Source organism: Aquarana catesbeiana, linkage group LG06 (assembly GCF_042186555.1).
Source record: "Aquarana catesbeiana isolate 2022-GZ linkage group LG06, ASM4218655v1, whole genome shotgun sequence".
In the NCBI taxonomy this organism is placed as follows: Eukaryota; Metazoa; Chordata; class Amphibia; order Anura; family Ranidae; genus Aquarana; species Aquarana catesbeiana.
Window position 1 is genome coordinate 371,024,018 of NC_133329.1, and position 72,089 is coordinate 371,096,106.

Consider the following 72,089-nt stretch of genomic DNA (forward strand, 5'->3'; position numbering starts at 1 on the left):
GGACCGCCCTGTCAGATCTCCGCTCTCCCCTATGGGGGATCGGAGGAACACGGACCGTCTGTCCGTGTTCATCCGATCCGCTCTGCAGACGGATAGAAAAATAGGATTTTCTTCCGTCCGCAGAATCGGACGAGAGCGGAGCCGGACAACATCGGGTGTTAGCGGATGTACATCCGCTGACACCCGCTATCCCATAGGGATGCATGTATGTCCGTATTTCATCCGAAAACGGATGGATGAAATACGGACATACTGTCCGCATGTGTGAAAGGGGCCTTAGGAGGAGTGATCAGTAGGAGGAGGAATAGTAACCTATCATTTGTATTAGTTGGAGGAATAGTTTGCCCCATCATTGATGTCATTGCAAGGAATAATGCGCATTCTTTTAAATCAGTGGAAGGAGGAATTATGCCCCATTGTTGGTGTCAGTGGAAGGAAAAATGCCCCAATTTTGGTGTCAGTTGAAGGAATAATGCCCCACCATTGGTGTCATAGTGCCCCACTGTTGGTGTCAGTGGGAGGAATAGTGCCCCATGGGCCAGATAAAGACAAGCAAAGGGCCACATCCAGCCATGAAGCTGCAGTTTGGAACCGCTGCTTTATGGGTCACTTACTGCCAAACCTTATCTTGCCATTTTGCTTAAAAATACTGCTTTGATTTGGATCAAAAGGTTTCTCTGTTGAGCTGCTGATTGATGTAAAAAGCTTTCCAATAAACTATCTTTGGTACAAACACAACCAAATTGTTATTGCAGACATCAGCTGTCAATTCACTGATGATTGGCCCAGTTGATTTTCCCCATCCCATTGATTTTGCACTCCTTCTCCACTCTACATAGGCACAAGTATGCACACATCATTCAGCGGCCAAATATTGTTAGTTGCACTGTGAAAACAGCTGTCAAGAGACAACTTGTGCTACTTTTAAGAGGCAATTGAGTTTTAAGAAAGATCAATTCACTGGATGGTGAGACTGCTTAAATATAGCTTATGGTGATTCTATCAAAAACCTGTTTCTAGCAATTGTTACAGATGATAATGAGGAGTGATGCTGCTCTAGGCATAGTATCCCAAATGAATGCCTGCTCCACTCAAACCTTCAGGTGCAGACTCTGCAAACGTGTAGACAATTAAGGAAGATAGCTGAACGGCTGCACTCTGAATATACACCTTTATTGTGGCAAAAACAATGTTTAAAAATCCAAAGCTGTCTCATCATGGTTTGAAGTTGGTACAGAAAAAGAAGCTAACGCGTTTCACATCATGGTAGGTGCTAAGTCATGACTTTTTCTGTACCGGCTTCAACCATGATGTGACAGCTTTGGATTCTTAAACATTGTTTTTGCCACAATAAAGGTGTATATTCGGAGTGCGGACGTTCAGCTATCTACCTTGATTGTCTAATTGTTACAGACTGTATGGACAAAGTCACATTCTTTTGTACTGTAGTATCATCCTATATTGTGCACAAATAACTTATCTTTCTTTTCCACCTAATGTTGGATATTATATATACAATATAGTTATTTATTTAATAAATGTTTCTGTTTCTTAGCTTTTTTTTTTTAAGTGAAATTGCTAACACAGAAGTATGAAAGTTGCCATTTATACTTTTTTTTTTTTTTAAAGGAGTAGGGTTACCTTCCCAAAGTTGACAAACACAGTAAATATCCAAACTGCCCATTATTGCTCAAAGGAGATTTCCGTTAAAATAAAATGGAAAATATCTAAACCTATCATAAATTGTTCCTTGTTCTCTGCTGATTTACTTTACTCCCTCCTTCCCATGCAGATGTGTTTTTTTTTTTTATATATATAGCTACTATGCTACTCTCTGTTGCTAAAAGACCAAGGATACTCTACTACACACTCCTCATACTTAATCCGGGGCTGAACTACACCTTTAACATGTACTCCCTATAATGGCTGGCTTGCTGTCCATAACTACCAACTCTCCAACATTTGGAGGCACTATCCCTTTGAAACCAAATCACTCTGTCCCTCTTTCCTTCTCAGCTATCCCTCTTTTTGTTCCAATGTATTGAACTCTACCTGTTCTTTTTAACTACTAAATGTGTAATCAGCTGGATGATCGGAGAGTCAACTGTAATTTGCTGTTTACTAAACAAGTGCAAAGATGAATGAACAATGCAAAACAGATTCAGGATGGCAAAGAGCCTGCATACACTGCAGTGCGATACAAAACTGAATATGAAAGCTCTACAAGCATGGACTTTTCACAGCTATGTCTCTATAGCTTAAAGAGGAAGTAAACCCTGATGTGTTTTACTTCCTCTTTTTTTCCCCTGCTTTCCCCAGCAAAGTAAAAGCATTATGGGCTAGTATGCATTGCATACTAGCCCATTATGTGCCACTTACCTGCAATCGAATCCCACGCTGTCCCTCTTCCTTCCGGCTCTGTGACTGGCTGTAGTCGCGTGACGCTAGTGACGAAACAACACCGTGGGCCATTTCTTCACAGCGCATGCGCCGTTAATGCCAGCGCAAGCGTGTATGGTAAATATCTCCTAAACCGTGTAGGTTTAGGAGATATATACAGTACCTACAGGTAAGCCTTATTATATGCTTACCTGTAGGTTCAAGTTGTTTACTTAGGTTTACAACCACTTTTATCAATGTAACGTGCTACATGGCATTGCCTCTATAAAACTCTATCGCAGCCTTTCTCAGCCAGGGTTCCTCCAGAGGCTGCTAGGGGTAGGCAGTTTCTGCTTCTCAGATAACCACTGACACAGATGATCTTTTTTAGCTATCTAAATGGGAGACTCTACAAATTTATTTATTACAGATACTTATACAGAACAGACAATTTACACAGTGATTTACATCTTTACATATATATTGTACATACACATCAGTCCCTGCCCCCAAAGTATAAGGAGCATTTATCCTATTGACCATGACACTAATTTCCTTTGAGTTGTAGATATAGTAAATAATAGCAGAGGTTCCCTGAGACCAGAAAGCTATTTCACGGGTTCTTTTGTTATATTCAGTATATGTCTAGCTAAGAATCACTACTTTAGTAAAATAAATCTGGACACAAACAGCTACTTGCAATTATCCTCAAACACAGTGTCCTTCTCAGTGATGTCCAAGGTAGCTCTGGTAACACAGGTGAATAGCTGGAGAGATCCAAAGGCTTGAGGACACAGGGGGAGCACCCCAATAGAACTGGTGTGTTATTCGGAGGATTCCAGAGAGTCTACTTGGTGCTGGTGTACTAGGTGACGGCCTTGGTGCCTTCGCAGATGGTGTGCTTGGCCAGCTCTCTGAGCAGGAGAAGGCAGATGGCCGTCTGGATCTCCCAGGAGGTGATGGTGGAGTGCTTGTTGTAATAAGCGGTAAGCTTCACCAGCAACAAGTTTAAAGATGTAATTGAGAAAGGAGTTTATGATGCTCATGGCCTTAGACGAGATGCTGGTGTTGAAGTGGACCTGCTTGAACACCTTGTACATGTAGATGGCATAACTCTCCTTCCTGCTCTTCTTACGCTTCTTGCCATCCTTCATCTGGCTCTTGGTCACGGCTATCTTGAAGCCCTTCTTGGGTGCGAGGACCGACTTGGCTGGTTCAGGCGTGACAAGGGTTATTATCTGTCTGCTATGTGCTGGGAAAACCCCAATTTAACTGGTGAACTCTGTTAGCCATTGGGGAGGGGCTCTTCACACAAACTGGGTCTTCCAGAGAAGCTGCGTGCTTTTAGGCTCTGGCCCAGTTTTGATAGTGAAGAGCCTCTTACCTGCCTGGAGGTCATTTGCCTAGCTACCTCTGCCTCATCAGGTGTGACCCCTCTGAGCTGTTAAGGATGGCCATAGATGATTTTTTTTTTTAAGTATTGTTTTTCCCTATCCACACATTTGAGGTAGACGGGTGAATCCTGCTGAGATATTATATACTGACAGCAGGGAGACTTACACTGATTGGTGCTACTGGCTATAGCTGGCGGCGCCAATTGAGCAGAAAAAAACTGACAGGGTGCTTGTACAGTAGTTGATAGGTAGATAGACTTCTGTACAACCACCCTGCCCATACAAAGATCGAAATTTGATCCACGTATGGTTGGCTTAAGGGAGGGAAGCAGAGAAACATATCTTTCATGGGCAAGTCCAGGAACCCAGAGAGTTGTGGGAAATTCGAGTTTAAGGGGCTTGCTTCTGCATCTCAGCATAGTGAGTACCTGGGCACTCTGTTGCAGTATACTAAACCATTCACCAACCCTAAATCAGGGGTCTCCAAAGTTTCTAAGCAGAGGGCCAGTTTACTGCCCTTAAGGCTTTAGGGGGGTCAGACTGTGACCAGTGGGAGTAGAAAATGCCCCAGGAGATATAGTGCCCCATTGTTGGTATCAATGGGAAGAATAGCGCCTCCACTGATAGTGTCAGTAGGGGGAATAGCGTCTCGTCATTTGTGTCAGTTGGTGGAATAATACCCCAAGGGCCAGATAAAGGCAAGCAAAGGGCCACACTCGGCCCCTGGGCTGCAGTTCGGAAGCCACTGCTCTAAATTGTTGCATTTTGAAAAAACAGTGTACAGGAAACATAGTGGAGAAAAAGTACTTATAGGCTAAACCAGTCATTTTCTTAAATGATTCTTTATGCTCTGTGTAACTTGGGTTGAGTCAGGAGTGTGCTGAATCTCAAAAGGTTGGGAGGTATGTTGCCGTCTAGAATCCACAAAACTAGAATGTTGCTAGAGATAGGCTTTTGCTTTCAGGTACAGACCTGGTATGCCTCCTAATTGTTCCCTTTCAAATGGTCCACCCAAAAGGAGAGCAGACAGAGGCAGCTATCTATTCACTTTATGTGTATTTGACTGATGCTTGTGTTATGACTGGCTTAAGGCGTGGTTCACACTATAATTGCATGCGGCTCACAGCAGGGGTCCTGTGTGTCCCCATTCACCAATTCAGGTCCGATTTCAGCCTGAATTTTTGGCTGAAATTGCACCTGAAACAGACCAAAAGTCGCACAGGGTTCCTGTGCAATTTCGCATTGGAGCCACAGTGGAGATATGTGAACCGGCTCCATAGACAACCAATCAAAATCTCCTGCTATTGTGAATTGGATGCGGAGGAACCCAGCCTTAAAAGGGGTTGTAAACCCTTAAGTTTTTTCATCTCAATGCATTCTATGGATTGAGGTGAAAAACCTCATGTAATGCTGCAGCCCCCCCGAGCCCCCGTTTTACTTACCTGTACTCCCTCTCTCGCGTCAGGGAGGAGCACACCAGAAAAAGCTGGTGTCACGGGTCCTGATTGGATGAATTGATAGCAGCACAGCCAATGGCTCCCGCTGCTGTCAATCAAATCCAATGATGCGGGTATCGGGGGGGGGGGGTCAAGTCCTGCTTTCTGTGTGAATAGACACAGAAGCAGGACACGAGAGCGCGCCCGCATGGGTGTCCACGAAGGAGAGCGCTTCTCTGATAGGGTACTCGTGAAGAGGAGGAGCCAGGAGCGCAGCTGAGGGACCCCAGAAGAGGAGGATCGGGGCCAATCTGTGCAAAACCAACTGCACAGCGGAGGTAAGTATGACATGCTTTTTTTTAAAACACTGAACCTTTACAACCCCTTTAAGGTCTTTTTGCTGCAAATGTATATCATTGTTTATGGTAATTGTAGGTAGACATCTACTTCTTAGATCAAGTCACACTCAACTTAATAAACAACTTAATTGGAACCTGTGAAAGTTTTCTGCTTTCTTTTCATTTGGTGATGTCTGGATATGATAACTCCCAAGTCTCCATTTTCACCTCGTTATGTGGGCTAAAAATGCCTATTTTGGTTACTTTGAATATAAATTGTAGTGCAACGACTCCCTTCCTATCCAGCGTCAGTGAAAACAATGATGATCACCAAGGAGGTTGGAAAAAAAAGACAAACAAAAAAGTCATTAGCACAAGATTAGTAGTACATAATAGTTGCTGCTTTTGGGCTTTGTTATGCACGTCTCTCTAAGGCTTTTGCCCAGAGCTCATTTCACAGGGCTGGAGTTTTTTTTTTTTTAAGTGTTGGTCATGCCTAACAGCTGTGCTTGATTGAAACCATCAGCATCTGTGTCATGCTAGCCGTGTTTTATAGAAATCACTTTTCACCTTCAGTTTCAGATGAAATGGCGATTGGTGCCAAATGAGGAAGCACATAATGTTGCAGTCATACCTTTAATTGCCCAATAAAAACATATTCTAAGCATTTAGGCTTAACCCGCTCCCTCCCACTTAATGGCAAATGACTCAGTGGGTCAACGGCAGGGGTAGCTGAGCATGCACTGCTGGCAGGTCCACGGGTCCAAATGACCTTGATCCAAGAACATTTGTTGTATTTTCATCCTTTTGAACCAATGCTAGCATGGCTAAGATGTATTTATTTCCAAAAAAATGCTTCTCCCAGCTTTAATATATTGTACAATGTTTCTGCATGGTAGGAAATGATGCAGTACCCTTGGTCATACTATTCCAATGAATCTAAAGCCCCATACACACTATCAGATTTTCTGCTGATTTTTGTCTTCAGATTTACCCAAACCATATAATATGAGGTCAAACCTTAGGAGTTTCAATTTGTATGCAATCAGGAAGGCCCTTGCACTACATGGTTTTGGTAAATCTGAAGACAGAAATCAGCAGAAAATCTGATAGTGTGTATGGGGCTTTAGGCTCTGTTTCCACTACTGCGAGTTTTTGTGCGACTTGACACATGTGAAGTTGCATGACAAGTCAAAACCCATGTATTTCAATGGTCCCCGTTCTAATTGGTGCGACTTAAGTTGCAGCGACTCCAAAAAAGGTTTTTGCACTACTTTGTTCCGACATCGGTGCGACTTGTTCTCACATGGTTTTTACCGGTCGCATCACAAATCGCATAGCAAAGTCGCAGTGTAAATCGCGCGACTTTGCGGACGCAATCGTGGAAACATAGGCTTAATGTGTAAAGTGGACCCCAACTGTATCTGAGCACTACAAACTGAAAATGCTACTTAAAGCGGGTTTCCGTCCCTGAAAAAAAAAATTTATAAGTCAGCAGCTACTACCACTCTAGCTGCTGACTTTAAATAAGTATTTACCTGTCCTGGGTGCCCGCGATGTCGGCCGCCCGAGGCCGACCCGTCCCTCGGCTCTCGGGTCCCGGCACCGCCATCCTAAGTAAGGGAAACAGGCAGTGGAGCCTTGCGGCTTCACTGCCAGTTTCCTACTGCGCATGCGCGAGTGGCGCGGCGCTCTGTGAATGGCCCTGTGGTGTTCTGGGAACACACAGAGTTCCCAGAAGACAACGGGGCCGCTCACCGAGGAGCAGAACACGCTGCGGAATAGGAAGAGGCAGATTAGGAAGACTGCCTAGCAACAAGGGTTTAGGTAAGTTTAAAAAATTTTTTTTTCCAAATGTTTTTTTTTTTTATTTCTTTTAGGATTTTTGGTGAATTTTTTTTTCCAGGGTGGCCCTCCACTTTAAAGCAGAACTTCACCCTAAAGGGGAAGTTTCACATTATGCCCTCCTCTGTTATTTTTAGCACTTTTTTGGGGGGGGGGGGGGGGTACCATGTGGGGCCCCGAAGAGCAGTGAAGAACCGGCCTGGGAGAGGACGCTGCTGGACCCCTAGACAGGTAAGTGTCAATTCACTTTTAATTTTTAAAGTAAACTTGTTCATCCATCCATGTCTCCAAGCTTTTTTTTGTTCAGAAATTACTTCGAAAAACACCCCCTATTATTTTTAGCCACGGCCAAATTGAGTAAAGGCAGATGATTCATGTAGCATTTACTTCCTGAAATCTATCTGCCATTAGCTTAGGCATGCATGCAGAAAGGTGTGCTTAGCTAGGAAAGCCCTTCCTCCAGATGAAAGAAAAGAAAATGCTCATGAAGACTCCTGGGATGTATGATATCAATCTGGCCTATGCCAGAAAGCAGGAAGCAATTGAAGAAATGTAAAACAAAAAAAGTTTAAAACTGGTAATGTTGATGAAGAAAGTTTAGTCAAAAATGTACAGTGAAACTTTGCTTAAGGCCCCATTCACATTATTGCATTGAGGGAACGTGCATGTTCCCACGGGCATTACCGCAGTGGACAGCATTGCATGCTACAATGGTGTGATGTTGTGCTGTTCATTTTAAATGGCACCCCAATGCAACTTGCTGCCCAAGGTGTGCGGCACCACAGTGCCCCTTGTGGTAATGCACTAACATGGGTTGCAGTCAGTGCGGTGTCAAAAAAAGTGCAGGTCTAATTTCTGGGCCGCTGAGGTTCGTGCCAGCCCATCCAGTTTGAATGGGTAGCCTAACAGTGCACGTTAATATGCAAAAAAATTTAAATAAAATATGTGTCTGCTATCAGATACAGGGTACTGTCATGTGAGCTTTATAACCTTACTTTACTCAAAGTCCATCTCCAGCTTTCCTACTCCCCTCGATCTGCCCCTCTCCCACACACGTGCTTTAAAAAAATGTATCTTTTAAAATTAAATCTTTTTTGTGGAGGTGGCCAGGTCACATGATACCCCTGGGTCCTCTTCTTTCCATGTCAGTGGACCTTAATACAATGGAGAGCGTCACTGATGTTAGTGTGGCTATCTACTGTAGTGGACTGTGAGCCTGGGCTGACAGGGTAGGACGATAGGGGGTGAAATAAACATAACACAGGATCACAGCACACAGACTCTTTGGAATAGTCTCAATGTCTGTTCAAAGTATAAATATGGGCTACCAGAAAAAAAGTTATATACCAAGGGTTGCTGGTAATGGCCATAAAGCCAACACCGTTCTTGCTCCAATGACAAGGGACAATACCCAAGAGGGATACACAACCACCCAGGTGAAATATAGTAATCACTCAGAAAAGTCCACTTGATTAAATCCATTTGAGAATATTGATAACAATAAAAAACATGTCCTTATAGAAAAACATGTTGGTATATACATAAAGGTGGTAAACAGGCTTACATTCTTCCCGCCATGGTGTGCAGTAAAGCCTCCCCAGCAGGGCCGGTGCTACCACTAGGCAAACTAGGCAGCCGCCTAGGGCGCCCTGCTGCCTAGGGTGCCCGGCCACTGATGTTCCTACTCTCTTCTCTCTGCAGCAAGCAACTAAGTGTCAGCATCAGCAGGCAGCCGCTGCTCCATTCGCACATAATGTCAGAGGCGCAGCAGTGGCGGAGGACTGTGTCTGTGTTCTGACTCCTGAATGAATGGAAGCAAGCAAACATTCATTGATGGGTACTGGTGAGGCTGAATTTGATAGGGTGCTGGTGAGGCTGCATTTGATAGGGTGCTGGTGAGGCTGCATTTGATAGGGTGCTGGTGAGGCTGCATTTGATAGGGTGCTGGTGAGGCTGCATTTGATAGGGTGCTGGTGAGGCTGCATTTGATAGGGCGCTGGTGAGGCTGCATTTGATAGGGCGCTGGTGAGGCTGCATTTGATGGACGCTTCATTAAAAAGGTGGGGTATACATGGGCAGGGAAAAGAGAGTGGAGTCAGGGGTTTAGCCAGGGGGGACGGCAAAATGAGGTTTCGCCTAGGGTGTCAAAAATCCTTGCACCAGCCCTGCTCCCCAGTGAAAGGCATCTCAAGTTACCCCTTTCGAGGTTGGGCACTACCGGTGGGGACACTTGCCGAAGATCAATCTCACAAATTGCTGGGAAAGGATGATGATGAAAATCGGTGATATCAGATCGGTGAAATCGGACCCTGTCGAATGATGTGCAACTCCAGAACTCACGTCACCGGAAAGCCGGGCCACCGGCACCTACATATTACATATTGTATATTGTATTTCATTTAACATTGAGCAGGTTTTTTAGCACTGGACATGTTAATTGTTGCTTGCTATGGGGGCAGACATGCGGGTTCATTCCTGAGCCGGGTTGTGTGTGGCCATAGTGCAAAAAATGTGCTGAGCTAACATTTACCAAACAAAAATGTGACAATTTAAAATGTCCGAACCTGAAAGTCCTTGTGAAATTATTGGAGAAAAAGAAGAATGAATCTTCAAATGAACCTTTTCTATTGTGATCCACCACCAGCAAAAAGAAACTTAAATCTGCTTAATAAAAGGATATGACTCATATCACACTTGTTTTAAAAATCTACGCAGATCCTGATTCCTGTTCTCAAGACATTTCACCCTTTGGAAATGGTCTCTTTACATGAACTGTGTCTCCCCACAGCTCCAGCCAGATTGAGGGTTCATGCATGCAGGTAAGAAGAAAATAAATGAAATGACTGCACTATCATAAATAAAAAGAAGGGGTGGCGGCTGACACTACGGGGTGACAAAATTGTGTAGAGAATACAGTAAAAAGTGCAGCGCTAAGTGGCATGTGTATGTAACAAATTTTAAATAGGTGCGACACCAACACAATGTGGGCACATAAGTGCCGTGATGGAATTGGTTGTATACCAAGTGAATAAATGCTAATACATCATATGCACAAAATCAATGACTAAATAGTCACTGTGTATCTATAAACAAAGGTAAATATAACACCACCACAATGTAAACACATATATGACCAAAAGGGGTTAAATACCAATATTAAAGTGCATGAATACTAAAATAGCACAGGTGCAAAATCAATTGCTATTGGTCACAATAGGTTGAATTTGAAGGTTCAACTGATGTAGAAAAGTCTACCTGTATCCACATCAGAATGTTCACATGGCAAACTGAACAAATCTGGTAATAGAAAATTGGAAACAAAAGTCTGTGCAAGGGAGGCAGTAGTGGACAATCACCTATAACAAGTTCACTGGGAGTTGTGCATCTGTCACCCAGGGGGAAGGGTAGGTACTCTTACCGGAGACCAGCGGCAGCTCTCATTGGCCCTCTTATGGCTCATTGGCACTCTCACTCTCACGAGAGTGAGAGAGAGAGCTGTGCATGATGTCATACGCCTAGGCATTTTACCAGACAAGAAACAGGAAGTGGGCTGTATAAGGTATTTACTGGCAGAAAAAAAAATGTTTTACTATCCAAAGTTAAAACAACATGGGTAGAAGATTTAATAGATGGAAAGATGAAAAAATGACTGAAGTTCCACTTTAACTTGCTGTACATTTTCACTGGCAAGTTGTACACTTGCAGAGAACATGAAGCAGAAGTTCTAGTTGACACTTTTTCAATTTGTAGCAAATTTGCGTGAAAAGTCTCTATCAAGAGCAAAGTTGCAGTGGTGAGTCTACAGCAAAAGCTCTGCAAGTCACAGTGACCCCTGTGGTGGGAGGACTATTGCACAACATAACTGGACCTGAACTTGCAGCAGACTTCTAGAATGTTTGCAAAGAAAGTTGATCTGGAGTCATGCAATGCGGACTTGCTCAAATTGTGCAACAAACTTGTGAAGCCTGGCAAGTCTAGCAATAGCTTAGCAAGTCATTTTCAAACTTGCAGCTCAATTGCTTGGTATCTGGGAGACAGCCCTGGAGAAGCACGATCCTATTGATGGATAAAACATGTCAGTATGACGTCATTACGCAGGTGACGTCATCATGCATGGCAGCCACTGACTGAGCACGAATGGGCACCACAACTTTCATCCACTAAGCTCCATTGCTGGTATGGGCAGTTCTACGCTACTGTGAATGCCTATGGAAGGACTGAGATGGCCAGAGCCCCATTGTGTGTTAAAATCTACAGTTGGGGCGGACCTGCGTGTGACCCCCTATTATAACTTTGCTGAAAGTGGCTGGTTACCTGGGGGACTGGTGAGCTACAATTTATGAGATGGCATCAGCCAAACCCTGTTCATTTATATATGACAGTGATGGTGAACCTTGGCACCCCAGATGTTTTGGAACTACATTTCCCATAATGCTCATGCACTCTGCAGTGTAGTTGAGCATCATGGGAAATGTAGTTCCAAAACATCTGGGGTGCCAAGGTTTGCCATCACTGGTATATGCTGTCAGCACTGTATGATGATTGTCTGGATGTGCTACTACATGCTGCCTGTGCTTTACAGTATGCTCGTTCTATTACCAGATTTATTAGAGCATTATAACTCTACTAGGTTCAACCCTGATGGAACTTTGCTACATGGCCATGGAAACTGTTAGTGTGAATTCACTACCTTGTGGCTATTCACTGAGCCTGAACGTGGAGACTGCGCCATTGATTTTATCTCTGGTAACTCTTGACTCTACAGTATATTCAACCATGTTAGGGTGAGCCGTGAGCCTTATTAGAGTTTATCATCGGTGTGGAGCTTATGGTGGTGACATTTGTTATGGGAAGCTATTAGACAAGGGCCGTGGTGTTATAGCGGTGGCTGGCGCACTATGCACTTCTCATTTAGTCCCATTACCAGGTCACTCCCAATTAATCTGCAGGATGTGCTACATCTTTCAGTTTGTAGTGTGCGATGTGTTATGCAAGCGGCTGCTGCCGTAGCTTTGACAAGGTTGTCATTTTAATGTTGGATTGGTAGCGGTATGTGCGTTTTTATGCCATTTTTTGCCTTGATTATTTCATATCTGGTAAATAAAGCCTTTGTCATTTATGCTGCCTGGTCCTTTTTGTAACAGACCTTCTGGGTTTTCTTTAGGCCAATTTTTGTGAACCATAGACACACACAACCCCACTGGCTCGGCCCTGCCTCCAGCTTCCTAATCACAGGATTTGATAGCTCCAATGGCTCCTGCTGCTGACTCTAAATCCTGTAAGGAGACAGAGAGAAAGCAGCGATGCTGCACTCAGGCACAGCACTGGATTAAAAGAGGAGTAAGGTAAGTATTGGTGGAGAGGGGTGCTAGGTAGAGCTGATATTGGAAGGCTTTCTACCCTAATGCATAGACTGCATTAAAGTGGTTGCTCTGTGCTTGCAACGCTTTTGCACAGAGCACCCCTCATCTTCTTCTTCTGGGGTCCCTCTCTGCCGCTCCAAGCCCCTCCTCTTCGTCGGGTGCCCCCTTGAAAAGCCGCTTTACATTGGGGCATCCTTGTGTGCTCGCTCCCGAGCCTCGCTGCTGCGTATATTGACACAGACAGCGGGACAGCCCCTCCCCCTGCTCCCTTGTCACAGGATTTGATTGACATCAGCGGGGAGCTTCTGCTGCTATCAATTTGTCCAATGAGGAGAGATACAGCGTCTGGAGCCGCTGCGCTCGTGCACATCGCTGGATTGGATCGGGTTCAGGGAAGAAAAAAGGAGGGGGGTCTGGGGGGAGCTGCAGCAACAGAAGGTTTTTTACCTTCATGAAATTTGAGCTGGGCACTTATATCTGCAGTGTTTTCTTATCTCTCTCCAAAGCCCTAAGTCCTGTGGTTTTCTCCTGCTACATCCTTCTGTTATAAGTTCTCCGTCGACTGAGAGAAAACCAGCCTGAAATTTGGGTCAGGTGGGTGCTATAAATAGATTAGCAGACAGCTGGTCTATTCACAGCACAGATCACAGCTGTGCAAGTCTCTGCCTATGTGTGTGTGTGGGGGGGGGGGTGCCTTTCCTACAATCAGCTGTCTCACATTGTATAGCTAGAATCCACACCCACAGGTGAATCAGGTTGAAAAAAATTCTGACAGGATGTGCACTTTCTAAACAGTCTATAAAGCTGAAGATAGAAGATATACAAGTAAAACTTATGTAGGAGGATTTGTTTCATCTCTGTGCATTATCTGTTCACTTCACTGGGTATAGGAGAGGGATTACATGAATGCATTAAAGTGTTACTAAACCCAGGAATCTGCATTCACTATATCTGGTCCCCCACAGAACCTGGAAATGCAATAGTTTTAGTAAATATTAACTGTTAAATACCTTTTCTCATCAGCAATTAGAGTAGTCTTGTGACTTCTATCATTGTCTGATGAAAGCTTGTAGGAGGAGTTTTCATTCTCCTCTGATTGTCCAAAGAGGCTGCAGGACCCCTGACCCTCTGTTTGGACAGTACTGATTGGCCCTGTGCTGATCACATGCACCCTCCCAAGAAAAAAAACCAAAAAACTCACTAGCAATACACACAAAACGGAGCATGTGCAGCTTGCCCCCAAGGCTCTGTTCTACCAGAAGATGGTTTGGAGACAGTAGAAGAAGTGGAGGATCAGAGAAGATGGGATCAAACAGCCTTTTTGCACAATGCAGAGGATTAACCCCTTAGGTTCCACAGTGAGTATAACAAACATGCTTTAATGCATATACAGACGGATTTTACTGTTGTGGGTTTAGTAACACGTGACTTTAGGGTGAGAAACCTTAAAGTGTTACTAAAGCCAGCAGTATAAAAATAGTTCATCTGCCCCCCCCCCCCCAACCGTGCCCACAGCTTATAAATCTTATTTTTACATAAAAATATTGCCACTATATATTGTTTTGGCTGATCTGTACACCACGGTCAGTGATAAACTACACAGTTTCTCCAGTGCTGAGAGTTGAAGTAGGAGATTTCTACTTCAGCCTGTTTACACGCCCACATGTGTGATGCCAATATCATGTGACCTGGCTAGCTCTGAGAACAGGTAATTATTCTCTCCAGCATAAAAGACACAACTGAGCATGTGCAGGTTGGCTACTCTGCCCTGTGTTAGCTGGCTTTTCCCCAGATAAACAGTGCAGGAGGGGAGGATCTGTGCATACACGATGCAGAGGATTAACCCCTTAAGTTCCACAGTGAGTATAACAAGCATGCTATGCTGCATATACAGACTGATTTTACTATTGTGGGTTTATTAACTTTAGAACCACTTTAAAAAAAAACATACTTGAATTTAGCGTTTAATATAAAAAGGAAAGCATAGTGCAGGGAGCTAAAGCTACCATCCACCATTTACATTTCATTATTCTTTGTTAAACTGTTGAAAGATCCAATCTGATTGGTTGCTACACATCATCGCTCTCTGCACATACATTTTCTCTTTATTACACCAGCATCTTTCAAAGCGAATTCAAATGTAATTTAAAGGGGAAATGACAGTAAACAAAACATTGCATTTTTCTTCCTGCGTTTCTTCATAACTGCATAAATGTCACCAAGTTAAATAACAGCGCAATCCATCATACGAAAAAAACGAAAAAAAAAAAACATTTTCCTCAGCACATGTAATAGCATTCCTAAAGCCCAGAACATTAATTATCGCGTGCTGGTCATAGCAGGGTTCTCATTCGTGCAGGAAAAACGAACGTAATGGTTGTTGTTGGCCTAATGGAATTACTGTGACAATAACAATGAATCACTATCTCGCTACAGATACTTTTAAAGACATTAATGGCCCCAAGGTCAAACATCTCCTGAGGAGCATCGGAAGATACATTTAATGATGAATATTTATTCTATATGTGCTCAGCGTGATCTGTTAAGCATGGCCCATTAAAGTCTCCACCTGAATTCCATTATATTCCTGTCAGGCATGCATTTAGTATAAGTATCGCCAATTACTGCTTCATTGTACTTGTGTTGTTGGGTATACGTTTTCCTTCCTGTATATTGTGAACCTGTTTGTTTATTATATACAGTACATATATACAATCCCTCCCCTCGCCTAGTAGCCCTTTTTTGCATATCCTTAAAAACCCACCTCAAGCAAACATTAAAATGGATGTAAACTGTAATGTAAAGTTGAACTCCAGGCACACATACATTTATTTAAATGCATTTCTCAATCGATAGCTACAAAGGATCTAAAATCCTCGTTGTGTGAATCAAATGTCCTTGCATATTTAGGAAAAAGGTACTCTGTTTCCCCAAAAATAAGACCTAGAGTGATTGTCGGTGATGGCTGCAATATAAGCCCTACCCCCCAAATAAGCCCTACCCTGTTTTCCCGAAAATAAGCCCTACCCTGAAAATAAGACCTACAAGGACTTTAACTAGAGCTAATTTGGGGGGGTAGGGATTATATTGCAGCCATCACCGACAATCACGCTAGGTCTTATTTTCGGGGAAACAGGGTAGGAGTGACACCATGTGTACATAGCCTGTGCAGAGAGCAGAGCTGTGGGAGGGGGGGACCCAATAGGCTCCACCCACTACAGGCTGCCTGCAGAAAGCTACAGGAGAGGGGCGGAGACAAGACCAGTCACCTTGCATAAGGAGAGAGAGCCGAAGTGAGCAGTCTTTATTACAGGAAGCTCCTGCACAGAGGCAAAGTTTCACACTGGATTACTGCACAGATCTGGAAGAAATACACAAAGTGCACCAAGATTCACGGAAGAATACACATGACTCATGTATTTAGGCAATATTTGCTTGTGGAAGAGTTCAGCTTTAACCACTTCAGCCCGGAAGAATTTACCCCCTTCCTGACCAGAGCACTTTTTGTGATACGGCACTGCGTCGCTTGAACTGACAATTGCGCGGTCGCACGATGTTGCACTCAAACAAAATTGACGTCCTTTTTTTCCCCACAAATAGAGCTTTCTTTTGGTGGTATTTGATCACCTCTGTGGCTTCTATTTTTTGCGCTATAAACAAAAAAAGAGCGACAATTTTTGAAAAGAAAACCAAAATGATATTTTTTACTTTCTGCTATAAAATGCATCCAATTTTGAAAAAAAAGCTATATTTTTTACTTTTTACTATAATAAATATCTCCAAAAAATATATAAAAAAACAAATTTCTTTCTCAGTTTAGGCCGATATGTATTTTTCTACATATTTTTGGTAAAAAAAAAAAAAAAAATGCAATAAGCGTATATTAATTGGTTTACACAAATGTTATAATGTCTACAAAATAGGGGATAGATTTATGACATTTTTATTATATTTTTTTACTAGTAATGGTGGCGATCTGCGATTTTTATTGTGACTGCGACATTGCGGCGGACACATCGGAAACTTTTGACACTATTTTGGGACCATTGACATTTATACAGTGATCAGTGCTATAAAAATGCACTGATTACTGTATAAATAACACTGGCAGGGAAGGGGTTAAACACTAGGGGGCAATCAAGGGGTTAAGTGTGTCCTAGGGAGTGATACTAACTGTAGGGGGGTATGGGCTCACTACAACATGACAGAGATCACTGGTCCCGATGACAGGGAGCAGTAGATCTCTGTTATGTTGCTAGGCAGAACAGGAGAAAGCCTTGTTTACATAGGCATCTCCCCATTTTGCCGCTCCCTGTCACGATCTGGGCCCGTGGACACGCTCACGGAGTATGTGGCAGGCGCGCAAGCGCCCACTAAGCCGCGTCTTAAAGGGGACGTACAGGTACGTGCCATTGTGCCGACGCACATCGTCGTGCGCTGGTCGGCAAGCAGTTAAAGTGTGATTGACCAGTGCCGCGATGACGTCACTCCGGTGCATGCGTGCGGGAGCCATCGGTCAAGGCATGGCTACTGAAGAAACGGCACGAACGGCCTGTTTCTTCAGTGCATACGTGCCGATGAAGTCGGCACATGAGGATACAGTGGATATCTCCTAAACTGTGCAAGTTTAGAAGATATTCACAGTACCTACAGGTAAGCTTAATTATAGACTTACCTGTAGGTAAAAGTGGTGTAACAGGGTTTACAACCACTTTAACATAAATTAGTTTGCTACAACTCTGTGTATCGTAAACAATTTCCTTTTTTCAGCAAACCCTTTTCCCATTCTTTGTTGCATCTCAGTGCTGCTGACTTCCTGCAGCCTGTATGCAACTTCTTCTTTCTATACACTCTACATATATGCTCTTATATAGTATATAGTATAATATATATATATATAAACACACACTATACTACCAAAGTATTGGGACTCCTGTCTTTACACGCACATGAACTTTAATAGCATCCCAGTCTTAGTCCGTTGGGTTCAATATTGAGTTGGCCCACCCTTTGCAGCTATAACAGCTTCAACTCTTCTGGGAAGGCTGTCCACAAGGTTTAGGAGTGTGTCTATGGGAATGTTTGACCATTCTTCCAGAAGAGCATTTGTGAGGTCAGGCACTGATGTTGGACAAGAAGGTCTGTCTTGCAGTCTCCGCTCTAAATCATCCCAAAGATGTTCTATCGGGTTGAGGTCAGGACTCTGTGCAGGCCAGTCAAGTTCCTCCACCCCAAACTTGCTCATCCATGTCTTTATGGACCTTGCTTTGTGCACTGGTGCGCAGTCATGTTGGAACAGGAAGGGGCCATCCCCAAACAGTTTTTTACTTATATTTAGATCAGTGTTGGCCAGTTTAGAAGAGAAGATTAAATGTTTGCTTTAGAAAATGTCCCGATCACCTACTACTTACTGTGCCTGCAACTGCCTGGCCTGCAGCTCACGTTGCGCCAATTCTCTGAATTGGCACTCTAACAGAATTAATGAAAGTTCCCAGATCCCCCTACAAATCCCATAATTCCAAGGGCCACAGTGCATGCACACCCTATCTAGTCCTCTCTTGCAGCCTGTGCATGATGGTGCAGGCAGTGTTTTAATGTCAGCATCAAAGTCTCTCTTCAGGGAACATGCAGGAAACCCTGCAAAGCAATGGAGCCACTGGAAGATTTCCCCTCTAATCCTGTTCTGGTGACAACACAAAATGTGGGATTCTTTTTCACTTTAAGCAGTGGCAAATGTTGCAGTGTAGCCATTTCCTTCCCATTATTGCTGAATTATGGATACATTCATTTAGATATGTTGCTATGACTCTATCTGTAGAATGACAAAAGTCAGGCAGACCCTCATGCTATAAAGCCCCCCTTGTCCCCACCTTTCCGGATAAGGGTTTCCATACCTGTATATATGTTTTCCTGAAGATAACATTCTATTGAAGAACTGTAATACAGAAATGATCTATACATAGGCTCTTATTCAGACCACCAGCCAGTTTGCTGGGATGTTTGTGTTTGTTGCCAGTCATTCATTTAAAAAACATAAAAAGAAGAATTTGTATACAAAATGTATTACCTAGCATTCTAGGAAGAGCCAAACCATGGAGCGCGCCCAAATTCATTTCCCAGTATAAAGGAGGTCTATAGCTAGACTTTAGATTTCCGTGATCCTAGTTTACTTCTTAAAGTGGACTTTTCAGCAATTTTATAAGTCTGCATGAACTCATTAGTGACGTTTCAAAATATACAGCAACAGTATATTTTTTTTAAAAAAAACTTTAACCATTAAAGTGTTATCAACAGTAAAATCAGTCTGTATATGCAGTAAAGCATGCTTGTTATACTCACTGTGGAACCTAAGGGGTTAAACGGGTTGAAAAACTCTCGTGTTTTTTCACCTTAATGCACCCTATGCATTAAGGTGAAAAAATGTCTGACACTGACCAGCCCCCCCCCCCCTCATTTTACTCACTTGAGCCTGTTCGTTCTCTCGGCGGAGACACGCTCTACCTCTCTGCCCGTTGTCTCGGCTCTGGATTGGATAGATTGATAGCAGCGCAGCCATTGGTTCCTGCTGCTGTCAAATCCAATGACGCGGGGGGGGCGGGGCTGGGTCCTGCATTCTGTGTAAATGGACACAGAAGCAGGACTCGGGAGCGCGCCCGCGCGGGTGTCCACCTTCGGAGAGCCTTCTACAACATGGGCACTCGATGCGGGGAGGAGCTACCAGCGCGGCCGGGGGACCCCTGGAGAGGAGGACCGGGGCAACTCTGTGCAAAACGAACTGCACAGTGGAGGTAAGTATGACATGTTTGTTATTTAAAAAACAAAACAAAAACGAGGGTTTACAACCCCTTTAATCTTCACATTGTGTAAAAAAGACTGTTTGATCCTGTCTTCTCTGATACTCCCCTTCTTACACTGTCCCCAATCCATCTGCTGATAGTACAGAGCCTTGGGGGCACTCTGCACATGCTCAGTTTGGTGTGTATTTCTAGAGAGTTTTTTTTTTCTTGTGAGTGTGCATGTGATCAGCACTGTCCAGACAGAGGGTCAGGGGTCCTGCATTCTTATAGGACAATCAGAGGAGAATGAAAACTCCTTCTACAAGCTTTAACCAGACACTAATAGAAGTCACAAGACTGCTATATACGGCTGATGAGAAAAGGTATTCAGCAGTTTATATTTACTAAAATAATTGCATTTCCATGTTCTGTGTACTGTGGGAGACCAGATATAGTGAATGCAGAGTCCTGGGTTTACTAACACTTTAAAAGCAGTCTTTGAGCTCCAATCCAGGTATTTTGCCTCAGCGGAGATGATGGCATCACTGTGCTGCAGGCAGGTGGAAGCATTTTTATTTCCTCTGCCTCCTCTCGCTCAACAATCAGACCTGAACCTTTTACCTTGTAAGTCAGGGAAGTCAAACTCAATTGAGTGCCACGTCAACATTATGGTTGCCATCAAAGAGCTGGTTGTATCTGTAAGACTAATGCCGTGTATACACAGGCGGACTTTCAAGCATCAAACTTCCGACGGTCTTTCTGACAGACTTTTGACGCAGTTACGACGGACTTTCGAACGACCGGACTTGGCCACACATGAACTGACTAAAGTCTGTTCGTTTGAACGTGATGATGTACGAAGGGACTAGAATAAGGAAGTTCCTAGCCAGTAGCCAATAGCTGCTCTTGTGTCATTTTTTGTCCGTCGGACTAGCATACAGACGAACGGATTTTTCGATCGGATTCGAGTCCGTCGGAAAGATTTGAAACATGTTCTAAATCTAAAGTTCGTCTGATTTTCGACAGAAAATGTCCGCTGAAGGTCCGATGAAGCCCACACACGGTCGGATTGCCTGACGGATTCGGACCGATCCGATCGAAAAGTCAGGTCATGTGTGAGTAGTTTTTTTACTTAATTTTTAATATAATAAAATATATCCAAGGATAATGCACAAGGTTGGTGCGCCCTTTTTTTCTCTTTTCAAATTAGAAAAGACTTTGAATTTAGTTCTACTTTAACTGGAGTTCCACTTTAATGTTACATTGTAGATACATTTATTCCTGACAATGCCTGTAGAATGATGACAAGCAGCAGCCATACCCCCATACTATAAACTCCCCCCGTTCCCACCTTTCCTGATAGGGGCTTCCATACCTAAATTCATGTTTTTCTTGTAGATAACATCCAATTTCGGAACTCTGTTTTTGCATTACGTAAATGATCTATGAGTGTTTTTTAATCAGACCACCATGCTCTTAGTACCCATTTGCATCAATGTTTCTGTGTGTTGCCAGTCATTCTTTCAAAAAAAAACAAAAGAAAGAAGAATTTGTTTACAACATGTATTGCCTAGCATTCTAGGAACCCAACACTTTAGACCTTGTTTCTTCTTAAAGTGGAGCTTTAAAGAATATGTTCTCCAACATTTTATATTCCTATGTGTCTGTGGTATCACGTGCTTGTGTTAAAAAGTATCCTGTTCTCTATGTATAGCTTCCTTTGTGTGAAATACCTGGTGATCCTGGCAGTTCCTCTGCTTTCCTATTGCAACTGACCACACTAGGCATGAGAGCATCCATCCCGGTGTGGTGAGTTTTCTGGCTGTGCTGGGAGAACAACCTGCCTGTCCTCCAGTGAACAAGACATCTGTTGACATGCTTCCCCCGCATAGCCATTCACTGGGAAGATCAGTGTACTGCCTTCTCCACCCCCTTCTCTCTAACCCAGATAGCAAGGATAACTTGCCACAAATTTGTGGCAGTGTTGAATTGTAAGTTTGTTTACTTGCTGCACATTTTCATTGGCAGGTTGTACACTTGCAGAGCACTTGAAGCACAAGTTCTAGTTGACAGTTTTACAATTTGTAGCAAATTTGCGTGGCAAGTCTCTAGTAAGAGCAAAGTTGCAGTGGTGAGTCCACAGCAATAGCTTTCAGAGTCCACAGCATGAACATTCAGCCACAGTGCCCCCTGTGGTGGGATGACTATTGCACAACATAACTGAACCAGAACTTGCAGCAGAATTGCAGAATGTTTGCAAAGAATGTTGATCTGGAGTCATGCCATGCGGATTAGTGCAACAAACTTGTGAAGCCTGACAAGTCTGGCAATAGCTTAGCAAGTCATTTTTCAAACTTACAGCACAATTGCTTGCTATCTGGGAAGATCCCTTTATGCAGCTAATAGCAGAGATTATGTAATCACCAAAAAAACCCCCAAAAAACTGAATGGGTTGTTTTACAAGGCAAGGGTATACATATTTAAAATAACAAACATGTTATACTTACTTACTCCCCCCTGCAGTGGTTTTGCACAGAGCAGCCCCGATCCTCCTTTTATGGTGGGGTGACTATTGCACAAAATAACAACCAGAACTTGCAGCAAAACTTTCCCTGGGGGCACCCATGCGTGCTCGCTCCCAAGCTGCCCAGTTTGCGTCTATTAACACAGACCGGGCGACTCGCTCCTGTCCCCCACTCCCACATCACAGTAATTGATTGACAGCAACGGGAGCCAATGGCTGCCGCTGCTATCAATCTTCCCAATGAGGAGGAAGACAGCAGCACCCCATCCCTCACGAGTGCAGGAAAAAAAAAGTCTAAGGGCATAATGTCAACACTGTGTGTGATTCTCTGACATAGTCTGTCACCAGTATTCTCTTGTTCATCTGCCGCACTTCTGCACCATGGGTCACAAACCAGAAGTAATGTCTGACTGGTAGTATAGAGGCAATGCAGAAGTGTACAGGGAACATTAGTATGTATTGGGTTGTCCTCAGATTAGGACGAATAAACACAACCTGTGACCATGGGCGTCCGCAGGACTTTTTTCAGGGGGGGCATCATTTTAAGAAAACCCATGCTCCACCCCTTTTTGACAATGTCATGAAGGGTAAGGGGCTTAGTTATTATCAAATAAAGTGCAAGCATGTGCCCATTATATGCAGCCTTACTGTGCCCATCAATTGCAGCCTCATTCTGCCCATCAAATGTGGCCTGTACAGTACAGAGGGTGTATAGTATGTGTATGTAGAGGGGGTGGAAGGTATTAGTATATACAGGAAGGACAGTGGGTGTATATAGCTGTATACAGGACAGCTGATGTATATTTGCAGTCAGTGATGATGGAGGAAGGTCTCTATATACAGGAAGGAAGGTGGGGTTATACAGCTACCTGTATATAGAGACCTTCCTCCATCTTTACTGACTGCAGATATACATCATCTGTCCTGTATACAGCTATATATACAGGACATATGATGTATATCTGCAGTCAGTGATGATGGGGGAATACAGAAAGGATGATGAGTGTATATAGCTGTATACAGGACAGGACAGACGATATGATCTGGCACCCCCCTTCACTGATTATACCTGTATTCACTCAGCTGCCCCCCTCATCTGTATATATGTCAGGCCCCCCACACACAGCTCTGCCCCCCCTGTACACAAACAACCTCCTCCCTTCACTTGTACTCACAGCCTCAACTTCTCCCAAGTCCTGTTTCCACATGCCCCTGTGAAAATACAACAGGCAGCAAAGCAAACACGAGGGGCACACATACAGGAAGCAGCCAGAGGTGGCAGTAAAGAGCACTGTAAGCTCAATGACACAGATCTGCAGCAGCTGTGGAGCCAACTTGCACAAACACAGAGAGCCAGCACAGCTACGGCCGTGGCGGACCCTTGCCGATTCCAGGGGGGGTCACTCGTCCCCCCTTGCCCCTACCTGCGGACGCCCATGCCCGTGCCCCATATCAGGTTGCCCTATCAGAGCCCCTTTTAAGTCAGGTTCTCCATCAAAAGTCCCCATCAGCGTGCCCCCTAACAGCAATTGCCCCCTCTGTGTGCCCTCTTACAATTCCCCCATCAATGCCTCCTTACATCAAGTTTCCCCATCAGATTGGCTCATGGATCAGTGGATGAACTCGCAGAGACATGGGAAGGGGGGGTTGGGGGCACCCCCTAGATCCAGGCCTGGACTGCACAAAACCATTTCAACACGCATTACCCAGGCACAATCCACTGTTGCCTCCATCAGGAAGCCTACCTTGAGGAACGACATGCAGAGTGCATGCATGTAGGAAGGACGTTGCAGCAATGAGGCTGCAAGTGGCCAGCAACATTGAACATTGAGATGCAATAAAGGATGAATAAAATGTGAAAACAGTATTTTTATGAAAAAAGAAAGCTGCAATGGTTTATCATACACAGTGAATTAGCAAACTAAATGTTATTCTCTTAAGGTTTACACCCACGTAGTTGGCAAGCAAATAGTATGTTTATATATACAGTTCTATTCATCAGAATTAAAAGGAATTGGGGTCAACAAAGTAACAGACAATGTGGGCTGTTGCCATGAGCATTCATTTCCTAAACTATGCTAATTATTTGGATTGGAGTAATGCAATCTATAGACATTCATGGCCTTATCAATGCCAATTGCATCAAGGTCTATGATCTAAATGGGTCTATAGTGTGGCTGCTGTTCCTGATATCTGTATGTTTGAATTGGAGCATTGCTTACTTTTACCTAAGGCTATGAACACACATCCATCTACAAAGAGACCCTGTCACCTGCTTAAAAAATTGCAGGTACCTGTAAAAGCACAGAAAAATCAACTATTTTAAATGCTTTCCTGCAGTGTTTTTGGTTTCCATAAATATATTTTTTTTTACTTGCAATGTGCCCTTAAACTTTATAGAAAACATGACTTCTTCAGGAAGAGTCAACTCCCTAGCATATCCCACTCCCTCCTTGCACATCATAGCCCTCTCCTCTTTTGGGAATGTTGAAGTAGCACCCTCCTAGTAAGGTGCTAGGCTGTCAGGTAAATTTAGTTCTTTTTGAGCTTTTGTGTAATCAGTGGACCAGTTGATGGCTTTGGACTGATCAGGGTCCCACAGGCTGCAGGCTCGACGGCTTCCCCTTTCCTTCTGGTCGTTCGATTTCCTTTATCTGGCCTTTGGGACACTATTCCTTCCACTGACACCAACAATATGGGATAATTCTTGCCACTGACCAACGATGGGGCACTATTCCTCACAATGACATTCACACTGACACCAAGGATGGGGCACTATTCCTTCCACTGACACCAACAATGAACAACTATTCCTTCCACTGACACCAATGATGGAGCAAAAATCACTATACATAACTTTTCTGAAGCCGACCTGGTCCGGTCTCCAGAGGCGAAAGCTCTGTGTAGGAGACAGCGGACTAGGCTGTAAAATTAATGGGAAGTGACGTCACCCATAGACTTACTATAGGGCTGCCTCTCCGGCATACTCCCACACACACAGAAGCCGCCGCTGACAGCTCAGCATGGGAACCGCACTGGAGCGGATTCAGAAAAGGTATGTATATTTTTGCTTTACAGGGTTAGACATATGCCGCTTACACACGGCCGGACTTCCCGACAGAAAAAGTCCGATGTATGCCCCATCGGACTTTTTCTGTCGGCATTTCCGACGGACTTGGATGTAGAACATGTTCTAAATCTTTCCGTCAGAAATGCCGACAGAGTTTAGCCCGTTGGCAAGTCCGCTCGTGTGTACGCGGCATTACAATGTGGCTGTCAGTAGATTTAGAGATTTTAGTTTTAGGCTGAATTTCTACTTTAACTTTTTCGTATGTGTGTTGGATCGAGTGGGGGTGGGTTACCATTTCATGCAGGCTGAAATGACATTTGTGTCCTCATTTGGGAGATAGGTGTCATTAGAACAGGAAATATAGAGAAATCTCTCCAGTAAAGTCACTGATCGCTGTTAAAAAATATTTTCCTTTATTGATAGGCAAAAGTAATAAGTAATGAAATTATTTTGGCAAGTGTTTTAAATGTTATTAGAAGAGCTACTTTGTCTATAATGCAACTAAACAATGTTGCCCTGCTTTGCAGGGTAATGATTTGTCTTATAATGTGGCTGCAAGTAGATTAAGGGTCGGTTCACACTGGGGCAACACGACTTCAGCGCGATTTTGTACCGCGACTTCAACGCGGCTTCAGCACGACTTCAGCGCGACTTCAGCAAATTACAAGGCGACTTGAAGTCGCCTCCATGACAGGCGACTTCGGCTGTGGCCAATCACAGGGCAATCAGCTCTCTGGGAGGGAGGGGGGGAGGGAGGGGTTTTCCCTGCAAAGTCGCTTGACTTTACAGAGAGATCCGACTTGGAGGCGACTTCCATTGATTTCTATGGTACAGGTCGCCTACCAAGTCGGATCAAAGTAGTACAGGGAGTACGCTCTGAAGTCGGAGCGACTTCAGTAGTGTCTATTAAGACGCTAGCGTTCACTCCCATTGAATCTATTTCTGGGGCGACTTGGGGCGACTTGAGGGCGTACAAGTCGGATCCCAAGTCGCCCCAGTGTGAACCGACCCTTGGGCTCGGTTCACACCACAGTGCGCTGTGCGACATCGCATGTGATTCAAGTCCGATCCAATTCATGTCCGAACTGACATTTCGCACTGCGTTATGAGAACTGATCTGGGGGCATCATTAACTTGGTATTGACACCCGCAGTGGTTTGCAAAAGGCAGTGTGAACTGCCTTGCGAATCAGATGCGATGTGGCAACCCGCAGTGGATTTCGCAGCGTTCCTGCACCGCACCTATGACAACCGAGCCTTAGAGATTTTAGTTTTAGGCTGAACTTCCACTTTAATTCTCTGTGTAGTTACAAATATCCTGCTCCAAGGTAGAAATAGACAGGACAGCTGCATGTGCTTTTCCGAGAATTTTCTGTTCCGCACTCAGCATAGGATCTGTAGAAACAGCAACTCGTACGTGTAAAATACAAATTTACCTGTAAGCCAGCAAAAAACCCAACTAAGGGCCAATTTATATCTGTGTGGTTTGTTATGTCAACTATTAACCACTTAAGCCCCAGACCATTTGGCTGGCCTAAGACCAGAGCAATTTTTGCAATTCGGCACTGCGTGACAATTGCGTCGTGCGACGTGGATCCCAAACAAAATTGATGTCCTTTTTTTCCCACAAATAGAGCTTTCTTTTGGTGGTATTTTATCACCTCTGCGGTTTTTATTTATTGCGCTATAAACAAAAATAGAGCAAAATTTTTGCTATAATAAATACATTTTTGCTATAATAAATATCCCAAAAGATATATAACAAAACTATTTTTTTCCCTCAGTTTAGGCCGATACGTATTCTTCTACATATTTTTGGTAAAAAAAATCGCAATAAGGGTTTATTGATTGGTTTGCTCAAAAGTTATAGCGTCTGCAAAATAGGGGTTAGTTTTATGGCATTTTTATTAATAATTTTTTTTTACTAGTAATGGCGGCGATCTGCAATTTTTATCATGACTGAGACATTATGGCGCACACATCGGACAATTTATTTATTTATTTATTTATTTATTTATTTCAGGTACTTATATAGAGCCGTCAATTTACGCAGCGCTTTTACATATACATTATACATTCACATCAGTCCCTACACCCTCAAGGAGCTTACAATCTAAGGTCCCTAACTCACATTCATACATACTAGGGCCAATTTAGACAGGATCCAATTAACCTACCAGCATGTCTTTGGAGTGTGGGAGGAAACCGGAGTACCCGGAGGAAACGCAGACACAGGGAGAACATGCAAACTCCAGGCAGGTAGTGTCGTGGTCAGGATTCGAACCAGCGACCCTTCTTACTGCTAGGCGAGAGTGCTACCCACTACACCACTGTGCCGCCCCAATTTAGACACATTTTTGGGACCATTGTCATTTTTACAGCAATCAATGCTAAAAAATTGCATTGATTACTGTAAAAATGACACTGGCAGTGAAGGGGTTTACCACTAGCTGGCTAGGAAGGGGTTAAGTGTGTCCTTGGGAGTGATTCTAACTGTTAGGGGGCGTGGCTACGAGTGACACTTCACTGATCACCGCTCCCGATTACAGGGAGCTATGATCAGTGACAGTGTCACTAGGCAGAACGGGGAGATGCTTGTTCACATTAGCATTTCCCCGTACTTCAGTTCCGTGAGACGATCGCGGGTATCCTGCAGACATCGAGTCCGCGGGACCCGCGATCCTACTCGCGGAGCTCGCGGCAGGGTCGTGCGCATGACCAATATGGCGGCAAATACAAAGGGACGTACAGGTATGCCCATTTGCCCAGCCGTGCCATTCTGCCGATGTATATGTACATGCGGCGGTCAGCAAGTGGTTAACATGCGTTGAATCAAGGCAGTCCATTGAAATCACACGTGCTACAACATGTTTAACACACTGCAAAGCACTAAGGTGCTGCAAGGCATATGCATTACCTTATTATGTTGTTCCTGAATGCACAGGACTCTAAACACTGGTACCACTTTGTAAAGCGTTCAGCCCCATCCAGATGCAGGCCCGGCCAGCCAGGTGCACTCAAATGAACCTAGATGGCCCAGTGTGCAAGGGGGCTTACATGTTAGGACTCTTTGCACATCATCATCACTTTTTGTACTGCTGTATTACGTAAGTCTGTATGAGGTTTGCCATTGCATCCGTCAGCAAGTAGAATCAGGAAAGGAGTAGCACAAAAATGTCAAGAGAGGAATTCAAGAACAATATGGCTCTACTTCTGCGACTCACTGGTTATCTCGTAGTGAAATAATGAGAGGATATATCAACTCCCAGTTCACTTTCTTATCACACCAAAGAGCCAATGAAACCTCAACAGTGTGAATGATGGTGAAATTCTTCGCGTTTTGACGGGAAACGTTTCTGTTGGCAAATCTTGCAGAATGAAGTCATATTCTTGGAAGTTGTTTAGTTGCGTTAATTCCAAACCACACAAATAACATAATAACATATGAGACAGGAGGAAGAATCTGTTAATCCAAGTACAGCTCATTGCAACAATAGTTATGGTTTTCAGCAGAATGGGTGAAATGATATGTAAGGCTACTTTCAAACTGGGGCGGGCGCCGGCGGTAAAGAGGCTCTATTTTTAGCGCCACTTTACTGCCGCTATTTGGCCACTAGCAGGGGCGGTTTTAACCCCCGCTAGCGGCTGAAAAAGGGTTAAAACCACCCGCATAGCGCCACTGCAGCGGCGCTATGCTGGCGGTTTAGCGGCGCTGCCCCATTGTTTTCAATGGGAAGGGGCGCTTTAGGAGCGGTGTATACACCGCTCCTAAAGCGCTCCAAAGATGCGGCTTGCAGGACTTTTTGTACCGTCTTGCAAGTGCACCGCTCCAGTGTGAAAGCCCTCGGCTTTCACACTGGAGACACAGGAGAGGCTCTTTACAGGCGCTATTTTTAGTGCTGTAGTGCCTGTAAAGTGCCTCAGTGTGAAAGTAGCCTAATAGAGAACCTGAAAATGGTGTTTAATGGGGAACCTGAAACATGATATTTAATGGGGAACCTTGAAATGATATATAATGGGGAACCTGTAAATTATTTTTAATGGGGAACCTGGAAATTATTTTGAATGGGGAACCTGGAAATAGGATATAATGGGGAAACTGGAAATGGTATGTGATGGGAAAACTGGAAATTGTATTTAATGGAGAACCTGGAAATGGTATTTAATTGGGAACCTGGAAATGATATGTAACGGGGAATCTGGAGATTATATTTATTAGGGAATCTAGAAATGATATGTAATGGGAAACTTGGATATGGCATGAAATGGGAAAACTGGAAATGGTACCGTATGTAATGGAAAGTCTGGAAATGATTTTTATTCGGGAACCAGAAAATTACTTTTAGTTAGTTATCTGGAAATGGGATGTAATGGGGAACCTTGAAATTATAAGCAACGGGGAACCTGGAAATGGTATGTCATGGGAATCTGGAAATTATATTTAACAGGGAATTTGGAAATGATATTTAATAGGGAAGCTGGAAATTATGTTTAATGGGGAACCTGGAAATGGTATGTGATGGGAAAACTGGAAATTGTATTTCATTGGGAAACTGGAAAATATGTTTAATGAGGAACCTGAAAGTGATATGTAATGGGGAACCTGGAAATGCCATGAAATAGGAAAACTGGAAATGGTATGTAATTAGGAGTCTGCAAACAATTTTTAATGGGGAGCCTGAAAATGATTTTTAATTGGGAACCTAGAAATGGGATGTAATTGGAAAACTGAAAATTGTATTTAATGGGAAACCTGGAAATGGTATGTCATGGGGAACCCGGAAATCATATTTAATAAGGAATCTGGGAATTATATGTAATAGGGAATCTGGAAATGATGTTTAATGGGCAACCTGGAAATGGTATGTAATGGGGAACCTGGAAATGATATGTACTGGGTAACCTGGAAATGGCATGTAATGGGAAAACTGGAAATGGTATTTCCTGATGCCTCCATGGCAGCATACCTGTGACAAGTTCCGCCTTGGCTCCTCCCTCAGGACCAGTGAATATTATAAAAGAAAAGAATTAGTGCATTCCCAGCATTCTCTGTTTTTCCCCTCATACCTTCCAGTCAGTGAATGGTGGTCGAACGCCCCTTACCTCTGCAGTCGGCAGCTTCCAGCTGGGTTCAAGCCTCTCCCAGGTGCAGTCCTATTCTTGGACAGCTACATGCGCTGATAAGATAGGGAGTGCCTTCTGTGGGTCTTTTGGGAGAGCAGTTGACTCTTAACTAAGAGCTCCTATCTGCATTTATATACTGTCATTTGCTCAAGCCTGCAGCAGAGAAAGCAGCTATATCTATTTTTCACTTTTCCTTCCATTTCTCCCTCCTGTCATCCATTCTCTCTCATTTTCCATTCCTTGCATTCCTCTCTCTCTTTTTCGCTTTCTTCCTCCCCCACCACCTTTCCCTCCTTGTGATATTGTACCTTCATTCCTGGTTACTATAGTGGGTGGCGCTCACCTCACGCCAGCTTTTCTGAGTCCCTCAGTGTCTTCCTGCACGCCCTTCGCATGTGCGGATGTCAGGAGCCGCTTGGTGGGCCGGGCTGAGTCGGGCGCATAGGTCCTAGTGCCGCTGGCCGCACATGCGTGGTCTGGCTGGCGTGTGACGTAAGTGCGTAGCTCCGCCTCCTACATCACACGCGGAAGTCGGAGAGAGTGTGGAACGCAGCTGAGGCGCACGCCGCTCAGCTGATGGCTTTGCATCCACGAGCTCCCTCCGTGTTTGATTCTTATACGCAGTGTGATTATTTGGCCCCCTTTTTATAAGGAACCCGGCCTTTTTATTTTTATTTAGTATATTTTATTTTATTTAGCTTGCTGTTTGGTTATAGCTTTTAATAAAGTAATTTTAAACGTAATACACTACGGGAGCCCTGTTTCTTTCCTATGAGGACGACCCAGACCACTGACGGGTACATCACATCTGGAGCGCAAGCACCCGGGGACAGCCCAACTGGAACCTAAGACGCCATTCTACTGCCTGGTACTACATGCCTATTACCCCTGCAGGGGTGTAGGGAGCTGGTGAGTGGGGATCCTTGAGGGGGAGCACCGCAAGTCACCGGATATCAGCTGCTTTTTTCACGAAAGTCACTATTCACAAGAACTTTGTATATGTTGGAACTTTATGCACTATTTTTGCTTATGTTGGAACTCTATACTATTTTTTCCAAAAAAATCTTTTTTTCTTTATCCTTCACTACTTTTGTATAATCATCATTTTTGCAACACATGATGAACTGATTTAAGATTTATATCCCCTACCCATTCAATCTGAATTGTGGATGGGAGAGTGTTTCAACACGGAATTTGGAATTATATGATATATCACTATTTGCATGTATTGATTAACGATATTTGGAGATTGGGCACTACACCACTTGCAGGGGGGATTGTTAGTGGTCAGATTCCTCTTTATGCAATAGGTGGGGGTGTTTATTGAATTTTAAATTTTTATGTATTTGATTCTAGTTTATTTATCATTATCTACATTGTTTTGGATGGTTAGCTACACCTCAGATATATATAAGAGCAGTCTACTGGCTTGTACACACTAGTACGGTTCACCAATCTCTAATAGGTGCATACTCAAACTCACAAATTAATGGTTTTTGGCTGAGTGGTCTCTCTCGCTCTGTATACACGAGCACGGATTGGTAAATCTAAATAGGTACCCGACATAGGTAGCGCCACTTACCCCTATCTACAATTTTCTTACCATTTAATCTCACCCTTCTGGGGGTGTGTATAAGGGGAGGCTGCAAACCTCAGTCCGTGAGCGCGGAAACCCTTTCCTATTTACAGAAGGTTAACAGGTAGGCTGTCCTACTCAAAAGATGGGCAGGGGATACATAGCAGAACGAGCAACAGCAGTTCCATTGCAGCAATTAGCTCAATCTCCTCCAGAGAAGTTAACTCTTCCTGGCCCATCCTCGAGAGAATGCTCTCTCCACGCAGCAAGTATCCCTCCTAGACATTTGGATGATGGTGGGCCATCTGAGGATACCTCAGAAGAGCTCGGCCCTCAGACTTCAACCTTTTTCCTAGTTCAGCCCTATGTCCAGGCTGTAAAGCCAACTATTGGCTGGGAGAAAGCCGACACTTTATCTGAGTAGTCAAAAGATGTACTTCCCATTTCTAAAGCAGCACGTTTCCTTCTTTCGGCTCGGTTTCCACTAGTGCGACTTGTCATGCGACTTGGGACTGCAAAGTCGCATGACAAGTCATACCCCATGATTTCCAATTAGTACCGTTTATCTGTGTGATTTCAAGTCGCATCGACTACAGAGTAGTCCCTGCACTACTTTGGTCCCATTTTGATGCGACTTGAGGTCCATAGACATCATTGTGACTTTCAGGTCGCAATAGTGGAAACATAGGCTTACTCTGGATGATATCAGAGACATTGTTGAAGAGGAAAGGAAAAAAGAAAAATATATATGTTTTTCCTCTCAATTGCTTAGGAAAACTTTATCCACGGTCGGAACAAGATTCTGCAATGCCAGACGGTCCGCCAGAGGTAGACGCGGCAGTGGTTCGTATAACAAAGAATTTCATCTCACCAATTGATAATTCAGCCTCAATTGAGGATCCTTTAGACCAGACGTCTCCAAACTTTTTACTATAAAGTGGTTGTAAACCCTTACAGACCACTTTGACTGTAGGTCCAAGAAATATCTCCTAAACCTACATGGTTTAGGAGATATTTGCAAAAAGACAGGCACCGCTGTCTACGGCGCATGCGCCGTAGACAGCGGCGCGCAGGCGCACTGAGCATGCCGCTGCTAACGGCAATATGCCGTTAGTGGCGGCTCCCGTGCGCATGCACAGGAGTGAAGTCATTGCGGCTCTGGCCAATAACAGGACTAGAGCCACGATACCTGGAAAGAAGATGGACGCTCCGTAGCAGAGGGATCAGCGGTGACATTGCAGGCTCCTTAGTCAGGTAAGTGACACATAATGGGCTTCTATGCATTGCATAGTAGCCCATTATGCTTTACCTTTGCAGGGAAACAAAGAGGAAGTAAACCCATCAGGGTTTACTTCCTCTTTAAGGGCGACATTGTACTTTTTCATATATTCGCGGGCCGAAAAAAAACCTGTTATTTATAAATGAATCTGCAGCAGCAGAATAGAATAGAATTTGACAGGTTTTCGGCAGTAGAGCTGGATGGCGCAACTGTATCCTCCGATCAAACCTAAATGCCGTAACCTCATGCAGGGGGGGATAAACTTCCAGTGTGCACAGGGCCTTACATCTGTGTTACCATGACACACACCCCCTGTACATTTGTGTCCCCATCACAGTCTCCCAACACATTTGTGTCCCCCTTAGATACCCCTTCCATATTTGTGTCCCCATCAGAGGCCCCTTCCATATTTGTGTCCCAATCATAGACCCCCATATATTTGTGTCCCCCCTTAGAAATACCCCAAACATTTTTGTTCCTCTTAGAGCCCCCCACACAGAGCCCAATGCACATCAATGTCCCAGAGACCCCCCCACACGCATTATAGTCCCCATCAGAGACCCCCCCCATGCACATTAATGTCCCCATCAGAGACCCCTGCACATTAATGTCCCCATCAGAGACCCCCCACACACATTGTTGTCCCTATCAGAGACCCCTGCACATTATTGTGCCCATCAGAGACCCCTGCATATTAATGTCCAAATCAGAGACCCCCCACACACATTGTTGTCCGCATTAGAGACCCCTGTACATTAATGTCCCATCAGAGACCCCTGCACAGTTGTGTCCCCCTTAGAGCGCCCCCTTCCACATTTGTGTCCCTCATCAGAGCAACCTCTGCACATTTAGGTTCCCATCAGAGAGCCCCCCCACTGCACTCACATTTGAGTCCCGGTTATATTGATGCCCAGCTTCAGTGCAGCTCTGCTGTATCTCCCGGCTCCTGCCCGGCTGTTACACAGGCGCGTGGTATGCAAATTGACAGTGGGCAGGGAGCTAGGAGGCGCAGCAGGTCCTAGCCGGCAGTTCTAGCAAACAGCTGCTTAGTCAGGCGCCGGGTTGGCAGGCTTTGTCGGGTTGCGGGACCAGCACTGCATACTGCCAATGGCGAGTATGCAGCGCAGGACCTGCTACCCAACGTAGCTTGAGCAGAAACCCACCCTGCAGTGAGTCTGAGGACTCAAGCTGCGAGCTGGAAAAAACGTCCCAGCGGGCAGTAGTTTGGAGATCTCTGCTTTAGACAGATGAATAGACCCCAACTTAAAGGAGCTTACCAAATGGCGGGTAAATGCCTGGAAGTCAGCAATTGCCTTATCTGTATCCAAAGCCATGTGGGCATGGACCAAAAACATGGACACAGTGATTCATCAAAATATTCCTAGGGAAAATATAGTCAAGGTTTTGGACAAATTATGGCTCTCAGCAGACTTCACTGGTGAGACGGCGATGGATACAATTTGTTACTTCACAAGATCAATGTCACTACATGTGATAGCCATATAGGTATTGTGGTCAGAACTACGGGCAGCTGACACTGTGTCAAAACAAAATTTGTATAAATACCCCTTTTTTTTTTAATGATAAATCACTCTTTGCAGAAAGGTTGCAGAAAGCCATTTCCTACGTCACAGGAGGAAAGTCAGCCTAGATTCCCCAGAACTGCAGAATTAGATGTACCCGGGGATTCAGGGATGCTTACTTACATGCACCCATACTACAACTGTTACACTTGTAAAGTATGTTAAAGTATCTGAGATTTTCAGTTGGCCAGGCCACTCTACAATTCCAGAGTCTCCCCTTCTAACCTTGCACTTCCCTCAGAGCCCTCACGAGGGCTCGGATCACTATCCAAGCTTCTTTATGAGAACTCATCTCAGTTCTTATCACTAACCAGATGATATCCTCCTTTTATCAAAAGATCAGCCCAGCTGGTGGAACACAGGTGGATGCTGTGGCCTACACTATCCAGGTACGGTTGGATGGCAAATCATCAAATGAGTCATCTTTTCTCCAGTATAGGCACCCTTTTCAACACCGCAAAAGGGACGGTGTCCCTGCCATCTCAGAAAGTGTGGGCGATCATTCAGAAAGTAAGGAGAGTGAGGACAAGGTCCTACATAACAGCCTCAAGCTAACTCAACTTATTAGGGATTTTTGTCTTTTTGTATCCAGATGGTCCCATGGACACATGGATACCTCAGGCACCTTTTAGCTAGAATTCCTGAAGCAATGGAGAAAACCGTCTATCCCAGTCCATATATCAAACAAGTTTGATGCACAGGGGTTTCATGCACTAGTGGACAAAGAGGGAGATGCCTGTAAAGCCACGTCCATTAAAGCATGTCTTCTGGACCACAGTTACCACAGACGCCAATGCAATAGGCTAGGAGGCACATTGCAACCAGATGTTGGTTCAAGAGAGATGGGCGTTCAATGCAGCAGACATCATCGCAAATATTCTGGAGATCCATACGGCTTATCTCGTATCAACAGCATTTGCTCTCTCAGATCAGGGACAAATCAGTTCTGATTCGGATAGACAATAGAGCTGCAATATCATACATACATCACCAAGGCGGAACCAACAACAGTTCCTTACTAAGGGAAGTGGAACCCATCTTCATTTGGGCAGAGGGAAATCTGAAGGACCTAAGAGTAGTCTATCTTCCAGCCCACTTAAACACAGACGTGGATCACCTATTCCAAGGATTCCTGGATCCCAACAAATGGTCCCTACAACCGAAGTTATTCAGTTAGATTGTGGGCCAGTGGACCTTTCCTGAACTGCATCCTTTTGCTACAGCAAGCAATACCAAGCTGCGGAGGTTTATTTCACATCTACCTCACCCTTTGGCAGAAGCAATAGATGCCCTGTCAAGTCCTTGGGCATGCAATCTTATTTAGGCCTCCTCCGGCCTCCTACCTCAAATTCTCTCGAGACTTGCATTATCAACACTAAACGGTGATAAAGTCCTTCCATATTTGCAGGGAGACTCATGATTCCCTAGGGCAATATTTCTGAGTGTCCAACCTCCGGTAAATATTCCTCTGATACCCTTTCTTCTGGTTCAAGGCATCACACCCAACAGAATCCTCACTGATTAAGCTTTCACATTAGAATGTTAAAACAGAGGCTTTAATCATTAGGATATTCCTCCAGAGTTGTTTCAACTCTGCTCAAACACAGGAGCCTTCAATGAACAATACGTGTGACAGAGTTTGGAATAAGTTTAGATCTTTCGCAAACGGCAAAACTTCAATCCTGATGTACCCCCTTCCTCCCAACTCCTTGACTTCCTTCAAGCAGACCGCACGCCCACTAGCCCGCAAATTAAAGGGGACATACCCACCGTTGCCATTGTGCTGACGTATATTGGCGTGAGGCAGTCGGCAAGTGGTTAAGTTGTCCGGGACAATAAATATAGTTTGTTAAGGTATTTTCAAAGAAAACCAGTGAAAAAAAAGAACTATGAAGTCAACTATTGCTAACCTTATTTTCTGAAAATGCTAGTTGCCTTACTGGCATGCTGAACCAAGGGCCTTTAATACTTTTGATTTCTGGCCTTAATGTAGTATTAAACCCAAAAGCAAATATTTATAATATTACAGCTTACTAATTCTTAGATGTGATGCTGCATTTGTTTTTTGTTTTTAGGCTTTCTTTCCTTTATTTTTACTTGATGAACTGGCCAGTAAGTCTGTCTTTTTTTCAAAAGAACAAGCTGCCGTGTAGATGTTGCAGTTAGTTGGTTGAGACAAACCATTTGCCACTGATGGGGGAGTCTAAAATGGTCAACTTTTATTTATGTAAAACCTTTATCGCAGAAGGATAAATCCACTGTTGCTGTTATTGCTTAAAAAGTCTGAGTTGGAGTGTTCAATAGTGTTCAATAGTCAGAAGCAGGCAGCACTGCATTGTGGGAACTGTAGTCCAGAGGAGAGGGACTCTACTGTAATAAAGAGCTTTTCTGCATTTCTCAGAGATAGATTGCCAGAAGGAGGGGAAAGAGCTACATTTTCTCAGGCTGTACAGGACACTTGAGGTAGAGTGCACATTGCTGTCCAGTGAGTTCCATTACTGTTATCGGTGGCCTGAGCGGGATTCGTAGTACTACGTTCGGGGGTGCCGACACCCAGAGTCACCTGGGTGCAGATCAGAATGTGGACCAATTGCTGTGTGTGACCGGAAGGTGAGCTACAATATCATTGGAACTGGTGAGCCGCTGCTCTGGGGATTTACTATCTGCTGCTACAGAGACTGAGCCCTTTAGGAAATGACCATACATCCACCTAGTAGCCTTATTGCTGCCTGCTGGTGTGACTAGGACTATTCTTGCATGCACCAACGGTACAACTGGGCTCCAACACTAGCCGGCTGAAGCGTTAGGACTAAAGACTGTTCCTTTACAGCTGCTATGCAGAGACCTTTACCTATTGCACTCTAGACTAGTTATAGTATTATTATGACTTTGCTGATACAGGCAGTCCCCGAATTACGAACACAATAGGGACTATAGGTTTGTTCGTAAGTCGAAGTTGTTCGCAAGTCGCAAAACTGCATTTTGTAAGTGTAACTTTCGGTTGGAACACTGCATTCTTAAAGCGGGGGTCCACCTATCTATCGTTTTTTTTTTTTTGAGTTCATTCACAAACTTTTCTTCTCAGCATTACATACTCGCATATTGTGTGTAATATGTCCGCCTGTGTCAGATTTAGTCGGAAAGAATAACTTATATTATTCACTGCAGGCGGTTTCCATCTTCATTCTGGGCATTTGAAGCCCACAAGCATTTATTTCCTGGATGTGGTGAATGCTGTGCTCCCAGCATTCACTGCTCGTTCCCGCACATGCTCAGTGGCATCCTGGGAAGCCTGAGACTAGCTTCCAGGAGTCTGGGAGAGGCTAGAAACACGCCCACTCCCACGGGAGGAGAACCAGGAAGTGCAAAGAAGAATAGAAAAATAAAAGGTAATTACGGCGATTTAAATTTTTTTAAACGGCATGTCAGCATCTAGGCAAGGAAGAGAATACATACAGATATTGTTCAAAATTTGGGTGGAACCCCGCTTTAAGTGTAACTGCCGCCTGTGCATGGATGTGGGATGTGACGGGCGCTTGTTATGTTATCTGGGGCGTAGTACGGCAGTGTGGGATGTGTTCGGAAGTGCTCTAAAGTGCTCAAAAGGTATCCAGGACCCACGTGGAGCACAAGTGGCCTGCATTTGAGGCCGTTCGTAAGTAGGAGTAGTTTGTAACTCGGGTGTTCGTAACTCGGGGACTGCCTGTACATGAGTTAATCCCAGTCTAGTGAAGCAGAACTCTATTCTAAATTACCTTGAAATACTGATTATATTGTTCAGCAGACCGTGTCTGTACATACCTTCTATGTGTTTATTTATGCTCAAACCACCATGTATTCTAACCCATACCAATCCAATAAAGCGGTAGTAAACTGCATGGGAAGAGAAAATGAAACAAGGCAGATCGCCGTTTTGTCAGTACAGAAGGCATTGATACTGTGTCTCTGCAAAGCAGGGGCACTGTTCCAACCCTTCCCTTAGTACAAACACCTCCCCCACAGTAAGAAAACATGATATAGGCACACAGTTAACCCTTTGATTGCCCCTGATGTTAACCCCTTTCCTAGCAGAAAGTAAAAATTATTGTTTTTTTCCCCAAAATTGTGAATCTTTTTTTATTTATATCTCAAAAAATAAAAAAAATGCAGAGGTGATCAAATACCACCAAAATAAAGCTCTATTTATGGGGAAAAAAGGACATACATTTTATTTGGGTACAGCGTCGCACAACCGCGCAATTGTCAATGAAAGTAATGCCATGCTGTATTGCAAAAAATGGCCTGGTCATGAAGGGGGGGGGGGTAAATCTTCCGGAGGGCAAGCACTTAACTGCAGTTTTGTTTATGGGCAGTAACACATATTGATGCCAGTGGGCATTTTCAGAAGGAAATGGCTTATGAGAATATCACACCCACTGCCTCCTATGTTCTGAAGACTATTGAACCAAGAAATGTACGCTGTAACAATCGATCCAAAATTTCCAGTACAGAAGTTCTGTTTTTCATTATAAAATCGTTAACAAGTTACACGCAGACACAAATTTCAGAATTTTTTTCACACTGGATTGAGTCCAGCTAGCAGACGGTGCATGTGTTTACATATATTGTGTCAGTGTCACTTGTGTCAGAGTTGATCCAGAGGTTACAGCGCTCAGTAAATTACTTTATGTTGCCATCATAAATTTAATCTCATCCAACAGGCCTAAAACAGCTCTCCGTGCAGCCTTATATTTTTACTATGATGTGATCCCAAACCCATGTTTAAAATTAGCTCTAAGGGCGCTTTTATGGCACCTTAGTTAATAACCGACCAATCGCCTGCCTTCTCCCATTCCCAAAATAACTCAAATATTCAATTTTACTACCACCAGTGTATCATTTATAAGCTTAGCATGAGCTCATAGTAACATTTTGAGTAATACTTGAGGTTCCGATTACTTCCCAGTTCTTTTTTTAAGTTCATACAATCCTTCCCGAGTGACCCCCTGCCCGGTCTCAAAAATCATGTGACCAGCTGTTTATTTTCTTTTTTAAAGTGAAGGATTAATTAGAATCTTGTAAACATGGCCAACCGCTACTTCTCCCCGATCAGATTTCACAGTTCATTATATTTTTAATTGCGTGTCTAATTATTTATTTTATTGGTTTATTTTAATCTGAAATGGTATTTTCTGGATATGGTTATGTCGGGAAATAATGACTGTTGTGCACCATTTAAAGCAGAACAAACTGCATCTGAGCACCACAAACTAAAAATGCTATTTATTTCATTTTTAAAATGATATTTAATTGTAGCGGTACCCCCGTGGGGCCGCTGAGTGTAGTAGTTCCACCTGTCACCCTGCCTAGCCTGGCATTCTCTTCCAATCACTCTCCAGGCAATGAACAGTCCATCAGCTTTGTTTTTTGTTATTTTATTGAGAGGATTCAACTTGGATGGGGTAAAGGGATTATGGGATGCCCAGAATCAATAGTATTAAACGATAAAATGATTGATTGGAACCTCTATTCACATTCTCTAAAGCTCCAGACTTCTCCAGCACAACGCTTATTTGTAGACTGTCACGTTCTCTCCTGTGCAATACTTGGTTCCTGGCACAGCTAGCACACGGTTAGGCCCAACTCTGAATTAAGCCCAACTTGAAGGATTTGCCATTTGCTGGCAGGGACCACAGGCCCCTTTGATGTAGCGACCGATAGCAATAGAAAAAGAAGTCTTTAGTGCTACTGAGGTGGACTACTGATCCTAGTCAGTCCTGTGTAGGCTCTGCCAGCCCTCCTGGCTGCAGCAGCCGGACTTCAACGCCAGTAACATCACAGTCTCTCCCACTGGCTTTACATCCATCTCAGACTCCCAGTCCGCTCTCGCATGCCTCTCCCCCTGCTCTCCCGAGCGTGCCTGTCACTCACTGACACCTGGTGGATCCCTCCTGAAGACTTGCCCGGCAGTGTTCCCCGCTGTCCTCTCCTGCTCCTGTTCAGGACACCCCTTGGGTTGTGTGGGGTTCCCTCACAGCTTCGAGCCCCCCGGCCAAAGGTCGCCCCCCCAGACTGGGGGGCTCCCTCCAAGGCCCCAACAACCTAACACTCCATCTTTCAATTCTTCCACCTGAACAACTCCTCCCTAGCTGGGCTGACCCAAGGTATTTAAGGAGGCCTGCCCCCTGCCAATCCTAGTTGGGGTTTGGTCAGGGCCACTTAACACACCCCGAACAGCTCCAGCTCTCTTCCCCTCTACTGCTTCCAGAATCTACTCGAAGCCAGAAGGAGGTAACCAAGAAGGGACACTGTCTGTGAGTCACCAGCCTACACTAAACCACTCTCCAGCTACCTGATCAAAACAAACAGGCCTAAGCTAGGCCTGCCTAAATGTACCTGCACTGGCCAAAAATCTAACTCTAATGCCGCATTTCTTATACGGAAAACGCATGTCACACATAGGGCAACCCATTTATGGCCATGAGCTAGGAGCGATTTTGCACTCGTGTTTTGTGTGACAATCGCGGCAAAATTGTACCGTGTTTTGGGTGGCACCCAAAATCGCATTGCACATTTGCGGCAATTTGGAATTGTGGGCGGAATCACGGTGATTCTGTCAGTGATTCCAAATCGCCCATACGTGAACGGGGCCTTAATGTTAATTGAGAGAGTTTAAAGTGATTGTAAGGGTAATTTTTTTTTTTTTTTTAAAATAACAAACAGATCATACTTACCTCCACTGTGCAGCTCGTTTTGCACAGAGTGGCCCCAAACCTGCTCTTCTGGTCTCGCGGCTCCTCCCCACATCTGATAACCCCCTCGGAGAAGCACTTCCCCGGGGGGGTAACCTTGCGGGCGCACTCCTGAGTCCAGCATTTGTGTCTATAGACACAGAATGCTGGACTCGGCCCCGCCCCCCGGCGCCTACGTCATTGGATTTGATTGACAGCAGCGGGAGCCAATGGTTGCGCTGCTATCAATGTATCCAATCAAGAGCCGGGAGTCCGTGGAGAAGGAGCCAGCGCGCCCCCGCCGACTGAATGAAGGGGTTCAGGTAAGTAAAACGGGGGGCTAGGGGGTCAGTGTCTGCCAGGTGTTTTTTCACCTTACTGCATAGGATGCAGTAAGGTGAAAAAACACGTACCTTTACAACCCCTTTAATTCTGCTTTAAAGTGAAACTTTGGTTTTGCTGAAATAAGAAAACGGTCCAACATTCCTCTCCAGGCCAATGTTACATGTTGCAAGGATTTTTGTAAACATTACTACAAATCCTAACTTGCTTCAGTTGTGGAGATACAGTACTTATGTAGCCATTGCCATGTTCCTTCTTCCTGGACTGCTAAGTGGAAGGGACTGCCTTTACTATAAGCACATGATTAGTTATAGTATTGCAATAAAAAAAAAGTTCACACCAGAAGTATCTAATCAAATGAAATTTTGAAAATCCTGTTGTGGGGATAACTTTAAAGTGCAAAGTTTCCCTAGAATTATTCAATGAACATTAACCACTTGCCCTTCATGACGGGAAGGTTTTATGCCCTTCATGACAAGGCCATTTTTTGCTATTGGACACTGCGCTACTTTAACTGACAATCGCGCAACACTGTATGCGAATACAATTTATACAATTTTTTTTCACACAAATAGAACTTTCTGTTGGTAGTATTTGATCACCACTGTTTTTTTTTTGTTTTACCTTTTATTACATGAAAAAAAAAAAGACAAAAAATTTTGAACATAACAACATTTTTTACTCTCTGCTTTAAAACACATTCAATAAAAAATTTTTAAAAATGTAATTTCTTCATGAATTAAGGCCAAAATGTATTCTGCTACATGTCTTTGGTAAAAAAAAATTCCAATAATGGTATATTATTTGGTTTCCGTGAAAGTTATAGCATCTACAAACTATGGTCTATATACTGGAATTTTTATTTATTAATGTTTTTGATAACAGTAATGGCGGTGATCAGCGACTTATAGTGGGACTGTGATAGTGTGGTAGGCAATCTGACACTAGCTGACGCAGGCTGGGGGTCCACTAACTGACTGACTCTGACATCAATAGTGACACTAATATAGTGATCAGTGCTAATACTATACACTGTCACCATACTAATGACACTGACTGCAAAGAGGTTAACATCTAGGGTGATCAAGGGGTTAACTGTGTGTTTAATAATGCGTAATGTGTGCAGCTTTTACTAAGCTTTTTTTTTGCCCCTGTTTTGGGGGAATAAAAATAAACAGCAGATCAGTGTACAGAGCTTTGTATGGTTTACCCACACAGAGCTCTCTTCCGTGAATGACAGTTCCGAAGATCAATCATTGGCCGGGAATCGCTGATCGACTTGTGCTGTAATCACAGAACGGCCTGAGCGGCGGGTGGGCGTGTGCACGCGCTTTACCCAGAAGCACTGATCCCTCACCAGATATGTGATCCAGTGCATTGCGGCTGCCCTGCCGCAGTGGATGTACGAGGGCCGGGGCGGTCCGCAAGCGGTTAAACAACCTTTAGTTTATAACACATGTACAACACCTTGATAAACACACTATATTGTCAAAAGTATTGGAACACCTGCCTTTACATGAACTTTAATAACATCTCAGTCTTGGTCCATAGGGTTCAGTATTGAAGCGGACTTTGTACACTGGTCCAAATCATTTGGTGGAGGGAGGATTATGGTGTGGGGTTGTTTTTCAGGGGTTGGGCTTGGCCCCTTAGTTCCAGTGAAGGGAACTCTTAAGGCATCAGCATACCAAGACATTTTGAACAATTTCATGCTCCCAACTTTGTGGGAACAGTTTGAGGATGGCCCCTTCCTGTTCCAACATGACTGTGCACCAGTGCACAAAGCAAGGTCCATAAAGACATGGATGAGCGTGTTTGGGGTGGAGGAATTGACTGGCCTGCAGAGAGTCCTGACCTCAACCTTATAGAACACCTTTGGGATGAAATAGAGCGGAGACTGCAAGCCAGGGCTTCGCGTCCACATCAGTGCCTGACCTCACAAATGCTCTTCTGGAAGAATGTTCAAACATTCCCATAGACACACTCCTAAACCTTGTGTACAGCCTTCCCAGAAGAGTTGAAGCTGTTATAGATGCAAAGGGTGGACCAACTCAATATTGAACCCTACGGACTAAGAGCGGGATGCCATTAACGTTCATGTGCGTGTAAAGGCAGGTGTCCCAATACTTTAGACATTATAGTGTATATAGCACCATGTTGGACTTAGGCTTTATTAAAGACTTCTTGTCCAATTAGTTAGAGGATACATATCCAGCTCCTCACTTTCTTAGGATTTCAGCTATAAAACTTGGGCAGGGGTTCTAACATCTCCCTAATCTATCCTTAAAATCTCACCCCAGTCTGCCCAATCATACTCATATTTGAGCAAACCTTCACCTATTTTCGTTAATCCGGTCCCGAGGACAGGTATAACCTGCCAGTCACCTGCCTTCTCCCTGTGGACAGACTCTATACATGTTTTCTTTGACCTATATATTGTGTAGGTAATTCTGGAAGACAACACCTTATTATCTGATCTTTGTGGGATATATTTAATAATAAATCTGGGCATACAACCAAGTTTTCCCAGTCTAAAGCAGCATTGAATATAAGACGTAATAACAGTCACGTTACAACATGCTTTGATAAAGAGATCTTCGTTTTTCTTTCTTTAAACTTGTGACACGCACAACAGCGTAGAGTTGCCAAGTGTACAGGCCTTGAAGGCCCAGACAGTGCAGACGTTGCTTATGTCAAAATATATATTAATTTGTCATGTCAGGGTTCTAGAATAGTCTATTCCATAGCAGCCATACCGCACAGATGTTTTTCATGGTTTTAATTAAAAGACCAATCCATAATAAATGTCATATAAAAGGGCCAAAACTACCACTTCTACTAAAGTGGCATACTAACCCAGGGGTGCTCAACCTGTGGCCCTCAGAGCCCTCTGATGTGGTCCTCGACCTCATACTGAATGGAGGTGTTTTGGTGCACTTTCAGAATGTGCACCACACCTGCAAGATAAAATAGAATTACAGTATCTCACAAAAGTGAGTACACCCCTCACATTTTTGTAAGTATTTTATTGTATCTTTTCATGTGACAACACTGAAGAAATGACACTTTGCTACAATGTAAAGTAGTGACTGTACAGCTTGTATAATGTGTAAATTTGCTGTCCCCTCAAAATAACTCAACACACAGCCATTAATGTCTAAACCGCTGGCAACAAAAGTTAGTACACCCCTAAGTAAAAATGTCCAAATTGGGCCCAATTAGCCATTTTCCCTCCTCGGTGTCATGTGACTGGTTAGTGTTACAAGGTCTCAGGTGTGAATGGGGAGGAGGTGTGTTAAATTTGGTGTTATCGCTCTCACTCTCTCATACTGTTCACTGGAAGTTCAACATGGCACCTCATGGCAAAGAACTCTCTGAGGATCTGAAAAAAATGTTTGCTCTACATAAAGATGGCCTAGGCTATAAGAAGATTGCCAAGACCCTGAAACTGAGCTGCAGCACGGTGGCCAAGACCATACAGCGGTTTAACAGGACAGGTTCCACTCAGAACAGGCTCGCCATTATCGACCAAAGGAGTTGCGTGCACAGTGTTATAAACAAAGGTTGTCTTTGGGAAATAGATGTATGAGTGCTGCCAGCATTGCTGCAGAGGTTGAAGGGGTGGTGGGTCAGCCTGTCAGTGCTCAGACCATACGCCGCACACTGCATCAAATTGATCTGCATGGCTGTCGTCCCAGAAGGAAGTCCCTTTTAAAGATGATGCCCAAGAAAGCCCGCAAACAGTTTGTTGAAGACAAGCAGACCAAGGACATGGATTACTGGAACCATGTCCTGTGGTCTGATGAGACCAAGATAAACTTATTTGGTTCAGATGGTTTCAAGCGTGTGTGGCGGCAACCAGGTGAGGGGTACAAAGACAAGTGTGTCTTGCCTATGGTCAATGGACTGGCCAAGCATGTCTCCAGACCTATTGAGCATCTGTGGGGCATCCTTAAACAAAAGGTGGAGGAGCGCAAGGTCTCTAACATTCACCAGCTCTGTGATGTCATTATAGAGGAGTGGAGGACTCCAGTACCAACCTGTGAAGCTCTGGTAAACTCCATGCTCATGAAGGTTAAGGCAGTGCTGGAAAATAATGGTGGTCACACAAAATATTGACAATTTGGGCCCAATTTGGACATTTTCACTTAGGGATGTATTCTCTTTTGTTGCCAGCGGTTTAGACAATAATAGCTGTGTGTTGAGTTATTTTGAGGGGACAGCAAATACACTCACTACTTTACATTGTAGCAAAGTGTCATTTCTTCAGTGGTGTCACATTAAAAAAGATATAATAAAATATTTACAAAAATGTGAGGGGTGTACTGACATTTGTGAGATACTGTATATGGCAAAGCGCAGCTAACCTACAGGAAAGGTAAACCAAAGCACATCAGTGTGAATGTAGCCTTATAGGGGGCTCAGGACAGTAAGGGCTAGTTTACATTTGCTGTTTGGGGGGGCTGTAAAACCCCATAGTTGAGACGTGTTTTTTACCATACACCCCCAACCACTGATGTAGCGTCAGGGGTCGCAATGGCGTCCCCAGTGTGGCCTCCCTATCGCATTTTGTTTTACTCTTGGACAGGAGGGGCAGCGAGGGTGGCAATTTCAGAAATCCAGCTTCTCCTGCTCTCCCTCCTGCCAGCATTCAGTGGCTGCAGAAGGAAAATGTTCATTGCGCTATTCAAAATAAAATATTAGAAATTCTGAACCATTTCATTTCATTGTAGCCCATGACAGGTTACCAAATCATTTAAGTGGCCCTTGTTCTTCATAGGGTTGAGCACCCCTGTACAACTCAAAGCTTTAGTCTTTTTTTCACCTTAAAAAAAAATGTTTTTGAACGTTTTGGTGCAGTACCGCAGCCCTTCCTTGTTTCTTGCCTAGGTGAGAATGATGTTGCAAGTCCTGCTGCCTCCTGGGATGTCCACGTCAGTCAGGAGGCAGTTTTACTGTTGAGCGCATGCACGTGGCAAGATTCCATATGTGCGCAGGGTTTTGGGATCCAGCAGTGACACACTGAACACACATGGGTTTCCCGCACATGAGTGCAGATGCCAAAGGTACTAGGACCACAGATACTGGTGTTGTTTGCACATGCACAGGAGTGCGGGGAGTCTCTGTGTTAGTCACTTTAAATCTATTCTAAATCTATTCTAAACCTGTTATCTGTGCGCTGAACAGAACATGATTCCAAGGAAACCAGACTCTAAAATAGGAGAAAAAGAGTGCAGTTCTGCATATCTTCAGAGATCTTGGCCAACACTCATCCATTTACAAACCTAGTTTCAAATCTGCACTCTGCATCATTTTTGGCTGGAGTTGGTCTTTAACCACTTGGTGACCGGCCCATTGTAGCTTTATTGCTACAGGGCACTCTACGCAGAATCACATATACACGTGTATACACGTAGATACGTGACTCTGCCTTCCTGTAAAGGGGGCGCACGCGTTCCGCTTCTGCTGTGATTAGTCTCAGCAGAAGCCGATCAGCGGGTGCTGGCGGTCATCCATTGGCGATCGGCGAAGAGACAGACTGAACGGAGCGCTGCCTATGTGCACAAGGCAGAGCTCCGTCCTGTCAGCAGGGATGTGCTGGATTTTGTTTCCTAGCGAAGCAGGGAATAAAAACCAGCACATCCCTTAGTAAGGCTGAATTCACACCTATGCATTTTTAGTGCTTTTTGCATTTTGCAGATTTGCTCTACAGAACTTGTTCCATAGGGAATCATGTTATATGGACTGTAGTGCAAATCTGCAAAATGCAAAAAGCACTAAAAATGCATAGGTGTGAATCCAGCCTTAAAGCACCACACATAGTACATAGTAAAAAGTCCCCTCTATTGCTCTCAGCTTCCTCCAAATCTCCAAATTCCTTTATTTTGCTACTGTAGGGTGCCCATGTTTGTTCTCCATGGTCCCACTGTATGTAGGAATTTAGCCACCCTCTCTTGCTCATTCCCAAGATGGGCTACAAACTATTGGATTTGTAGTGTATGCAGAGCAGCGCACATGAACGCAATTAATGTGGGGTCATGTACGGGTTTCGAAGCTCGCGAAGAACGTTACAGGGAGGCAGAATTTTTTTTAAATAAAAAATGGTTCCAACATGACTGCGCACAAATCAAGGTCCATAAATCAAGTTTGGGGTAGAGGAACTTGATTGGCCTGCACAGAGTCCTGACCTCAACCCGATAGAACACCTTTGGGATGAATTAGAAGGGAGACTGCAAGCCAGGCCTTCTCGTCCAACATCAATGTCTGACCTCACAAATGCGCTTCTGGAAGAATGGTCAAACATTCCCATAGACACACTCCTAAACCTTGTGGACAGCCTTCCCAGAGGAGTTGAAGGTGTTATAGCTCCAAAGGGTGGACCAACTCAATATTGAACCCTACGGACTAAGACTGAGATGCCATTAAAATTCATATGCATGTAAAGGCAGGCGTCCCAATACTTTTGGTAATATAGTGTATGTGTGGCCGCGGCTTCCATCCTGGGGTCCGGTGCGTTTCTGTTCACCGGTTCAGGTGCGATTCAGGTTTGAATTTTTGCACCTGAACCGGCCCCAAAAACTCACGGGACCCTTTTGGAATTTGCACCGTGGCCGCCACGGACATGTGTGAACCAGCTCCATTGAGAGCCGGTCACACTTGCATGTCATGCGAATTGGATGCAGTGAAAAACCACATCCAATTCGCACATATGTGAATCCTGGAAGCTGATCGGTTTCTGTGCAGAGCTGCACCAGATTTTACACTCTCCAGTTTTAGTAAATCTCCCCCATAGTGTGCTGTGAATGCGCCCTGTGTGAAAAATGTTATCTGCCTACCGTTTTTTTTTCATTGAGTTTTTATTGAGATCTGCCTACCGTTTTGTCCTCACTCATTATTTTGCCTTTTTTTTTTTTAACCTAAAAGGGTCTCTTGACCTTGCTTGACCTAAAAATGACATGCCAGCAAAAAGGGGAAGATTATCATTCCAGCCGATTAGACGTGTTTCTGAAGATGTAAACAGTTGTTGTGAGTTCCAGGGCTGCGCCTGCGGTGCTGGAATCGTGAAACGTCTCAACGCCTTAAACTGCCTGTCTGTCTAATAATCCCATTAGGAGAATATCAGACATTAAAATCTCTTAAGTAGAATTATAGGTGTTCAGCCATAACATATGATGATATGGTCATTAGTACCTATTTAAATAAGCCGGGCTGGTTAATGATCTTTCTGCTAGCAAAACTCTAAAATAGAAACCGCTAACATTTTATCCAAACTTTTAATGACAGTGTATATAAACCCGAACAATGAACTTCTCTTATTTGTCCCCTTCGGCCTATTGAATATGCAATTGAAAGTGTTTCGTTTTTTTTTCTGTTGTAAAGCGTTGCGCAAACTGTTGGCGCTATATAGATCCTGTATAATAATAAATAATAATAATATTAGTTTTAGGGATGAGCCAAATGTAACCGAGTGACCCCGCCCCTTTGAACATCATGTATCGTCAGAGGGGGCGGGGTCATTCGGTTACGTCAGCGGGTGGCCCCGCCCTTGCCTTTATAACAGCTGTCACCGCGAAAAGACAGCAGTTGGCGGGATGCCTCCCATCGTGGGGGAGCTTTTATTTTCTTCTATTATTTGGGTCCGTCTACGCCGTGATTGAAGAAGGATGGACATCGCGGGACACTTTTTTTGTTTTCTTTTTTAATAAAGAAATTGTCTAAAACTGTCTTTTGTGTTTTTTACTTTTTGACACTTTTTTTGGTGAATGGGTAGGGGTAAAATGTACCCGATACCCATTCACATGGGGAGATGGGATCCTTGTTTAGCCCCCCCACCCACAGACCCCCACAACCACCAGGCAAGGGGATGAGGCCCTTGTCCCCATCAGCATGGGGACAAGGTGCTTTGGGGGGGACCCCAAAGCACTCTCCCAATGTTGAGGGCATGGGGCCTGGTATGGTTCAGACGGGGGAAGAGGGGGTGCTCACTCGCCCCCCCCTATCCTGTCCTCCAGGCTGCATGCTCATATAAGCATCTGGTATAGATTTTTTTTTTGGGGGGGGCACGCCAATTTAAAAAAACAATTTGGTGTGCAGTTCTCCTTAATATCCATACCAGACCCAAAGGGTCTGGTATGGACTGGGGGGGGGAGCAAGTTTTAAATGACGTTTTTTCCTTTAGAAATGTTATTTTGCTGCGGCACAGTAGAGCACATCAGAAAGATGCGCCACTTTACAGGCAGACTAAGGGGACCCCCCAGGCTTGACATTTAAAGGAATATTTGATTTTTATTGTTTCACTTGAAGCATTCTTAAAATCACTGCTCCTAAAAAACGGTTGCTTTTAAAACTTTTTTATGCATTGATACATGTCCCCCGGGGCAGGACCCAGGTCTCCATACATTTTTTATGGCAATAACTAGCATATAAGCCTTTAAAATGAGCACTTTATACTTTTCATGTTTGTGTCCCATAGACTTTAACGTTGTTCGCACAAATGTTTTGCCTGTTCGCTTGTTCTGGTGCGAACCGAACCGGGGGGGGGGGGGGGGGGGGGCGGTGTTCGGCTCATCCCTAATTAGTTTGATAAATTTTGATAAGTGCAAAATATACCTGCTGACCCTGCCAGAGTTAAAAGGAACGATTCAACAAATGATTTTGTCCGGAGCGAGAAAAAAAATAGAAGAACAAGGATGGAAAATTTTGGTCGAATCAAATGGGAACAAATACATTTCTAATAGTTGCATTCACCCCCAGCCGAGACAATTTTGAACTAGTCTTGTGTGCAAAACCTTTAATATATTGCAGCTTACCAATTCTTAGATGTGGTGGCTGCAATTTTTTTTTTTTTTTATGTTTTCTTTACTGTATTTTTACTTGGTGATCCCAGCCAGTAAACATGTTAAAGCGGAGCTCCGGGCTCCTTCAGAAAAAAATAAAAGTCAGCAGCTACGAATACTGTAGCTGCTGACTTTTTTTTTTTTTTTTTTTTTTTTTTTTTGCCACATCAGCGAGAGGGTGTACCATGGGAGTAACTTTTTTTTTTCAAGTTGACGCTCAAGAAAAATACCTCCCTTTTCCGTCACATCATTATGGCTTTAAAGTCTTGCATTGATTGGGGGATTACTTAACATACCTATTCCATACTTACATCCCTCCCCCCACTATCCCAGTATTCCAGCATAGGCCATTAATACCATACTAGCCACCCTCCCCCACCCCGTGCCACCCTCCCTGACCCCCCCCCCTCCCCCGAGACCATACTCCCTCATGTCTCCTGTTTATTTTTTTTTTTTTTTTTTAATATATATATTATTATGTTCTATTATGTTCTTTAGGACGCCCTCACAACAACCATATCTCAGCTGCTTTGAGAGAAATTCTGAATTTTTCCCATTCTCCCCACTTGGACCTAAACGCTTCCATTTTCATCCCCTCACTGAACCTTAGATATTCCATATCCTGTGTCTCATTTATTTTATTGAACCATTCCCTCATGGTTGGCCTTTCTTTTCTGTTCCAGTTATTGGGGATTAGGCTCTTCGCTGCATCAATAAGGTGAGGAAGGAGTGATCTGAGGTAGGCCTTCGTGTGCATCTCACTCAGGTGGAACAGGAGGACCCTGGGGTCCCTTGGTAAATCATACTTTGTAATCTCTTTAATGTATTTTCTAATCTCATCCCAGAAAATCGCTATCTCAGGACACGACCACCACACATGGGCCATCGTCCCGATTTCGCCACATCCCCTCCAGCAAAGCCGAGATTTATCCTTATCAATTTTATGCATCTTATCCGGGGTCATATACATTCTGGTTAAACACTTGTAATTTAACTCTAGGACTTTATAGTTAACTGACGTGGTCAAAAGACGCTTTACTATCAGATCCACTTCTGTCCCTGCAAATGTTAAACCTAGCTCCTTCTCCCATTTATTTATAAAGGGCAGGGTATCTATTCTCTTCAGCTCGACCAATATTTTATATATTCTAGAGAAACCGCTTTTTTTGTTCCGTTCTAGACATATTTTCTCCAATGGAAGAAGACTATTCACTGTTCTGATAGGTTGCGGTAGGGATGCTATGAAGTGTTTTAACTGAGCATAACGCCATGGGTTAATTATCATCCTATCTCCTCTTTTCTTGAGCTCCTGCAATGAACAGATTTTCCCCCGGTCCATTACATCTCTTAACTGCAAGTTCTCGTCTAGTAGCCATTTCCCAAACCATTCTTCCTTTCCCGGTGGAAAGTAATCTACTTCCTTCAATGACATTAGTGGTGAGTTGTATTGCCAATGTTCCCTTTTATGTACCCGATCCCATACTCCAAGTGCATGTCTAGTGATTTCGTGCATTTTTGTGTCTTGTTTTCTTAATTTTGGTGCGTACCATATTATTTTGTGCAGTTTTATCTTACTAATATTGTTTTCAATTTCTACCCATTGTTTACCTTTGTTTTTAAACCAATCTATTACCCTCCCCAGTGCAATAGCTTCATAATATTTACTGATATCAGGTGCTCCCCATCCCCCTTTGTTTTTGGTGTTTATTAATTGGTCATATTTTATCCGTGGGGTTTTCCCTTTCCATATGAATTTTAGAATCATTGAGTGTAACCTCTTGAGGTAACTAGACGGAAGAGCCACTGGGATCATTTGCAATGTGTATGTAATTTTTGGTAATAAAACCATTTTAAATGAGCTAATTCTACCCGACCACGACAGTTGCCCCTGTTGTAATCTCTTTAGTCCTACTTTAACCTCATTTAAAAGCGGGATGAAGTTGGCCTGGAATAACTCTTCTACTGATGGTGTGATTTTGATTCCTAGATATTTTAAGGCTTCCCTCTCCCACCTAAAGGGAAAATATTTTTGATAAGCGAAGTCACTTGTCTTTTTTGGGTTAATGTCTAGAACTTCTGATTTGGTGGTGTTTACTTTAAAATTAGACAGTTTCCCGTATTCTTCTAATGTAGCTAGGACGTTCGGAAGGGAGATTCTTGGGTTGGTTATATAGAGTAGAATATCGTCCGCAAAAGCAGCGAGCTTATACTCGATTCCCCCTATGTTGACCCCACCAATATCCGGGTCCTGTCTTATCCTGGCAAGGAGGGGCTCCAAAACCATCAGGAAGAGCATTGGGGAGATTGGACACCCCTGTCTTGTGCCATTGTACATACTGAAAGGCTCGGATAAGATCCCGTTTATTTTTACTCTCGCCGATGGTTTTGAATAAAGTGCCTTTATCCAGCTACAGATCCTCTCCCCATAACCTACTTGTTTGAGAGTTTCTATCATGAAGTCCCAGTCTACTCTATCAAATGCTTTTTCAGCATCTATAGATAGCAGTAGACCTGGGACCCCACTCTCTTTAATTTCCTGGGTTATCAATAGCGTCTTGATACTGTTGTCCCTTCCTTGCCTACCTGGTATGAACCCCACCTGATCGGGATGGATAATGTTTTCAATTATTTGCTTTACTCTACCCGCGATAACTTTTGCAAAGATTTTTGTGTCATTGTTTAGAAGGGATATAGGTCTAAAGCTAGAGCATAGTGTGTTGTCCTTACCCTCCTTGTGAATGAGCACTATAGTGGCTGCCAATGCATCTCTACTCATCTCCCCTCTCGTTCCTATCTCATTTATATAAGTACATAATTTTGGTACTAACTGCTCTTGATACTTCTTATAATATAATATCGTCAGCCCGTCTGGGCCAGGGCTCTTTCCTGTCTGGGTCTCCTTGAAAGCTTTCCTTACCTCCGCCTCTGTAATGGGGGCATCTAGCACGAGACTCTCCTCTTTTGTTATCTTAGTCATCCCAGTATCTTTTAGGTAGTTAATTATTTTTTCTCGCTTTTGCTCTCTTATTATATCGTTATCCTTTATATTTATTGAGTAGAGTTCCCCATAAAATTCCTGGAAGGTTTGTGCTATATCCTTATCCTTATGTTTATATTCTCCTGATTTCGTCTTTATCTTATCGATGTAGTTTTTGTTTTTCTTTTTACACAATGCCCTAGCCAGCACCCGGCCTGGTTTATTCCCAGATACATATCTTTCTTTTTTGACTAGATTGTATTTCTTACGGTTTTCTGCCTCTATCTGCTGTCTCAAGGCCTCCCTGGCCCCATGTAGTTTTCCCAAGGTCCCTCCTTCCCCTGAATCTTTATGCTGCCTTTCTAGTTTTTTGACTTCTTCCTGGAGAGTGCTCAAGATTTTTTTCTGCCTTCTCTCTTTCTCCACCCCGCCTTTATTATTATCCCCCTAATATATGCCTTATGGGCCTCCCATACCATTGCTTCTGATACTTCTTTGGAGGAATTGGTTCTAAAATAGAATTCCAGTTCATCATTTATTAATTTGTCTATTTCCTTATCATGAAGGAGATCTTCATTTAGTCTCCAATTGTGGAACGGGGGAGATTGCTTATTTTGCTTAATCCGTAATGTCACCGGGGCGTGGTCCGAAAATGTTATGGAGCCAATATTTGTACTTTCGACCTCCTCTAAGTATCTGTGGTCTGTGAGAAAATAGTCAAGTCTTGAGTACGTCGCGTGCACGGGGGAGTAGTATGTAAAATCCAATACTGTTTGATGTTGCATCCTCCAAGCATCAACTAGTTGAAGCTGATGTAGTTTTTTTTTGAGTTTGTTCAACCAAACCCCTCCAGTCCCCCGAGCACGCGACGCGCTATCCCTGCCCGGTTCAAGGCATAGGTTCAAGTCTCCTGCCAGAACCGTCCTCCCTCTCCTGAAACCCTCTAACTTCAGTAAGGCTCCGATTAGATATTTACTTGGGTTGTTATTGGGGCAGTAGATGTTAGCTAATGTATATAACTCGCCATTTAGTTTTCCCCTCAAAAATAATAATCGGCCCTCAGGGTCAGACAATCTCTCCTCTATCTGGAAGCGGGTTTCCCTAGCAAAGCCGATCGCTACCCCTTTTGCACCCCTTATCGGGGAGTCGCTATAGAACCACAACGGGTAGTCCCTTGACAGAATCCTCTGATTTTTCCCCAGGTATAGGTGAGTCTCCTGGAGGAAAACCACCTCAACTTTATTGGCTCTCAGCTCGCTCATTACATTAGCGCATTTTATGGGCGAGTTGAGTCCCCTCACATTGTAGGTTATCAAACTAATTCCAACCATTTATCTACTTTTCAATACTCCATCGCAGCTGCCACAAGAGACAAATAAGGTTGTGCTGGTCTCATCCCTCCCTTGCCCTCCCTCCCCCCCTCCACCACACCGCCCCCCCCTCCCTCCCCCCCTACTCATAGGAGCACCCCAACTCCCAATAACCCTACTGACCATGGCCTTGCCTTCTCCACCCAGCCCTATGGATGGCCCCTCAAGGGTTGAGCCCAGTGCGAGAGCCCCGGCATCTCCCATCCCGCCCCAGGGACTGCCCTCCCCCCCCCCCTCCCCCCCCACTCCCCCACCACCCTCCCGGAACTCCCCCCCCCCCATGGCTCCGGGCCCGAAGCCCGTCGCCACCCGCCCCCCCCCCCTCTCCACCCGCACAAAACTCTCTAATCCACTAGGCTCAGGATACCTAGCTACAACTTCGCTCCTATACACCTCTCCTATTATACACCGGCTTCCAGTTATGTGTGTCTTCAGCAACATTTTGACCTCTCCCTCTCTCCCACCATCCCGGGATTTCTATGAGTGGAATGTCTAACTTGCGGCAGAAGTTTTGGGTCTCCTCTGGGAACCTTAATGTCGCTGAGCGCCCATCTTTTTTCCCAATCAAACATGCTGGGAAGCCCCAAGAATAGTGTACTTCTCGCTCTTTGAGCAGATCCAGTAGGGGTCTGAGGACTCTTTTTCTTGCCCGAGTCTCATTCGCCAGATCTGGGTAAACTTGTAGACTGGACTCCCCATATTTCAATGAGTGGTTATTTCTCAGACTTGCCCTGATTTTTTCTTTATCTTGGTAGTTATGAAACCTCACTATCACATCCCTAGGCGTTTCCCTGCTGATCTGAGCAGGTTTTCTCAATCTATGCACTCTATCTAATTTAACGGGCTTGTCCTCCAGATTGATTAGGCCTCCAAATATTTGATCTATCTTCTCCTGTAGGTCTTCACCCTCCCCTTGTGGTTCTGGGAGGCCTCTAATTCTCAGGTTTTTTCGTCTACTTCGGTTTTCCTGATCTTCCAACTTATATCTTAGATCCCTCTGCTCTCGCTGCATCTCCTCTAACTGGGATCTCAGAGTTCCTATTTCAGTCCTCTGGCTCTCCACTGCTAACTCGGCCTCTTCCACTCTTCTCAGAATGTGGCCCATGTCCCCTCTTATGGCGTCTGTTTCCGCTCTAATAAAAGTTTCCAACCTGGCAAACATCTCTGCTATATCATTCTTTGTTGGCATAACTCCTTCCCTTTGACCCTCCTTTGGAACTTCATCTAGGGTTGCCAACGTCGCTGCATTTAAGCCTAGGGATTCTTCTGCAGCCTGCCTCCTTGTATTGACTTTGGGCGGAGCGTCCAGGATTTTGCTTTTAGCTCCCGGGCCCTTGCCCGGACTTGTAGTGTTATCCTGTACCATGTATTTCCTTATCGTTCCTGGGCTTGCACTTAATCTGCCGGGTGCTCCAGTTGGGTTCGTTGTTGCTCCCCCCTTACTTGTTTTCCCTCTCATTCTTATTATCTTTTCGCCCCCTTGACTTTATTTTACTCCACCAGGGACTAAGGTTGGGCCGCCATTATTTCAGCACCCCACCCCCCTTAATGCGGGGCCACAAAGCTGAACTTGTAACTCTTATTTTGGGGTAATTCAGGACCTGTATTGCCAGTGGCGACTTTACTTGACTGTTTAGGCTCATCCAATCCTTTATTAAATATAAAGAAATTTCACCAGACACTGGTTGGATACCTCCGCTTAGGTAAGTAGCGTGTAAAGATGTTCTTATTATCAGTGCGTTGTCCTTGTGAGACTGAAGTACAGCCCTTATCCTAGAACTTATCCCAAAATCCCAGGGCGACAGATATTTAGATTTTTATATATGACTTATAAAAACTTAGAGCCACTTTCAAAAGTTCTCCAAAAGAGGGTTAAGTCATTCCGTATAATAATATAGCCGTTTGATTTAGCAGGCTCAGAACAAAACAGTCCCTTCACCAATCCTTCTAGCGGAGGTGCTCATGATAGATCACTCATTATATATACCAGATCACCATTCGGGCTTCAGCTACTGTAGAGACACACAGACATAAGAGAGGAAGTCTACTTCTGGGAGCAGCCAATGCGACTTCTCTGTTAAATAGACAATAAGGGCTTTCAATGGAACATTGCACTAGAATAAATCGGAGTAGTGATAAGTATCTCCAAGTCCGTGCCTCTACCGCTAGGACTATGACTTTTACCTTTTATCTCTCAAGCGATGATACGGATTTCACAATGGGACTCCCACCATATTGATGTAAAAAAGGCACTTACCCTCTCTGACCCACTGTCCAAAAGACCATATCACTTATCTGTGGATTGCCTGTCTCTCCTTTCTTCAACCGCTTCCGTGTCACCTGCTGTTCGTCAACCGCTCCATCTGTTTGCCACACTTCATGGACTTGTGCCAGAGCTTTACAGTGCTGTCACAGGTCTCCCCTGCTTGCTGTTTCTCCTCTCCTCTCGCCTCCTCGGTCCCAGCTCAGCTCCGGCTCCGGGCGGTATCTCCAACGCAGACGCGGCGGGGGGAGGGGGGGGGCGCAGCGGGGGGTAGGGAGAACTATAGCCGCGTTCTTACAGGGACCTGAGTCCCGCGGCTAATCTCGGGGATGCGAGGCTAGGAGGCGGCCACCCGCACCAACGACACGGGGGCCGTTGTCGGCGTCAGTGTCGCCACACCGCCGCCCAAGGGGAGGAAGGAGAGAGCCGGCATCCCGGAGCGCGAGGCTGAGGTCAGCCCGACTTCCGCATTCGACCCCTCCCCTCACGTGAGGTGATCCTGTAGCTGCTGACTTAATATTAGGGCACTTACCTGTCCAGGAATCCAGCGGTGTCCACATCTGAGCCGATTTTTCCATGGGCTCTCAGGGGCTGCCACTGCCATTTCTTGCTGCCACCGCCGTTCTTCCCAGCCGGCTCCCTGCTGCGCATGTGTGACACACGCTGCCCTTTGTGAATGGCCCGGCAGCTGGGAAAGGAACGGGGGGGGGGGGACTGAACTTCCGGGTGATCTCGCCGCGGCGAGATCACCCGGAAGTGGGAGTGGGTACCTGTCAAAACCAGGTGCCCATTCCCCACGAAAGGTGCCTTCCCCTTTTGGGTGGAGCTCTGCTTTAATTTCTAATAGAATAAGCTGTCCTGTAGGTGTAGCAGTTAAAGGATTGAGACAAACCATCTACCACTGATAGGTGGTAGAAAAACTAAAAACAACAAACATCTCTATACTTACCTGCTCTGTGCAATGGAAGAGAGGCTCTGAAACCCCCTCTTCTTGGTCCCTGGCTGGCTAGTGGATGAAGTAACTCCTGAGCATGCGTAGGAGTCAGCCATCCCGGAACATGGGGACTGTGCCAGTGATGTAAGCAGCGCACGCATGCGCAGATTAGTTTACATGATGCAGACGATTGTGAGCAGGCAGGTAAGTGTATTTGCAGAAGAGACCTTGCATGTCTCATCTGCGATATATAGTCTGCCTGCTTACAAGTTTACAAGTTTTCGTGAAAATGCCCTTCCGCTTTAGATTTGTATGCCTGCCTGGGGTCCAGCTTTATTGGTAAAAGTTTAATTTAGGGATTACTTAGTTATTTGAATTTTAGGATTAAGGGCTGGTTCATACTGCTGCGATGCAGGAACCCTGCGAATCCACTGCGGGTTCCCGCATCGCATGTCTTCACACTGCCCTATGCAAACTGCTAGGAGTGTCAGTTAAAAGTTAATGACACCCCCAAATCAGTTTGCAGATCGCAGTGCGATCTGCAACCTCGGACAGGAATCAGATCGCATGGGTGTGAACACCTATGCGATCCAATTCTGCTGCGGACAAAAAAAAAGAGTCCTGTGCGAGTTTGATGCAAATTCAGTCATACGATCTTTATGGCTGAAATCGCATCACACAGAGATCGCATGTGACTTTCACTGCAGTGCAGGGCGCATCACATCCGATCTCTGACATTGCAGCAGTGTGAACCGGCCCTAAAGGTTAGATTCATGATAACTGTATGTTTGTAACATTATTTTCGGGCTGATTTATTGCTTTTTATGTGTTTTTTCTTTTTTTTTACTGCTTTTATGCCAGAGTGGATGGGTCCAACACCACCATGCCAATTTCATTGCAATGGATGGATTGCCCACCTCATCTCACCATCCCCAATCATCATTTTGACACCTTGCCAATAAAGTATTAATGTATAAGAGGTGTCTCTTTAATGTATATACTAAACAGCTTTTCACTGATGGCTAATCCCTGTCTTTAGAAACTGCTGACATGTCTGTGGACAGAGACACAGACCCTTGTTTAAAGACCTAAAATCTTTTTAATCTCCTCCTTACTAGGCATCCTTTCTGGAGAAAAGGGTCCATCTGCCCAGTGCCATATGTACCTGCAATGTAAACTCAAACACACATACACATACACACATAAAAAAGGCTGATAAAGCTTATTGCTCTCAGTCGGGTTCCAACTCTCATTTTTTATTGCTGAGGATTGCATATAAAACAATCTGATTGGTTACTTTGGGCAATATGATTTTTTTGGGCATTTCAATTTTATAAAATACATACGTATATACTTGAATATAAGCCGAGGCACCTAATTTTACCACAAAAAAATTGGAAAACGTATTGACTCGAGAATAAGCCTAGGGTGGTAAATGCAGCGACTACTGGTAAACAATGCCCATCTGCAGCCTCACTGTGCCCATTTGCAGCCTCACTGTGCCCACCTGTATCATCAGTGCCCATCTGCAGCCTCACTGTGCCCATCTGCAGCCTCACTGTGCCCATTTACAGCCTCACTGTGCCCACCTGTATCATCAGTGCCCATCTGCAGCCTCACTGTGCCCATCTGCAGCCTCACTGTGCCCATCTGCAGCCTCACTGCGCCCATTTGCAGCCTCCCTGTGCCCATCTGCAGCCTCACTGTGCCCACCTGTATCATCAGTGCCTATCTGCAGCTTCACTGTGCCCATCAGCAGCCTCACTGTGCCCATCAGCAGCCTCACTGTGCCCATTTGCAGCTTCACTGTGCCCATTTGCAGCCTCACTGTGCCCATCTGCAGCCTCACTGTGCCCATTTGCAGCCTCACTGTGTCTACCTGTCTAATCAGTGCCCATCTGCAGCCTTACTGTGCCCATCTGCAGCCTCACTGTGCCCACCTGTATGACTCACTGTGCCCATCTGCAGCCTCACTTTGCCCATTTGCAGCCTCACTGTGCCCATCTGCAGTCTCACTGTGCCCACCTGTATCATCAGTGCCCATCTGCAGCCTTACTGTGCCCATCTGCAGCCTCACTGTGCCCATCTGTAGCCTCACTGTGCCCATCTGCAGCATCACTGTGCCCATTTTGCAGCCTCACTGTGCCCATTTTGCAGCCTCACTGTGCCCACCTGTACCTTTGATTACAAACAGCGGGTGTCTCCCGCTGTGTCATGCAACTGCAGTCTTAACTGTTCGGCGGCCGTCCACTGTAACAAAGCCCCGCCTCCTCCTCGTCAGTGATAGACGGAACACTGATTCAGTTTCCCAGCATTGTATCAGTGTTCAGTGTTCAGTGTTCCTTCTATCACGGACGAGGAGGAGGCGGGGCTTTGTTACAGTGGACGGCCGCCAAACAGTTAAGACTGCATAACACAGTGGGAGACCCTCACTCGAGTATAAGCCGAGGGGGGTTTTTTCAGCATAAAAAATGTGCTGGAAAAGTCGGCTTATACTCGAATATATATATACATTAGTTAAATATTTTTATGAATTTGTGAACATGATCTAATGATGTATTATAATAACAAAAATCGATATTAAAAAAAAAAAATATGAATCTGTTTGGACATTGGGTCCTATGGTCCCCTAAAGCAGTATTAAACCCAACAGCAAACAACTTACCAAATTCTTAGAGGTGATGGCTGCATTAGTTTCTCATTTTAGGCTTTCTTTCTTCTATTTTCACCTGGCGATCGAGCCAGTAAGTCTGTTGTTTTTCAACAGAAAAGCTCTCTTGTAGTTACAGGAATGAGACAGACCATTTAAAACTGGCAGGTATTTATTTATTTAAAACCTTTATCCCAAAAGGAAACTGTAACTGCTTATAAAGTGTGTGCTTTAGTTTTGCTTCAATTTGTTAGTGTATCATAAATCTGCTAGTACATCTAACCCCCCCCCCCCCCAACTGAGAATGCTACTGTCCAAAGGTGCCCCCTGTGCTCCTTCATCCAGAGTGGGGGCACTCTAATACAGGAGGTGTGTTACTGGGCAGATCACCAGGTGTAAACAGAGGAAAAAAAAACAAAAACAAAAGAATAAAACGAATGCAGCCACCACATCTACGATTTGGTAAGCTGCAAATAATGACATTTTTGGTTATGGGTTTAATACCGCTTTAAGGGTTCATGCACATGGGACTTTTCATGGGTATTTTCATAGGTATGCGCACGGGGTGTACCGGTTATGCCTGGGCACACCCTAACCTCGTGCTTAAATGCTTAAGCACTTCTCTTTCACTGTGCTGGCAGGGAGACCAATGTGCCGGGGTCATATATATGTAGACACACACACACATGCATGTGTGTTTGAGCTTTGGGGTGCACACTCTAATGCAATAGTCTGCACACACCTCTGGGTATTTTATACGCCTAGTGCAATTTCCCAACATTTTCTAGTGTCCAGGGAGCCACAAATGCCGCTTACAGCCTGCCATGCAAGTGAATGGCTGTATGCAGCTGTGCACTTGTAAGCGCTGATGCTTCTTTGCATGGCTGAAGTATAACTTTTGCATTTGGAAACGTCGAAATGTCGAAAGCATGTGCATGGGTAACCGCCACGTGTGGCTCCCCTGGTGCGGGAATGCATCTGGAAAGTACACTAGGCACATAAAATGCCTATTAAAGCCCCTTGTGCATGAACCGATAAAGTCCCTTCAAAAATGTATGCCAATACTTAAAGTATTACTAAACCCACAACTGTAAAATCAGTCTGTATATGCAGTAAAGCATGCTTGTTATACTCACTGGGGAACCTAAGGGGTTAATCCTCTGCATTGTGTAAAAAGGCTGTTTGATCCTGTATGAACAGATCCTCCCCTTCTTGCATTGCCCCAAATCATATCCGGGTAAGATAGAGTTACTGGAGTCAGGCTGCACATGCTCAGTTTGGTGTGTATTTCTAGAAAGTTTTATTTTTCTTGGGAGAGTGCATGTGATCAGCACAGGGCCAATCAGCACTGTCCAGACAGAGGGTCAGGGGTTCTGCACCCTGATAGGACAGCTCAGTGCAGTATGAAAACTCCTCCTACAAGCTTTAACCAGGAACTGATAGAAGTCACAAGACTGCTATATACTGCTGATGAGAAAGGGTATTTAGCAGTTTATATTTACTAAAATAATTGGATTTCCTTGTTCTGTGTCCTGTGGGAGACCAGATATAGTGAATACAGGTTCTGGGTTTAGTAACACTTTAAAGCAGTAATAAACCCAAAGACAAAAAAATGTAACTATATAACAGCTGACCAATGCTTAAATGTGGTGGCTGCATTCGTTTTCCTATTTTAGGCTTTTTATTCTTTATTTTCATCTATTGATCTGACCAGTAACACATTTCTTGTCTTAGGATGTCTGTACCTAGAGGAGCAACAGACACACCTTTCAACAGCAGTATTGCCAGCCTGGGGAGTGTGTTTTAGATGCACTAAAAGATTTAGATGGATTTAACTAACAAATTAAACTTGAACTTCAGCTAACACATTTTAAAGAGTTTTTTTCCTTTTGAGATAAATATTTTACATAAATGAATAAAATCTGACCATTGTAAGCACCCCTCTCAGTGGAAAATAGTTTGTCTGAACCCTCTCATACCTTTGCTGGGCTTGACCTGTTTAAGGAAACTGCAACATAACAGACTTACTAGCTGGATCACCAGATGAAAATAAAGAAAACAAAAAAAGGAAAAAATGGTTTAATACTTTCCTCTAGTCTTTCCTGGTCTTTGCGTTTGATACACTGCAAGAGAGAACTCTCCAAACTGTTGAGGTCATATTTAAAAATCTGTGAATATGACATTTAGCATACAGTGCCTTGAAAAAGTATTCATACCCATTGAAATTTTCCACATTTTGTCATGTTACAACCAAAAATGTAAGTGTATTTTATTGGGATTTTATGTGATAGACCAACACAAAGTGGCACATAATTGTGAAGTGGAAGGAAAATGATAAATGGTTTTCAACATTTTTTACAAATAAATATGTGAAAAGTGTGGCGTACATTTGTATTCAGCCCCCTTTATTCTGATACCCCTAACTAAAATCTAGTAGAACCAATTGTCCTTAGAAGTCATGCGTTGGCAGTAAAGTGCCGCTATTTTTAGTGGCGCTTTACCGTCGTTTTAGTGGCGGTATTCGGCCGCTAGCGGGGGGTTTCACACCGCCCCAGTGTGAAAGGGGTCTAACGTACCTCTAAGGGCTTCACAGAACAGCTGTATTTATACTGAGATTAAATTACACACAGGCGGACTCGGTTTATTAATTAGGTGACTTCTGAAGGCAATTGGTTCCACTAGATTTTAGTTAGGGGTATCAGAGTAAAGGGGGCTGAATACAAATGTACCCCACACTTTTCACATATTTATTTGTAAAAAAATGCTGAAAACCATTTATCATTTTCCTTCCACTTCACAATTATGTGCCACTTTGTGTTGGTCTATCACATAAAATCCCAATAAAATACATTTACATTTTTGGTTGTAACATGACAAAATGTGGAAAATTTCAATGGGTATGAATACTTTTTCAAGACACTGTATATTCACTGTAGGTGCACGTGTTTTGAATTAAAACCAGTAATCGTTACAATGTAACAAATGACAATGTAGTTTGCTGCTTTGCGCTAAGTTCAGACCTATTCGTTTTTGCGGGCCACGTTTGCATCTGAATGGGCTGCCATGCCTGTGTTTTTGCAAAAAAAAGTTGCATGCACCTTTTCAAAAAATGTGGCCACAGGGAAATTGCATTGTCTTTTTGACCATGTGATTTCCCTGTGGTTCCCGCACGCACACACTCACTGCGATGTCACATGTGTGGGGGCGCCATTCAGAATGAATAGCAGCCCTGTGCGTTTTTTCGCAGAGCAGTGTGTTTTCACTGCGGGTGGTCGCGGGTGCAGGAATCTATGCGATTCCTGGATTCGCAGCCACATGCAGAAATATAGTATATAGAAGTATCTACCTAGCCTTATAAATATGGCCCTTGATGTTTTCTGTAATGTAGCATGCATAGGTGTGAGCAGCCTATTGCATTAGGGTGTGCACCCCAAAGCTCAAACACACATGACTTTCTCTGCAGCCTCAGCTGCACTGGACAGTGAATGAATGGGGAGTACCCTGTGCTGAGCGGCTTCCTGTTCATTCACAAGCCGAAGCATAGTAAATACAGTTTACTATGCTTCAGTTATGAATGAACACAGTGAGCGAGTGTGTTCTCTGTGTTCATTTAGAAACGGAAGGGGCTGGTAAATTACATATTTACTAGCCCCTTTCCCCACCCTCCATCTGGAAAAATCCCCCACAGCAGCAGAGGGGGAGAGGAGGGAAGCAGCAATGCAGGGCAGGGGGCCAACATGGGGGGGAAACCCAGGCAGTAGGGGGAATCAGCACAGCATGTAGTGATTAGATGGTGCCCAGGCACATCTGGTACACTCCCTGTGCACACCCTGCATTCCTTAAGATGTGTGTTAAGCTGTACAGCTAGTCATAGACATAAAACATTGCCTGTTGGATTTTGTGTCAGATCTTTTATACAAAAAAAAAAGCTTTTAATTTTAGTGACACATGTATCAAAATTTCAGTGATACTTTTATAGCTATGCATTTTTCTTATTATCTATTTCAGGTGCCTATATACTGTAGCACCATCAAATTACACAGAGCTTTACATATATATTATACATTCACATCGGTCCCTGCCCTTACAATCTAATGCCGTGTACATATGGCCGGACTTTTTGACCAAACTTGTCCGACGGAACGAATCCGTCGGACAATTCAACCATGTGTGGGCTTCATCGGACCTGCAGCGGACCTTTTCTGTCAAAAATGTGACGGACTTAAGATTTGGAACATGTTTCAAATCTTTCCGCCGGAACTCCGCCGGACCCAGTTCCTATCGAAAAGTCCACTCGTCTGTATGCTAGTCCAACGGACGAAAACCGACGCTAGGGCAACTATTGGCTACTGGCTATGAACTTCCTTATTTTAGTCCAGTCGTACGTCATTACGTACAAATCCATCAGACTTTGGTGTGATCGTGTGTAGACAAGTCCGTCGAAAGTCCGTCGGAAAGATCGTCGGACCTTTGATGCCGAAAAGTCCGCCTGTGTGTACAGGGCATAAGGTCCCCAATGGCCCGTACACACGATCTGAAAAAAAATCGTACGATTTTAGGATCGTGTGTACACTACTTTCGAGAGCCAATCACGACAGTTCATTCGATATTATTCGATCGGGCAAGCACGAACATTTTCCTCGTGCGATACCAGATTGTACGATTTTCGTTTAGCCAGTTAATTGTCATCCGAAAATACAATACAAATACATTACAACACATGACATCGCTTCCGATTTTTTTTACTGTCGTACGAGAATTTCCGTGACTTTATTTACCTATTCAATTTCTACTTGTGACTATTAAGCGAAAAAGGTTGTTCGATCTGTCGTACGATATTCGGATCGTGTGTACGGGCCTTAACTCACATTCATACATACACATACTAGGACCAATTTAGGCAGAAACCAATTAACCTACTAATCTTTTTCTTTCTTTTTTTTTTTTTCATTTTCTTTTTCAGATTCTCTGAAAGGATCTCTTAAATTGGCACAGATCCAGTTTTATCTGGTCTCCTCTTGACTGAAAACTTACAATGCACGTGGAAAAAAAAAAAAATCTATATATATTTATTTATTGACCCACGCACATTAGTTTTACAACTTGCAGAGCTCCACCTTATTTCGGCAGATGTCTTGTCTGTGGGTACCGGCAAAGCCAATTATCACAATACCTTGGCTTTTCTGTTCTCTGTTCTTCTTCACTGAGCTGCTGCCTGACGTCCTGATACACAAGACAAGGCGACACAGACACATAAATCTGTCAGCTGTGCATGAACCAGCCGGTGGGATCTCAGTACAGTATAATCTTGGTGTGAGACTTCTGGCTCTGGTGGTATAGAGAATGGACAATGTTTCAAGGCTGTGCTGACATTAAAGTCTATCTATAGCAAAAACAATTTAGGTTTTGAGTAGGAAATGGTTAAAGTAGAACTCCACTTATTTTTTTCCCCACCCACTCTTGTATAAAAGAATATTACCAATGACTACTTACCCTGCTCCAGTGCTGTCCTTGACTTGACTATGGTATTAAATATGTCTTGCTAACTGCTATATCAAAAATCCCACCCTTCCAATAGTAACCACACCACACAAGATTGGAGTTAAATTGGCCATATCAGCCTTTTTATTAATCAAAAATATAAATAACCAATAATCAACAGATCAATAACATAAAAACCAGACCAGACAGTTTATTAAAGAATGGAGCCACAAGGTCCTAATAGGCATAAACCAGGACAGTACCTACTTGTCACTTCATAGGCCTCCAGCCGCAAAAACCACCGACTTGGAGACAACTCACAGGTACACATCCACCAACTGGGAGCCGTACCTCGGATAGGTTCCTACACCATACCTTTATGAACCTAAAAAATGACCTTGCACCCCGCCAATCGCCATTTCGTGCTCCACCAATCACCCAAATCCCTAACCATCAATACTACCCCAATGTAGGGCGATAGGGTGGGAAGTTGTTCCACGCTGTTGTCTCTGACTGAAGACCTTCCGCATCCTGTCTCTTCACCCCCCCCCAATGCTCCACCCAGCCCAGACCATGCCCAGCCAGCCTCCATCCTACAGCAGCCCCACTGATGCTTATTTCCCTGTCCCAAGCCCCTTAAACCCCTGTCGTGCTGGCCCTCCGTTTATTGCCTTTGGGTTTTACTCCGGGCCTTTGTTCTTCCTTGGTCCAGAGCCGACGGTTCTCTAAAAGGCAAAAGGACACTCTGTAATTGTGCCCATTTCCTGAACTCAGTCTGTTGTCTACATGTTACCCTATATAAACCAAGTGTACTGCGCTAGCAACTAAATGTGTAAAAATATATATATAAATAAAAACCACACAAAACACACAAAACACCACAAGTGTTAATAAAGTGACACGTGAATATAAATATGGATGTGTCAGAGAACTGGACCTGCAGCTCGTGCATCCGAGCCAACACTCAGTGTGCGTGCACTAAACTGCAACACCAGAGCTCCAAGACCCTCCACGGAAACAATATCAATTAGTGTAGAGGTGGCAGGATCATGGGACGATGCACTATTTAAACATATGCATCTATCAAACCTCAGAATTAGCAAATTAGCATACAATGGTATAAACAAAAATATAAATGTATAAATATAGCATAACAATTATGCAAAAAATAGGATAGCATGGAGCAAAACCACTCAGCACGTTCCAGATAGCACAAAGAGACCATAGAATGTCATCTACAATATATATGCTTCTTCATGGGAAAAAATAATAAACGGGCTTCCAACTTTTCATCTTTTCCAGCACCCAGGGCCAATGGTGTAGTAATGTGAAAGGATTACTCATAAAGCCATAGAAGCACACGTTCCACCGAAGGAGAGAAGAGAAGTATATAGCATAAAACCTTTTAAAAACAAAAGGTCACCTGCGCATAAATGCGCTACTCACAGGACCGATAAGGAAAGCAGGCATTCAGATATTTCGGTCGGTTCGCCGCTCATGGCGTGCGTTCCACCGCCAGGAAGTGATGTCACTGGTACAGGCCGAATGAACGTAAACAGGATATTGCGTCGACGCGTTTCGCCCCTCCCCCAGGGCGTTATCAAAAAAATAACGCCCTGGGGGAGGGGCGAAACGCGTCGACGCAATATCCTGTTTACGTTCATTCGGCCTGTACCAGTGACATCACTTCCTGGCGGTGGAACGCACGCCATGAGCGGCGAACCGACCGAAATATCTGAATGCCTGCTTTCCTTATCGGTCCTGTGAGTAGCGCATTTATGCGCAGGTGACCTTTTGTTTTTAAAAGGTTTTATGCTATATACTTCTCTTCTCTCCTTCGGTGGAACGTGTGCTTCTATGGCTTTATGAGTAATCCTTTCACATTACTACACCATTGGCCCTGGGTGCTGGAAAAGATGAAAAGTTGGAAGCCCGTTTATTATTTTTTCCCATGAAGAAGCATATATATTGTAGATGACATTCTATGGTCTCTTTGTGCTATCTGGAACGTGCTGAGTGGTTTTGCTCCATGCTATCCTATTTTTTGCATAATTGTTATGCTATATTTATACATTTATATTTTTGTTTATACCATTGTATGCTAATTTGCTAATTCTGAGGTTTGATAGATGCATATGTTTAAATAGTGCATCGTCCCATGATCCTGCCACCTCTACACTAATTGATATTGTTTCCGTGGAGGGTCTTGGAGCTCTGGTGTTGCAGTTTAGTGCACGCACACTGAGTGTTGGCTCGGATGCACGAGCTGCAGGTCCAGTTCTCTGACACATCCATATTTATATTCACGTGTCACTTTATTAACACTTGTGGTGTTTTGTGTGTTTTGTGTGGTTTTTATTTATATATATATTTTTACACATTTAGTTGCTAGCGCAGTACACTTGGTTTATATATCTTCAAAGTACAGTACTTTCACTCTGCTGCTGCAACAAAGTTCCATTTTCTTTTCTTTTTTGGTTTCACAAAAGAATCTGTTTGATACTATATATTTGCAAGCGCTGTATTGTATGATTACATGTTACCCTAGCTTGGGCTTAGTGTACACCAGGACTGAGCGGTCATGATGAGAGTGTCGCTTAGGCCAGCCATACACGAATCTCGGCGGGTTCAGCAGGAACCTGCCGAGATTCGAACGGCTATAGGGCAGGCTGAATGTACCAAGTTGATCGATCGATCAGCTTGGGTACAACCAGCCTGCTGGATTCCCTTACGATTATCGCTAGCGACTGCTATAGCGGCTTGCGATAATAACTCTCTTCCCAGCGACGGCTTCAGGGGAGTGGAGGGACAGCTGACAATGGATGCCCCATAGTAAGCCTACTGTTGACGTCACCGCCCAGGCATTGCAGCTGTTGTCGGAAATCTCTGCTCTCCCCTGAAGCCGAACACTGGGGAGCTTACAGACAGTACAAAAGTATTCTCTTGCTCTTGAGGATGATGTAATGGTAATGGATGTATCACAGGTTCTTGGTATTTCATTGGAAAGCACAGGTTTTTCTGCCCTCTAATGCCGCCTACACACGACCGGACTTTCCGTCAGAATAGACTCTGACGGTCTTTCCGACGGCGTTCCGCTGAAACTGACTTGCCTACACACGATCACACCAAAGTTCCATCGTTTAGAACGTGATGACGTACGACGGGACTAGAAAAAGGAAGTTCAATAGCCAGTAGCCAATAGCTGCCCTTGCGTCGTTTTTGGTCCATCCGAATAGCATACAGACGAACGGTTTTCCCGATAGGAATTGATTCCGTCGGAAAGATTTGAAACATGTTCTATTTCTAGGTCCGTCACAATTTTCGAAAGAAAAAGTCAGATGAAGCCCACACACGATCGGAGTATCCGATGGAATCATTCCGTCGGACCTTTTCTGCCGGAAGGTCCAGTCGTGTGTACGCGGCATAAGGGTCAGGGGAGAAACCAATTGGAAACACTGTAAAGCAAAGAAAAGAGGGCGCACCAACCTTGTGCTTTACCCAAGTGGGATCTTCAATTCAAGCAATACATGTTTCCTATGTATTTCTTTAAATCACCATTTGCATTGTATATATACTTGTATACCTTCAAAATTCTTCAATAAAACATATTGTGAAAAAAAAAAAAGAAATGTACTCACAAACACATTCATGATAAAAGCATATCACAGTCCATAGTAGACACAAAGCAGCAGGGTCAACAAAATTTTGGATCTGAGGAAAAGGGGATCTCCTTGAAATTCGTAAGCCTTCTGGATGGTCCTCTGACTGCTGGGAAGAGTCCCGGTGACCTGCTTGCAAGAAGAGGATTAGGGCTGCTCTATGCAATACCATTGCACATAGCAGGTAAGTATAACATGTTTTTTTATTTTAACACAAAAAAATCAAAGCTTTAATATCACTTTAAGGTTCTCTTAGGTTAGTGTGTGAAACACAGAGGAGTGCTGGGTGGCTGTTAATAATATAGGTTATATTGGCAATGTGGAGAGATTATTAGTTATATTTATTCACACAAGCAGGAAATTATGCTTTAGAAAGGCATTCTGTGCACCATCTATGTACAGAACCTCCAGGTTTTCATATTGCGTTGAATTTTATGGAAAATTACAGCAGCTGCGGATTGAAAAACAAAGGTTATTTTAATAACATTAAACTACAATATGGCTTGTGTAGGAATTGTATATGCTATATTACTTTTTTTATATTTGCTATATTTTTACCAGGAAAGTGGAGTTACCCTTGAAACTTACGAGTCAAGGAAAAGTGAGATGCCCGATGCTGGAAATAGGTCCTGGCTTGGAGCCATTGAGATCTCTAATCAATAGACTTTTCTTCACAAGACTTTAAAGAAAAAAGAAAAAAAAAAAGGGGAGATCTTTTCCTGCTTGCTAAAATTACAAAGTATTAATATACAGTATTTTTTATTTGCCCAATTTATAAAGGGTCTTTTTTGTCCTGACTGTAAGAACATATACAGAAAGTATTCAGACCCCCTTAAATGTTTCACTCTTTGTTATATTACAGCCATTTGCTAAAATCATTTAAGTTTATTTTTTTCCTCATTAATGTACACACAGCACCCCATATTGACAGAAAAACACAGAATTGTTAACATTTTTGCAGATTTATTAAAAAAGAAAAACTGAAATATCACATATAATATAAGTATTCAGACCCTTTGCTGTGACACTCCTTCATTTGAGTCCAGCTGTGTTTGATTATACTGATTGGACTTGATTAGGAAAGCCACACACCTGTCTATATAAGACCTTACAGCTCACAGTGCATGTCAGAGCAAATGAGAATCATGAGGTCAAAGGAACTGCCTGAAGAGCTCAGAGACAGAATTGTGGCAGGGCACAGATCTGGCCAAGGTTACAAAAAAATTTCTGCTACCCTTAAGGTTCCTAAGAGCACAGTGGCCTCCATAATCCTTAAATGGAAGACGTTTGGGACGACCAGAACCCTTCCTAGAGCTGGCCGTCCGGCCAAACTGAGCTATCGGGGGGGAGAAGAGCCTTGGTGAGAGAGGTAAAGAAGAACCCAAAGATCACTGTGGCTGAGCTCCAGAGATGCAGTCGGGAGATGGGAGAAAGTTGTAGAAAGTCAACCATCATTGCAGCCCTCCACCAGTTGGGGCTTTATGGCAGAGTGGCCCGACGGAAGCCTCTCCTCAGTGCAAGACACATGAAAGCCCGCATGGAGTTTGCTAACAAACACCTGAAGGACTTCAAGATGGTGAGAAATAAGGTTCTCTGGTCTGAGACCAAGATAGAACTTTTTGGCCTTAATTCTAAGCGGTATGTGTGGAGAAAACCAGGCACTGCTCATCACCTGTCCAATACAGTCCCAACAGTGAAGCATGGGGGTGTTTTTCAGCTGCAGGGACAGGACGACTGGTTGCAATCGAGGGAAAGATGAATGCGGCCAAGTACAGCAATATCTTGGACGAAAACCTTCTCCAGAGTGCTCAGGACCTCAGACTGGGCCGAAGGTTTACCTTCCAACAAGACAATGACCTTAAGCACACAGCTAAAATAACGAAGGAATGGCTTCACAACAACTCTGTGACTGTTCTTGAATAGCCCAGCCAGAGCCCTGACTTAAACCCAATTGAGCATCTCTGGAGAGACCTAAAAATGGCTGTCCACCGACGTTTACCATCCAACCTGACAGAACTGGAGAGGATCTGCAAGGAGGAATGGCAGAGGATCCCCAAATCCAGGTGTGAAAAACTTGTTGCATCTTTCCCAAAAAGACTCATGGCTGTATTAGATCAAAAGGGTGCTTCTACTAAATACTGAAAAAAGGGTCTGAATACTTAGGACCATGTGATATTTCA

The 72,089-nt window shown here is 44.0% G+C and overlaps 1 pseudogene; it reads right to left on the reverse strand.

The window, feature by feature from the left end:
* Positions 1-3,226: 3,226 nt before the first annotated feature.
* On the reverse strand, positions 3,227-51,461 carry LOC141148077 (histone H2B 1.1-like; annotated as a pseudogene).
* Between the last annotated feature and the right edge of the window lie 20,628 nt (positions 51,462-72,089).